The sequence below is a fragment of the Zingiber officinale genome, chromosome 3A (assembly GCF_018446385.1).
Source record: "Zingiber officinale cultivar Zhangliang chromosome 3A, Zo_v1.1, whole genome shotgun sequence".
NCBI classification, from domain to species: Eukaryota; Viridiplantae; Streptophyta; class Magnoliopsida; order Zingiberales; family Zingiberaceae; genus Zingiber; species Zingiber officinale.
Genome location: NC_055990.1, coordinates 103,443,806 through 103,515,894, shown reverse-complemented (window position 1 = coordinate 103,515,894; position 72,089 = coordinate 103,443,806). Strand labels below are relative to the sequence as shown.

At 35.7% G+C, this 72,089-nt stretch overlaps 2 protein-coding genes across 5 annotated transcripts; one reads left to right on the top strand and one right to left on the bottom strand.

The window, feature by feature from the left end:
- The first annotated feature begins 32,903 nt into the window (after window positions 1–32,903).
- LOC122052202 (putative callose synthase 8) lies at window positions 32,904–54,768 on the top strand. Of its 4 annotated transcripts, XM_042613619.1 has the most exons (41): window positions 32,905–33,183; window positions 33,307–33,407; window positions 34,253–34,323; window positions 34,446–34,524; window positions 34,632–34,739; window positions 35,847–35,966; window positions 36,088–36,180; window positions 36,261–36,352; window positions 36,462–36,588; window positions 36,947–37,084; window positions 37,161–37,237; window positions 37,323–37,416; window positions 37,958–38,083; window positions 38,163–38,280; window positions 38,398–38,726; window positions 39,517–39,569; window positions 39,644–39,704; window positions 41,298–41,379; window positions 41,449–41,498; window positions 43,666–43,752; window positions 43,823–43,963; window positions 44,048–44,142; window positions 44,218–44,302; window positions 44,374–44,534; window positions 44,636–44,759; window positions 44,854–44,948; window positions 45,015–45,162; window positions 45,231–45,382; window positions 47,740–47,846; window positions 47,933–48,031; window positions 48,137–48,205; window positions 48,359–48,545; window positions 48,617–48,728; window positions 51,441–51,560; window positions 51,630–51,745; window positions 51,823–51,906; window positions 51,971–52,083; window positions 52,160–52,389; window positions 53,164–54,012; window positions 54,081–54,266; window positions 54,341–54,768. In XM_042613619.1, the coding sequence occupies exons 1-41, from the start codon at window positions 32,991–32,993 to the stop codon at window positions 54,569–54,571; spliced, it is 5,703 nt and encodes a 1,900-aa protein (XP_042469553.1). In that variant the 5' UTR covers window positions 32,905–32,990; the 3' UTR covers window positions 54,572–54,768. The 4 variants fall into 4 exon arrangements, with proteins under 4 accessions (XP_042469552.1, XP_042469554.1, XP_042469553.1 ...); XM_042613618.1 differs by having other exon boundaries at window positions 32,904–33,183; window positions 47,933–48,205; XM_042613620.1 differs by lacking the exons at window positions 41,298–41,379; window positions 41,449–41,498 and having other exon boundaries at window positions 32,904–33,183; window positions 47,933–48,205.
- A 1,033-nt stretch (window positions 54,769–55,801) lies between these two features.
- LOC122050547 (RING-H2 finger protein ATL32-like) lies at window positions 55,802–56,215 on the bottom strand. Its single transcript, XM_042611442.1, has one exon. The coding sequence runs from the start codon at window positions 56,213–56,215 to the stop codon at window positions 55,802–55,804; it is 414 nt and encodes a 137-aa protein (XP_042467376.1).
- Between the last annotated feature and the right edge of the window lie 15,874 nt (window positions 56,216–72,089).

Genomic DNA, 72,089 nt, shown 5'->3' with positions numbered 1-72,089 from the left:
GAGGGAGAGAAAGGGAGGAAGGCAAGTTGCCTTTCTCTTACTCCTTTCTTGTTTTCTTTTGGCTAGCTTTTACTCTTACCTTTATCATGAGTTTCCCTCCTTTGCTATCAACATCTTCTCTCTATCCCAATTGGTTTCTACTAATTAATTCTATGAAATATAATATAAGAGGTTCAAGGTTCAATCCTTGACTTCCTCTTCTTTTTATTTCATTTTATTTCTTTTTTTGCTTCAACTCACTTCTTATTATTTTTCTAAGGCAAAATCCCATATTCATATGTTTATCTTAAAAGCTTAGTGGGTGTTACATATTTGATTATCAGAAAGGATAAGATGATGAGATTTGACAGACTTTTTAGGATACATTTAGTTTGTTGGCAGTAGGTGTTGAGGGTTGGATGCTTTCATTTTTCTCTATCATTATTTAGGAGACTATCTGGTATGATTGATTGGTGATTGGTGGATGTTAGGAGATCAGGTGTGGTGATAGGTGGTCTTTTTATGATTTATTAGTGGATATTTGATTTGATGATCTATGATTTGGTGTTTAAGGTTGATAATGACATGGAGTGTGGTGTGTCTGTGATATATATGGATTTGTTGATTTGTAGTGCGTGATCAGATCACAGATTTGTCGGGGATCTTACGGTTGAAAATGTCTGTTGTATGGATATCATGAATCCTTGGTTTTATCATTTAGGTTACAGTGACCTGGATGTTTTTATGGACTCGATGTACTTGGTATTCCTAGAGTGATTGGATCAGTTTTCATTGTCTTCATTGATGATGTTGTGATCTATTTCCGATCCGAGATCGATTACGTACACTATTTTCGCATAGTTCTAGAGATGTTTCGACGGGAACATCTATATGTGAAGTTTAGCAGTATGTATTTTAATTGTCTTCTGTGAGATTACTAGGACACGTGGTGATCAGTAGGAGTATACCGTAGATCTGCAGGAGATTGAGATTGTTACCATTGGGGAGAAGTCGTAGTCTATACAGGAGACTCGCAGCTTTCTTGGTCGATCTAGATATTATCAGAGTTTGGTTGAGGGTTTCTCCAGCATTATGTCGTTGATTGGACTGTTTAGGAAGGGTATGGAATTTTCTTAGATAGATGCTTGTGAGATCAGTTTAGATAGCTGCACCATTCTTAGTAGTACTTTCTAGTGTAGACGGATTTGCACTCTACACAGATGTATCGTACTTGGGGTTTGGTGCAGTTCTGTTATAGCATGAGCAGAGTAGTCTCGTGCTAGTAGTTAGAATTCTCGTATAATGAGAATTAGATTCTTTATCTCTATGGGAGATTATGTGTGTTTTCGGTGTCACTTCTTATCCGGGAGAAGTTTCTGCAGGAAACAACTCGTTCTGGATTTGTGGTATATGTTGTATAGAGATTTGGAGCGTTCTTATTGGTGGATTGACATGAAGGAAGACATCGCGGATTTTGTAGCTTGATGTCTAGTGTGTCAGCACGTGGAGGCTGAATATCAGAGACTAGCAGGATTGTCTCTGTTGATTCAGGTACTAGAGTGGAGTTGGGAGCATGTTTGATGGATTTTGTTGTAGGATTACCCAGGACATGGAGAGGATATGATGGTTTGGGTAATCATTATTGGATGACAACTTGGATCCCTAGCTGTCGATTAGTAAGGCGGATTATGTTGGATTGAGTAGCAGGATTATACTGTGGAGAGATTACTGGACCTTATGGTATATCTCTGAGTGGTGTATCAGATGGAGATATGCGATTTCACATTTTGGTTCTGACCGAGAGTATAGCAGACTTTGGGTTTGGAACTTTGTTTTAGTATAGATTTTCACCCTCAGACTGGTTGATAGTTTGAGCGCCCTATATAGATGTTGGAGGATATGAGGATAGTGGATTTTGGATTTCAGAGGTAGTTGTTTTTTCCGTAATTGGGTAGATTACAGAGTGGGGGTAGCGGAAGTAGGGTGGACTCATAACCCACAGAGTCATTCTTTATGGTTGAAGATTTGTTCATCATACTTGGATAGAGTGGTATGCGAGTATGTTGCTTGGAGGTTATCATTGGATGAAGATCCCTGACTTGACCAGTAAATTTGGGGACAAAATTTTTATTAGTGGGGGAGAATGTAAGATATCGGAAAAATTAAAATAGATAGGGTTATTTGGGAAATAGCCTTATAGAATTTTTTCGGAATTTTTAGAAATTTTCTGAGAATTTTTCAGAGTTCGTAAGACGAGTTTTGAGGGGATCAACTTCGGGTACAGATAAGGCCTGTTTGGGATACCCGTTTAGGTGAGGAAATGTTTATAATTATAAATTGTTTTCTTTTCCTTTAATTCCCTTCCCAAACGTCGTTTCCCCCAAACCCGACGTCGATCCTTCCTCTCCTTCCTTCCCCGATTCCTTCTCTCCGAAAACCCTTTTTCCCTCTCCGGCGATTTCTTCTCGCGATTCCCCGACGCCGATCGCCACGGGCTCATCGTCAGCAGCAGCAGTCCTCCCCTCGTCCTTCCCTCTGTGTGCTTTACCGACGCCCTCTCCTTTTCTCTTTCTCTTGTCTCTGCTCTGGATCGCCGACGGAGAGCTCTTTCTGCCCACGATTGTCCTCGTTGAGTCCCTGAGGAAGAGCCGCCGGACCTTGACGATACCAGTTTTGTCCAGATCATCTTCGACTGAGCGGTTGGCCCTTCGGCCATTTCTTGTGCGTGGTCGATGGGAGATCGACTCTAGGGCACGGTGAGGGATTTGATTTGCGTCGTCATAGATTGATCGAGCCCCTTTCGCTTCTCCTCTTCGATCTGTGCATTGGAGTGCAAATCGGGTCATCACCAGTGGGAGTGGATCACACGACGCCATTGGAGTTGATCGATCGAGGTAAGGGTAGTGTCGGGTAATGCTTTGGAATTCAAGAATATTATGTGAATTGTTTCTTTTTGTAGTGCTCTTCCTGATATGGTATGGAGGATGCATCGGATCAAAATAGGGGTGGATTTCTCTTGAGCCGATCACAACCTTCTACACTGTTAGAGTCTCGGATGAAGAGGTGGAGGTTGTTTGAGGTGAGTAGAGCTATGTTGGTTAAGAATTTCAGTAAACTAATTCCTCTACAGCTGGGTTCTGGATTTATTTTGGGGAAGAAGTGGTGTAGGGATCTTGGTAGTATTCAGCAGGGGTTCTTATGAGGTTGCGAGTATTGATCTATTGCTACCTCTTAAGGTAAGGGATGTAGATGTATTGGTATGTATTGTTATATTTCTGGTTGACATTAGGTTAGGAATTTTGGATTGGAAACTATGGGTAGTTGGGAGTTTTAAGAGTGTAAACCTAATCTGAAATTTATTCGGAATGTTTAGGTTTGCTTCATTTTGGATGATCATGGAAGGTTGAAAGAAGGATTAAGGTTTTACTTCTAGTTGTAAGTTGTTGCGTTTTGGTTAATTAGTTGTTGATGATGATTGGTTGATATAGTTGGTTATGTGATTATTCTTAGGATCATTGGATTGATTGAGGTTGGATTATCAGATGTGGGGGGTTAGGGATTGATTATGTGGAAGAATTATGCATGTTGGATTCATGATGTTTAGTGGTTGATTTAATGGATTAAATGATTGGATGATTATCATATTTGGAAGTATTGTGATTTATTGATTTGGGTGACTTTTTGGAGATGAATCGTGTATAAACCCATGCTAATAAGGTTGTATGATTGAGGATTAATTGGAGGATTTATCAAAGATTAGATTGGAGTGGAGTTATCCTAATTGGGTAGAGATTTTATTTAGCTAATTTATTTCTTATGAATTTAGCTAAATAGAATATAAACATATTGATTGTTGCAGGACTTGGATTCGGGATGAGTGTCTCGACGCGGGATTACTTGGCACGATCTATATTTTAAGGCGGGTATTTCTTCCTTGGCTCTATGTTGATTTTTATTGAACTTAGTGCATGGTGTTATGTGATGGTTTAGGATGATTTACCTTATATCGTGTTCGTTTGTTGCTTTCCTGCTTGATACTGATGCTTGACCCTTGTGATAATTTATTTAATTCTTATACAGTTTGCACTTTGGTTATTTATACTCTGTGGTATTTTTACATGTAAAGTATGTATGGTAGGGGATACTTCGTTGGCGGTATTCATATGAGGTTTGTCCATTCGTATGTCGTGTATACTTCTGTCTGGTGTGATGATTGGAGTTGTGTTGATTGTATGTCTGTGGTTTATACACGTATTTGATGTGTTTTTACTGGAGGGTACATGTTGATTGTACACGTGGGGTTGTGTATGTGTGTCTGTTGGGGTTATTGGAGATTTTTGGTTGACTATACATGTGTAGATATATACATATGTTTGGTGGGATATATGGAGGTATCATGATGATTAAACTCATGTTGTGGGGTATTTAGGTGGATTTAGAGTTGCATGGATGATGACGGTGTTCGTATCATGATTATATATATATATATATATATATATATATATCATGTCATCAACCCTTAGCTATGTAGTTATATAACTACTTAGCTGACCATCCGCTTCGGCTGCCTATAGCGGTGCATGTACTGGAGGCTAGTACGGTTTGTCACGGACCCAAGCCTTTCGGCCATACAGGGGTCGTGGTGTCTAGAGAGGTGGCGGGGTGACCATGGAGCATGCATGCACATTTGCATTTGATGTACGGTGCATCTTTGGAGTTATATTTGCATACATGCCTAGTAGATACTAGTTGCATTTGATTGAGCTATGGTTGTTGCATATGGTTGTCATGCTGCATACATGTCATTTATTTTACATGTATATGCAGTCGTATTTATATTGCACAGGTGTCACGGGTATATCTGTTGCAGATCCGGTGAGTTTACTGATCATTGTACCAGGTGTCATTTCCAGATTGGGTATGTGTTTATCATTTTGTCAGTTATGATCGTTATACCATGTGAGGTAGAATAGTACTGGTAGTTATGTGCATTGATTATGATAGTATGATCATGTTCTTTATTCCCTACTGAGACTGTATACTTGTGATCTCCATGTTGTTTATAGACCATGCACTATCTTTTCTATTACCCGCTGAGTTACCTATACTCACCACCGCATGTATATCCTTATGTTTTCAGGTAGATGGTTGGAGTGTCGCTCGGAGTATCCTGTCTGCCGGGTCCTACGTCACATCCGAAGACCGTACTTGTTTTCTTTTGTATATCTTTTTATTATTTCTGGCATTGTATTTGTGTTTAGCCATGTGGCTATCTTCAGGTTTTGGTGTTGTATTCATGTTTAAGCCGTGCCGGCATGCATTGTATTTATTTGGTTTGTGTGGGCTTTCCTGTATTGTTTTTCCACTGTGTTGTTTTTTTTTTTTGTATGGCCGAGTGGGCTGTTAAATATTTATATAAATGCGTGGTTGTTGTCTCTTTTATTCCAGCCGAGTAGGCTGATGATATATACTGCGTGGTTGTGTAAATATTCCAGCCGTATGTGGCTGATGTATATTTGTATGTATTTATGCTGTAGATTGTCACCGGTACAGGGGAGATGCTGTCGGATTTTTGTCTGGCAGGGACTCCTTTGGCGGCGTGACATAAATAATTTTAAAATTTTTCTGAACTATTAAGACTTTTCTATTTTTGGAAGTTTCCTAAATTGTTAGGAAATTCTATATTTAAAAAGTTTCTATATAATTTTGAAAAATTAAATTTAGAAATATTCTATTAATTTAGAAATTATCTTTTCTAGAATTTTCATATTTATTAAAATATTCTATTTTTGGAAAGTTTTCTAAATTGTTAGGAAATACTAAATTTAGAAAGATTTGAAAAATTATTAAAAATCCAGATTTGAGATATTCTAAATTAAATTACATAATTAATCTTTTCTAGAATTTTTAGATTTATTAAAATATTCTATTTTTGGAAAGTTTCCTAAATTGTTAGAAAATACTAAATTTAGAAAGATTTAGAAAATCATAAAAAATCTAGATTTGAATTATTATATAATAAATTAAGAAATATCATTTATTTATTTAATAAATTATTAGGAAATTAATTTAGAAATTTGTTTCCAAAATAATTAAAGATTCTCGATTGATAGAAATATTTTAGATGAATATGTTAATTAAATTTAGAAATTGGTTTCCTAATTTGATTAGAAAAATCTTGATTTATTAAAATCAGATTTATTACATATTTTTATTTCCAAAATAGAATTATAATATATGTAAATTAATTTCATGTTCATACTATATTGTATATCATGTAGATGCATTAATTATGTCATAATTAGATTTTGTCATGCATGTGATGTGATTATATCTTACCATATGTGTGATGTGTCATGTTATGACATGCATGCGATGTGTCATGTCATCATTTATTCCATGTGTGCGACTTGCCATGTCATCATTTATGTCATGCGTGTAATGTCATGTAGATAAAATATTTGTATGATGTAGATGAGACCAAATCCCTTACTTAATATTTAAACCTATACCTTCCGTTAATATGGTAAGAACTAGAGTTTAAGTTCTTATTTGAGTTGTTGGCCAAATTCAAGTTCAAACTTAAAATTAAATACGTTCAAACCATAGAGATGCAATCTCATAATTAACGGGTTCGTTTTAAACTTGAAGCGTTGATTTGTTGTGCCAAAGCCATGATCAATGTGGATAGATGTGAAGTTGGGTGATATGTATTTGATGTATACTTGTTAATGTGTTAACAACCCGATGTTTATGTGAAGATCAATCAGTTACTAGCATAATGTGATAGTTGCATATAAGTGATATGCAATCGGTAAACTTGTTACCTACCGTTATAACTAAGAATGACTTGTTAGCCAAAGTCAAGGTTATTCCTATCTGTAATGGATATTAATCCACTTGAAGAAAACTTACGATCTCCCGAATTCAAAATAAGAGTATTTGAATTTGATAAATAAGTAGACTTTTATGTAAATTGTTTATATAAATAATATCATGTCTCTCATACATTTTCATTTTTGTATTTCTAGGTTAATCACTTAATTATGACTTTGTTAATTTGTGTTCGATTTTGGACTCGAATAAACTAACTAGGCCGAACTTCTTGGACTGATTTCGAAATTTGAGAATTATTCTCAAAGCTAAGGAACTAACTTATGTCCTTGATCAACCTCTTCTCACAAGTCTTGATGTCGATGCAACTGCGGACAAATTGTTGATCCTTCAAAAATATAAGGATGATTCTGAACTTGCAAGTTGTATCATGCTAACTGCTATGACTCTTGAACTACAAAAACAACATGAGCATTTGGATGTTTATGATATTGTCTATCATCTTCATGAGCTATTTGATGAGCAAGCTAGATCTAAAAGGTTTAAGGTCTTTAAGCTTCTCTTTTGCTCAAAGATGTAGGAGGCTTCATCCGTAGTACAATATGTACTAAAGATGAATGGCTACATAGAGCGTTTAGCATCACTCAGTTTTATAATGAATCATGAGTTAAGTATTAACTTAAATCTATATAGTTTACCAAAAAGTCATTCACAATTTGTAATGAACTATCAGATGAATAATTTAGAATCAACCATTCCCAAGATGATTAATATGCTCAAGATTGTAGAGCCTTCTGTTAAAGGTGAACAAAAAATTATGATGTTAGTATACTCCTCCAAGAAAGGTTCTAAGAGGAAACCAAAACATCAGGCTAAGGGTAAGAGCAAAAAGGCCAAGACGGTAGTGTTAGAGTGTATACTAAAAGTCTAGATTTTTGTATAAATATTTAAGAATCACATTGGTCAAATGTCTACATTTATGCGAAGTGTAGTTGTCCATTGAATTTATATTGAAGATAACATGGTGTGATGAGACACACAGAAGTTCATGTTATCAGTTCCTTATAAATTATAAACAGTTATTCACAATCAGGATGGAATGGGACAAACCATTAGAGTGGTTGTAGTGCAATTAGGTATTAGTTTATCTTGACTAATAAATTACACTAGTACACTATGAGTGTATTGAGCAGGACCATTTGAGAAAGTATCTTTTTATACTGACTATATAAAAGAACAATACCTCTGTTATTATAGAAGTGTGTACTCTTAATCATGATATAATAACAAGCACGTATACTTAATATTTATTTCTTTGATTTATCAAAGGGTGTGATTTAGCTCGTTAAATCAATAGGCACGATAAGTTGGAAAATGATATTATTTATATGGTGTGTTATTGATTATAGAATGAAACTGTGTCCTAGTATTCTAGGTTGATGATGTCCCCTTGAGGAGCTCATAAGGATTGCCATGTAAACCCTATAGGTGGACCTAGTCCGGCATGACAATGAAGTTGAGTGGTACTACTCTTTGAGGTAGATATTAATTAAGTGAGTTGTTAGTAACTCATTTAATTAATGGACATTCGATATCTTAATCATAGGGAGACTAACACACTCATGATAAGAAGGATCCCATATAGTAATATGAGATTGGTGCAGTAGTGCAATAATAACTGTTTAGTGGAATGAGATATTATTGATGAACTTGAGTTGGGTGTTCGGGGTGAACACGGGAAGCTCAAGCTCATCGGGAGACCAAAACCAATTCCTCCTCTCGGTCCCTATTGTAGCCTCTTATTTATAAAGTCTTATATCTACCGAAACCCAACTTCTTACCCACCTTAAGGTGGCCGGCCAAGCCAAGCTTGGAGTCTAAGCTAGGGCCAGCCAAACCAAGGTTAGATGGGTTCAAGTTGTGGCCGGCCCTAGCTTGGAGCCCAAGCAAGGGTGGCCGACCACATTGAATTCAAAAGGAAGCTTTATTTTGTAAAATCTTTCCTTTTATAGAGATCCATTAAAAGGATTTAAAATGATGATTTTAATATAAAACTTTCCTTTTTTAGATCGGTCATAAAAGGAAATAAAAGGAAGTTTTTATTTTGTTAAAAACTTTCCTTTTATGTTGGTTTTAAAAGAGAGTTTTAAAATTTTAAAATCTTTCATTTTATAGCTTTCTACAAAGGAAAAAAAGAGAAATTTGAAATCTTTCCTTATTTGTAATTATTTATAATGTGAAAGAAAGATTTAAATTTTTTGATAAAACTTTCCTTTCTTGAAACCATGTTTTATTTTAAATCTTATCTTTTATAGAATAAAAGAATTTAAAAGAGAGAGATTTTAATTTATAAAACATTCCTTTTAGAACTATCCACAAAAGAGATTTTTAAAAGAGAGATTTTAATTTTTTGTTTAAAATCTTTCCTTGCTTGGAGAACAAGCATGTGACTGGCCATGACAAGAAGAAAAGGAAGTTTTAATTTTTTGTTTTAAAACTTTTCTTTTTAGTCATTGGCAAGGAATATAAGGAAGTTTTAATTATGTTTAAAACTTTCCTTATTTGCCAAAATCAAGGAATATAAAAGAGAGGGTAGCGGTGTCTCACCTCACAACAATACATCTTCTATTCCTCTCCTCTCTTCCTTGGTGGTGGCCGACCCTTACTCTTTCTCTCTTCTCCTTTGTTTTCCCTCTTGGTGGTCGGCAGCATATTGGTGTGGAGATCCATTGATGGCCGGTTACTTAAAGGAGAAGAAGAAGAAAAGGAGGTTCTCTAGTCTAGCATCCCTTGGAGGAAAGTTAGTGGCTGAACTTCATCATCTCTTGGAGAAAGTTGGTGGCTGAATTTGAAAGGAAGAAGAAGGCTTGGGTGGATTCTCATTTTGGTAGATCGTCGCCCACACGACGTCCGAGATAAGAAGAGGAATACAATAGAAGATCAAGAGGTCTATAAGTTACAAGAGGTATAAATAGTTATAAGTTTCCGCATCATAACTAGTGCATCCTTTTGTATAGATCTTGTAAAACCAAACACAAGAGGTTATTGATTATCATTTTTGTTATCAATTTTCGTTTTGATTTCATGTTTCGATAATGTGTTTCTATTGAGGTCTCTATTGTTAAACTTTGTTTACTGTGAGAAGTTTAAATATTCGATTTCTTTGAAAGGCTTTGTCTAGGCAGTGGTGGATGATCGCATACCCAAGAAGGCCTAGTGTCTTGCCACATTTGACCTGGAAGCTGATCCTTGAAATAGATATTTGATCAACTTCTGTAATATGGTTTAACTTAGGAAGATCACATCGGTTGAACTTGAAGTAAGAATGTTAAGTTTCGTTCCCAATTCAAGTTTAACTCCTAAAGGAAAAATTTGGATTAATAATGTTAAGCATCATTTGCAATCCAAATTTAACTTTAGTAGAACACATGGGTAGCTAGGATAGTTCTATGCTTGTACAAATTTTTGTATAGGGGAACTAGGATGGTATTCCGAGTAGCAACCAATAATTGGTATCAGAGCTAGGTTTTAACCTCTATGTGTTTGGTTTTAGTTTAATTATGCACATGTCATACATATTTTAGGCAGGATAATAGTAGGATGTGCAAATAGATTAACTCTGTGGTTGCAGGCTCTAACTATTATGGCCTATTATGATTGTGTGTGATTGGACCCTCGGGCATGTCGAGGGCATTTTATGTGTGTGCATGATTGTATGTATTAAATACAGCAGTAGCTGTATTAGTTTTAGGATTTTACATTATTGTTCGATCTAGACTCTATGTACATTCCTTCGTGGAATATAGGATCGATAAATGTAAAATTCTATTTTTGTCACTGATCGTATCTTTGCAAGACAAGGTGCTATTTGAGGACTAGAGGTGCAGCAAAAAAAGAAGCAAGATAGATGCGGCAACTAGACCTGATTGCGGTGGCTAAAGATGGCAGCAGATAAGGTTGGCAGCACATGGAGGACAGTGATGGTAAAGGTCATAATAGTTGGAAAATTATTTTTCCATATTTATTGCTTTTATTTGCTGTGATGTGTGTGTGTGCATGTTAAAATCCTCATCTTAAAACAACCAAGTGGGAGAGGGATTAGTAAATAAATTCCACGGTCTCCATTACTAGTTTGTAAGTGATGCAAACAAACTTGCGTGTTGGCTCTGAGTGCCTCCCTCCACAACGGATGAGTTTGTTTGCAGATCACTAGATCAAACTTCCTAAATGGATGATTATAGGAAATTATTTAGGAGCGTGTGATCTTCTCCAACTGAAGAGGCACAATCCTATTTAATGGACTAAGTATCAAGTAATGGTAAACACTTAGGCGCATTTAATAGTATCCTCCCCAACGGAGTCACTGCTATTATTTGTGTGACCAAAGGAATATTACCTATTAATTTGTCATAAAGCTAGGTAAAACCCCCTCTTACAAATGTCTGAATTAGTATACGTCCACACTAACGTGGCATACAAAATTCACGGTGTTTGAAGTAATTTTATTTGTCATAAAGTTTGCTTGATAAAATAAAATGGGTAAAACCTCCTCTTACAAACAATTAAATTTGTATACGTCCACACTAACGTAGCATACAAAATTCATGGTGTTTGAGGTAATTTAAGGTTGACAAGAATTAATGGGTAAGACCCTCCTCTTACAAATGTCTGAATTTGTATACGCCCACACTAACATGACATACAAAATTCACGGTGTTTGAGGTGTTGGTGAATTTAAATGATATTGTTTTGAGGAATCAATATTATTTTAAATTCTAAAGTTTTGACCAAAATATTTGATCGAAAACAGACCAACTATTAATTTTATTTGTCATAAAGATAGATTGACAAGATAATAAAATTAATGGATAAAATACTCTTACAAATGTTTGAATTTGTATATGTCCACACTAACGTGGCATACAAAATTCACGGAGATTTTGAGGTGTTGGTCTTGACCAAATATTTTTGTGATTCTTAGGATTTCAAATGTTTTTCAATCCCCTAGCCATTATACTATAGAATAGACATAGTAGTCCCAATTATAATGATTGGAAACAAAACATGGACACTAAGGTGGACTGTCCTCTTAGAATTAAGAACAATAAAGGTATATTTTATTCATTAGTTGTTGAAACATGTCTAGTGGTGTTATCTACCGGTACCTGGTGTGTATATACGGGAGCTACTGATCATGTTTGCAATTCATTGCAGGGGTTCCAGAAAACCCGACAACTACATGAAGGGGAAATCACTGTCTACATGGGTACTGCTGCAAAAGTAGCAGCTATTGCAGTGGGAGATGTTTATCCTCTGATAGGAATAAAACATGGATTTTGAGAAATTATCTTTACGTATCAAGTTTAGAAAAAACTTGATTTCAGTTTCTAAACTATTCAAAGAACTTAATATTCTGACTCTTTTGATAACAAAGTTGTTATCAAGAAAAATAGGAAAATTATTTATTCTGGTACGTTGGTTAACAATTTATAAATCCAAAAACTCCCACGATGCAACAAATGGAAATTAATAACACATCTTCTAACTCTAATAAGTGAAAGCAACCTTCGGAAATGAACCAATCATATCTTTGGCATCTAAGGCTAGGTCATATTAACTTGAGTAGGATTCAAAGGATAATAGCTGATGAACTTTTAGGTTCATTGGTGGTGGAAAACTTTCCAACCTGCGAGTCTTACTTGGAAGGAAAAATGACCAAAAGCCCTTTTAAGTCTAAGGGATATAGAGCCAAAGATGTGTTGGAATTGGTTCATTCTGATTTGTGTGGACCTATGACTATCCAGGTAAGAGGTGGTTTCGAATATTTCGTCTCTTTTATATATGACTATTCGAGATACGGGTACATTTACTGGATGTGTCACAAGTCTGAGTGCTTTGATAAGTTCAAAGAGTACAAGGCTAATGTGGAGAAACGTCATGGTAAAAGTATCAAGACACTACAGTGAGATCATAGTGGCGAGTACCTCTTAGGAGAGTTCAGGAGTCACTTATCAGAAGTCGGGATTCAATCCCAACTAACTGCACCTGGTACACCCCAACAGAATGGTGTAGTAGAACGAAGGAATAAGACTCTTATAGAAATCAATGATGAGTTATTCAGAATTACCAAATTCATTTTGAGAATATACTCTGGAAACGGAAGTGAACATAGTACCTTCTAAGTGAGAACCCTCTACTCCCAAATAATTATAGAATGGGCGTAAGCCTAGTCTGAAGCATATTCGGATTTGGGGTAGTTCAGCATATATGCTGAAGGGAGACACTGAACAGGAGTTCACTTGTTTGTGGGTTATCCTAGAGAAACGAAAGGAGGTTATAGTCCTAAAAATCAGAAGGTCATTGTTAGCACTAATGTCCGATTTTTAGAAGAGGACTATGTAATGAACCATAAGCCCATAAGTAAATTTGTTCTTAAGAAAATAATAAAGGATATGTCTAATCTAGTACCAACAGTACAAGATGAGATACCACAAGAAACTGCAACACGTGTCACAAATGATACACAACTACAGACAGTGCCTCGTCGTAGTGGAAGGGTTGTTAGGCAACCTGAAAGATTCATATTTTTTGAAGAGTCGTCAGACTTGATCCCATGTAAACATGAACCTGATCCCCGTACATATGACGAAGCACTCAAGATAAAGATACAGCATCTTGGCAAAGAGCAATGAATTCAGAAAAAGAATCTATGTATTCTAACAAAGTCTGGGAGCTAGTAGAACCTTCAAAAAGTGTAAAAGCTATTAGATGTAAATGGATCTATAAAAGGAAAAGAGGGACAAACGGGAAGGTGGAAACCTTCAAAGCAAGGCTTGTTACGAAGGGGTATACTCAGAAAGAGGCAATTGATTATGAGGAAACCTTTTTGTCAGTAGTTATACTTAAGTCTATCCGGATACTCTTATCTATTGTTGCTCATATGAATTATGAGGTTTGGTAAATGGATGTCAAGACAGCTTTCCTTAATGGAAGTCTTGAAGAAAACATACATATGTAGCAACTAGAGGGGTTTATTGCAAAAAGCAAAGAGCATCTAGTATGTAAGCTCAATCGGTCTATTTATGGACTAAAGTAAGCTTCAAGGTCTTGGAACATCCGGTTTAATGAAGTAATCAGTCGTATAGATTTATTCAGTATCCGGATGAGTCTTGTGTATAGAAGAAGTGTGATGGAAACGTGGTGGATTTCTTGTACTATACGTAGATGACATTTTGTTAGTTGGAAACAATATCAAAGTGTTGTCGGAAGTAAGAGTATTGTTGTCCAAGCAATTCGATATGAAGGACTTGGGAGAATGCGCACATTTTCTCGGGATCAAGGTAATAAGGGATCGCAAGAAAAGAATGTTGTGCTTATCCCAAGCTTCATATATCGATACGATCCTAGCTCATTTTAGCATGCAAGACTCCAAGAAAGGTTTTCTACCTTTTAGGCATGGAGTATCTTTATCTAAAGAGATGTCTCCAAAGACATCAAAAGAGATAGAAGATATGAAGGCAGTTCCTTATGCTTCAGCTGTAGGAAGCCTAATGTATGCTATGTTATGCACGAAACCGGATATCTATTTTGTCGTGGGCATGATTAGCATATATCAAAGTAATCCAAGACTGTTGGTTGATACTCGGAATATCGTACCGGTTCCCCTGTACAAAAATTTTGTACAAGTCTTGAACCATTCTTAACAACCTATTGTGTTCTTTAGAAATTAAATTAGGAATCGCAAGCGGAACTTAACATTGTTGATTCCAAATTTAACTTATCTGTTCTTAGAGGTTTAGACTTGGATCGCAAACGATACTTAACATTATTGATCCAAATCCACCCATATTACAAATTCAATTAAATATTAATTTCAGAGATTGACTTCCAGGTTAAACATGGCGAGGCACTAGGCCTTCTTGGGTATAGGAGCATCCACCACTTCCTAGACAAAGTCTTTCAACGAAATTTAATATTTAATTTCCTTATAGTAACCCTAGGTTTAACCAAAAGGAACAATCAAATCACAAGATTGAAAAAAATAAAAGAACACAAACTTGAATCACAAATTTGAAACCTAGAATAATATGCCTCTTGTGTTTGGTATTTCAAAATCTATACAAAGAAAAACTAGTATGATGTGGAATAGAATTACTAGTTATACCTTTCTTTGTAAGCAACAACCTCTTGATCTTCTATCGTATTCCTCTTCTTATCTCGGACGTCGTGTGGGCGACGATCTACCGAGACGAGAACCACCCAAGCTTCCTTCTTCTCCAAGCAAGTTTCGGCCACCACAAGAACTCCAAGAGAAAATGAGGTTCGGCCACCACCAAGCTCCAAGGGATACTAAGAAATAAGACCTCCTATCTCTTCTTCTTCCTTTAGCAAGATCCGACCACCAACCAAGCTCCTTGAGATGAGATGTCGCCGGCCAAGGAAGAAGAATAGGAGAGGGAGAGGAAGAGAGGGGTCGGCCACCAACCAAGGAAGAGAGGAAATAATAGAAGAGATATTGTTCTGAGGTGAGGCACCTCTACCCTCTCTTTTATATTCCTTGGTCTTGGCAAATAAGAAAAGTTTTATTAAAACTTCCTTATTCTCTTTGCCAATGAAAGAAAAGTTTAATAAAATTTCCTTTTCAAACTATATATGGTCGGCCACCTTAATCCCTCCAAAAAAGGAAAGTTTTAAACACAAAATTAAAACTTCCTAATTTGTTTTCGAAAATTTTTAAATAAAAATTTCTCTTTTGAAAATTTTCTTCATGGTTGGTCATAAAAGCAAACTTTTATAAATTAAAATCTCTCTATTAAAACATGTGGATGATTTACAAAAAGAAAAGTTTTCTCTAAAATTAAAATCTTCCTTTCAATCTACAAATAAGGAAAGATATCAAATCTTTTCTTAATCTTTTGTAGAAACTATAAAAGGAAAGATTTAATTTTAAAATTCTATTAAATCATGAGGATGGTTACAAAAAAAGAAAGTTTTATCAAAAATTAAAATCTTCCTTTTAACTACAAATAAAGAAAGATATCAAACCTATTACTTAATCTTTTGTAGAAAACTATAAAAGGAAATATTTAAATTTTAAACTCTCTCTTTTAAAACCATGGCTTCCACATAAGAAAGATTTTAAAAAATAAAAACCTTTTTAATTTATTGTGGCCAGCCACACCAAGCTTGGGTTCAAGCTAGGGCCGACCACCTAATGAAACCAACTCACCTTGGTTTGGTCGGCCCTAGCTTGGGCTCCAAGCTAGGCTTGGCCGGCCACCTTAAGGTGGGTAAGAAGGTGGGTATGGGTGGGTATAATACTTTATAAATAAGAGGCTACGATAGGGACTGAGAGGAGGAATTGGTTTTGGTCTCCTGATGAAATTAAGCTTCCCGCGTTCGCCCCGAACACCCAACTTAATTTCATCAATAATAATTCATACCACTAAAGAATTATTATTGAACTACCGCACCAGTCCCAAATTATATTTTGGGCTCCTTCTTATCATGAGTGTGTTAGTCTCCCTGTGTTTAAGATATAGAATGCCCACTAATTAAATGAGTTACTGACAACTCACTTAATTAATATCTAGCTCCAAGAGTAGTACCACTCAACCTTATCGTCATGTCAGACTAAGTCCACCTGCAGGGTTTACATGACAATCCTTATGAGCTCCTCTTGGGGACATCATCAACCTAGATTACTAAGACACAGTTTCCTTCTATAATCAACATCACACACTATAAATAATATCATTTCCCAACTTATCGGGCCTATTGATTTATCGAACTAAATCACACCCTTTGATAAGTCAAAGAAATAAATATTAGATATATGCGCTTGTTATTATATTAGAATTAAGAGCATACACTTCCATAATAACAAAGGTCTTGTTCTTTTATGCAGTCAGTATAAAAAGAACTTACCTTAAATGATCCTGCTCAATATACTCAGAGTGTACTAGTGTAATTTTATAGTTAAAATAAACTAATACCAAATTTCACTATGACTATTCCAATGGTTTGTTCTTTTCCATCTTAGCCGTAAGCTACTGTTTATAATTTATAATGAATTGATAACATGATTTTTTGTATATGACACCACACACCATGTTATCTATAATATAAAGTAATTGAACAACTACACTTAGCATATAAATGTAGACATTTAACCAATGTGATTCTTTATTTCAAAATTAAATATTTACAAAAAGCTAGGCTTTTAGTATACACTCTAACAAAGACAGGGACATTAGACTACCGTAAAGCATAGAGATTATATGCTGGTTTACCAAGTAGATGATTTGATCCGTGTGGGTTACACGGATTTTGACTTCCAATCAGATAGGGGCAATAGTAAGTCGACCTCGGGGTTTTGTGTTTACTTTAGGAGGTAAAGTCATAACAATGGAGGAGTGATAAGCATAGATGCTTTTCGGACTCCACCATGGAAGCTGAGTATGTGGCAGCCTCTGAGGCAGCCATAGAAATTGTATGACTCAGAAACTTCATGATGGACTTAGATGTAATTCCTGGTTTGCCCAAAAATTATTACAGTGTATTGTGATAATAAGTGGTGCAGTAGCAAACTCGAAGGAACCATGAGCCCATAAGGCAAGTAAACACATAGAACGCAAGTACCACCCAATACGAGACATCATATAACGAGGAGAAGTTGTTGCCGCCTAGATTGCATCAAATGATAATATGTGAGATCCTTTCACTAAGACCCTTAAGGTAAGAGCTTTTGATGGGCATGTTGAAGGGTTGAGAATAAGATGTATGACAGGGTATATGGCACCATAGTCTTTTAGTATAAGTGGGAGATTGTTAAAGTGTATACTAAAAGTCTAGATTTTTGTATAAACATTTAAGAATCACATTGGTCAAATGTCTACATTTATGCGAAGTGTAGTTGTCTATTGAATTTATATTGAAGATAACATGGTGTGAGGAGACACACAAGTTCATGTTATCAGTTCCTTATAAATTATAAACAGTTATTCACAACCAAGATGGAATGAGACAAACTATTAGAGTGGTTGTAGTGTAATTAGGTATTAGTTTATCTTGACTAATAAATTATACTAGTACACTATGAGTGTATTGAACAGGACCATTTGAGGTAGTATCTTTTAATACTAACTATATAAAAGAATAATACCTCTGTTATTATGGAAGTGCGTACTCTTAATCATGATATAATAACAAGCACGTATACTTAATATTTATTTCTTTGATTTATCAAAGGGTGTGATTTAGCTCGTTAAATCAATAGGCACGATGAGTTGGAAAATGATATTATTTATACGGTGTGTTGTTGATTATAGAATGAAACTGTGTCTTAGTAATATAGGTTGATGATGGCCCCTTGAGGAGCTCATAAGGATTGTCATGTAAATCCTGTAGGTGGACCTAGTCCGGCATGACAATGAAGTTGAGTGGTACTACTCTTTGAGCTAGATATTAATTAAGTGAGTTGTCAGTAACTCATTTAATTAATGGACATTCAATATCTTAAACACAGGGAGACTAACACACTCATGATAAGAAGGAGCCCATATAGTAATATGGGATTGGTGTGGTAGTGCAATAATAATTATTTAGTGAATGAGATATTATTGATGAACTTGAGTTGGGTGTTTGGGGTGAACACGGGAAGCTCAAGCTCATCGGGAGACCAAAACCAATCCCTCCTCTCGGTCCCTATTGTAGCCTCTTATTTACAAAGTCTTATATCCACCCAAACCCAACTTCTTACCCACCTTAAGGTGGCCGGCCAAGCCAAGCTTGGAGCCTAAGCTAGGGTCGGCCAAACCAAGGTTAGATGGGTTCAAGTTGTGGCCGGCCCTAGCTTGGAGCCCAAGCAAGGGTGGCCGACCACATTGAATTCAAAAGGAAGTTTTATTTTGTAAAATCTTTCCTCTTATAGAGATCCATTAAAAAGATTTAAAAGGATAATTTTAATATAAAACTTTCCTTTTTTAGATCGGTCATAAAAGGAAATAAAAGGAAGTTTTTATTTTGTTGAAAACTTTCCTTTTATGTTGGTTTTAAAAGAGAGTTTTAAAATTTTAAAATCTTTCATTTTATAGCTTTCTACAAAGGAAAAAAGAGAGATTTGAAATCTTTCCTTATTTGTAGTTATCTATAATGTGAAAGAAAGATTTTAATTTTTTGATAAAACTTTCCTTTCTTGAAACCATGTTTTATTTTAAATCTTATCTTTTATAGATATCCATAAAAGAATTTAAAAGAGAGAGATTTTAATTTATAAAACATTCCTTTTAGAACTATCCACAAAAGGGATTTTTTAAAAAAAGATTTTAATTTTTTGTTTAAAATCTTTCCTTGCTTGGAGAACAAGCATGTGGCCGGCCATGACAAGAAGAAAAGGAAGTTTTAATTTTTTGTTTTAAAACTTTCCTTTTTAGTCATTGGCAAGGAATATAAGGAAGTTTTAATTATGTTTAAAACTTTCCTTATTTGCCAAGACAAAGGAATATTAAAGAGAGGGTAGCGGTGTCTCACCTCACAACAATACATCTTCTATTCCTCTCCTCTCTTCCTTGGTGGTGGCCGGCCCTTACTCTTTCTCTCTTCTCCTTTGTTTTTTCTCTTGGTGGCCGGCAACATATTGGTGTGGAGATCCATTGATGGTCGGCTCCTTAAAGGAGAAGAAGAAGAGAAAGAGGTTCTCTTGTCTAGCATCCCTTATAGGAAAGTTGGTGGCCTAACTTCATCATCTCTTGGAGAAAGTTGGTGGCCGAAACTTGAAAGGAAGAAGAAGGCTTGGGTGGATTCTCGTCTTCGTAGATCATCGCCCACACGACGTCCGAGATAAGAAGGAATACAATAGAAGATCAAGAGGTCTATAAGTTACAATAGGTATAAATAGTTATAAGTTTCCACATCATAACTAGTGCATCCTTTTGTATAGATCTTATAAAACCAAACACAAGAGGTTATCGATTTTAATTATTGCTTTTGTTATCGATTTTCATTTTGATTTCATGTTTCGATAGTGTGTTTCTATTGAGGGCTCTATTGTTAAACTTTATTTACTGTGAGAAGTTTAAATATCCGATTTCTTTGAAAGGCTTTGTCTAGGCAGTGGTGGATGATCGCATACCCAAGAAGGCCTAGTGCCTCGCCACGTTTGACCTGGAAGTTGATCCTTGAAATAGATATTTGATCAACTTCTGTAATATGGTTTAACTTAGGAAGATCACATCGGTTGAACTTGAAGTAAGAATGTTAAGTTTTGTTCCCAATTCAAGTTTAACTCCTAAAGGGAAAATTTGGATTAATAATGTTAAGCATCGTTTGCAATCCAAATTTAACTTTAGTAGAACACATGGGAAGCTAGGATAGTTCTATGCTTGTATAAATTTTTGTACAAGGGAACTAGTACGGTATTTCGAGTAGCAACCAACAAGTAGAATCGGTACAAAAGGGTTCATTCCATCATTGTGGCAAGATGGGACACTGGATACGAAATCACAAGATCTATCTTAAGTCTATGAAGAAGAATAAGGCATCTGAAGTCCATCCTCTTTAGGTATTTTCGTTATTAATTGTCATGCTATTTCCTCAGACACTTGGATATTGGATACTTGGTGTGGCTCACAGATATGTAATGACATACAGGACTAAGGAATAGTAGAAGACTCGTCAAGGGAGAAACAAATCTGCGAGTTGGGAATGGAGCAAAGGTTGCTGCAATCACCGTCAGAACATACTTGTTACAACTTTCTAGTGGACTTGTCTTAGAACTAGATAATTGTTATTTTGTTCCCACATTAATAAAGAATATTGTTTCTATTTCTTGCTTAAATAGAAAAGGTTTCCATTTGACTTTTAATAACAATTATTGTTATATAACATTTAATGGTGTTCTTTATGACATTTAAACTTTATAGAATGACATCTATGCATTAGATACATCTAGTGATGCATTCAATATCGATACGAGCAATAAACGCGCCCGATTTGATAATCAATTAACCTCTTACTTGTGGCATTGTCGCCTTGATCATATAAGCAAGAAACACATGTCCAAATTATAAAAGATTGTAGTTCTCGAATCATTTGAATTAAATACATTTGATACATGTGATTTATGTTTAAAAGGCAAGATGACAAAGTTACCTTTTTCTAGAAAGGATGAACGAGTTGATGAGTTACTTGGGCTCGTACATATCGATGTATGTGGACTAGTGTCAACTCACGCACTAGGAGGTTATAGCTGCTTCATTACTTTCATTGATGATCACTCTCGTTGTGGGTATGTGTATCTAATGAAACACAAGTTTGAAGCCTTTAAAAAGTTTAGATAATTTAGAAATAAACTAGAGAAACAACTTGGTAGAAATATCAAGATACTTCAATCCGATCGAGGTGATGAGTATTTAAGCCAAGAGTTTTAAGATTATTTAAGAGACAATGGTATATTATCTTAATGGACTCCGCCATATATGCCAAAACATAATGGTGTATCAGAAAAACGTAACTGAACATTGTTGGGCATGGTTTGGTTAATGATGGATCATGCAAATCTTTCCAAAATCTTTTGGGGTTATACACTCATGACAGTTGTTTACTTACTAAACAGAGTTCCGACGAAGGCAATCTCAACTACTCCATATAAGGTATGGACTAGTAAGAAACCCTTCATATCTTATTTGAAGATATGGGGATGTCCTGCTTATGTGAAGAGGACTATATTAGATAAGTTGGATGCTAAGTCTGATAAGTATTTATTTATTGGATATCCTAAGGAAACTAAGGGTTACCAATTATATCACATATTGGAACAAAACGTGTTTTTTTCAAGGTATGCTACCTTCCTAGAGAAATAATTTCTCTTACAGGAAGGAAGTGGAAGTATGGTTGAACTTGATGAAGTTCAAGAGACTCTAATAAATACTAATGAGATGCCTAGTCAAGAACCACAACCAATTATGACACAACTCCTCATAGATCAGGTAGGACATGCAATATTCCTGAGAGATATGGATCTCTTGTAAAAGAATCAAATGACGTGTTACTCATTGAGGATAAGGAACCTACTGATTACAAAGAGGCTTTGAATAGTTTAGAAAAGAATAAGTGGCTTATAGCCATAAAGTCATAAATGGATTCCATGTACGAAAACCAAGTTTAGAATTTGGTGGACCCTCCTGAGGGTATAACGGCTATAGGGTGCAAGTGAGTTTTCAAGAAGAAAACTGACATCGATGGTAATGTAATTACCTACAAGGCAAGGTTGGTAGTGAAAGACTATCGTCAAAGGCAAGTCATTGACTATGATGAAACTTTCTCACCTGTGATCATGCTTAAATCCATTCAAATACTCCTGACCATATCAGCTCATCATGATTATGAGATATGTCAAATGGATGTGAAAACAACTTTCCTTAATGGAAATATGCTCAAGGACATATATATAATACTACTCGAAGGTTTCACATCTGTTGACAAAAAATAAAGTATGTAAGCTTCAACGGTCTATTTATGGACTAAAGCAAACATCCAAGAGTTGGAATATCCATTTTGATGAGGCAATTAAAGAATTTAATTTCTCATAAAATCCAGATGACCTTTGTGTGTATCAAAAGGTTAGTGAGAGTGTGGTCATATTCCTGACATATTGTTTATAGGAAATGATATGCTAGTTCTACAGTCAATTAATATTGGTTGTCCAAAACATTCTCCATGAAAGACATGGGAGAAGTAACTTACATTTTCAGGATGAAAATCTATAGAGATAGATCGAAAAGGCTGCTTGGTATTTCACAGTCGATATATATAGACAGAGTACTAAAACAGTTTAGCATGTCTGAATCCAAGAAATGTTTCATACCTATGAGGCATAGAATTCAACTTTCAAAATCTATGTGCCCACACACAAAAGACAAGATGATTTACATGGAAAAGATACCTTATGCATCCGCAATAGAATTTATCATGTATGCTATGTTATGTACTAGGCCCGATGTATCGTATGTTCTGAGTGTTACGAGTAGACACTAATCTGATCTAGGAATGGATCACTGGATGACTGTCATGACGATCCTTAAGTACTTGAGAAGAACTAAGGATATGTTCTTAATATATGGAGATGGTGATATGATCATACGCAGATATACAGATGCAAGTTTTCAGAGGGACAAAAATGACTCCAAGTCCCAGTTTAGATTCATATTCATATTAAATGGAGGCATAGTTAGTTGGAAAAGTTCCAAGCAAGACACCGTTACAGATTCTACATGTAAGGTAGAATATATTGCAACTTCAAAAATAGCAAAGGAAGCAATTTGGATCAAGAAGTTCATTGTCGAACTTGGAGTAGTTCCGTCCGTTGTTGAAGCATTACCTGTTTACTACGACAACACTGGAGCTATTACGCAAGCAAAGGAACCTAGGTCTCATCAGCGATCAAAACACGTGTTTCGCCGCTATCATCTAATTAAGGAGATCATTTATAGGAAAGAGATACAACTCAAGAAAATTTCCACTGAAAGGAATCTAGCGGATCCTTTGACAAAGACTCTACCACAAAATAAGTTTGAGCGTTATGCCCATGCTTATGATTTAGGACACTGTGGTGATTGACATTAGTGATGAGGTGCAACAGACTCGAGTTCTGTTGAGATTACCACAGAAAAAAGTGTTGAGGTGCAACAGACAACACCTTAAGGCCCCCTCTGCCCTGATTGAAACTGTACCAATCAACTATGGGAAAAGGCCAGAGAAGTTCACTGGAGTGAACTTCAAGAGATGACAACAAAAGATGTTCTTCTACTTGACCATGCTCAATTTAGCTCAATTCTTGACCGATGACCCTCCCAAGCGTGCTAAGGATGTTGATGAGCAGACCATCAATGCAATGGAGGCATGGATCCTCAACTACCTTGTTGACTCATTCTACGCTGTGTATAACATGAAGGGAATGACTAAGAAGCTGTGGGAGTCCCTGGACAAGAAGTACAAGACGGAGGATGCAGGGGCTAAGAAGTTTATCATGGGTCGATTCCTGGACTACAAGATGGTTGACTCCAAGACCGTGATCAGCCAAGTCTAGGAGCTTTAGGTGATCTTACACAAGATCCACTTAGAAGGGATGATTCTGAAAACCTTCCAAGTGGTTGCTATTATTGAGAAGTTGCCTCTAGGTTAGGACTTCAAGAACTACCTAAAATATAAGCGGAAGGAGATGAATGTGGAAGAACTCATTGTTAGCATTCGCATAGAAGAAGACAATAAGAGTTCAGAGAGAAAGTTATTCTCTTAGGCTACTGTGAAAGCCAACATGGTTGAGCACGATCAAAACTCGAAGCAGAATAACCCAAAGACTTCCAAAATGGGACCCAGATGAGGCATTAAGAAATTCTCTGGGAAGTACTTCAACTATGGTCGAGTTGGTCACAAATCTTTGGAATGCAGAAATCCAAAGAAGAAGTAGGAGGCCAACCTGAACGAGAGACCAGAAATAGACGACCTCTATGATGTGGTCTCCAAACTGAACCTGGTCGATTCAAACTTATGACAATGGTGGATCGATACTGGAGTCACTACACATGTATGCTGCAATAAGGAACTACTCTACAATTTTGAAGAAGTCAATGGAGACAAGCTGTGCATGGAGAACTCAGCAACCTCAAACATCATGGGTCAAGGAAAAGTAGAGTTGAACATAACCTCGGGCAAGTACCTTACTCTGAACAATATGTTGTATGTTCTGGAGATTTGGAAGAATCTAGTGCCCATATCATTATTAAGCAAGCATGACTTTCGCATTATTTTTAATTCAGATAGAGTTGTACTGTCAAAGAATGGAACGTTTGTAGAAGGGGTTGTGTATCTGATGAGTTGTTAAGCTCAATGTAATGTCCATTAAGCCTAAGATAAATAAAGATAAAAGCTCTTCCACTTATTTGTGGCATGGTAGACTAAGACATCTTAACTATAATATGTTACGTAGATTAATAAATATGTGAAGCATACCTACATTCCAGCTTGACTCAAAACATAAGTGTGAGATTTGTGTTGAAGCAAAAATGACAAGGTCATCATTTCAACATGTTGAGAGAAACAACGAACCACTTGAGTTAATTCACACCGACGTATGTGACCTCAAAGGTACACCAACACGTGGTGGAAATAAATACTTCATCACTTTTATAAATGATAACACAAAATATTGTTATGTGTATCTTCTCAAAAGTAAGGATGAAGCTATAGAGAAATTTACTCTATATAAGAATGAGGTTGAAAACCAACTTAATAAGAAGATCAAAGTGGTTTAAAGTGACTGAGGCGGTGAATATGTATCACCATTCACTGAGTTGTGTGCTGAACATGGGATCAGACATGAAATAACAACTCCTTATACTCCTCAACAAAATAGAGTTGCTGAGTGGAAGAATCAAATTCTAAAGGAGATGATGAATGCTCTTCTATTGAGCTCTGGATTGACAGAGTTCATGTGGAGGGAAGCTGTGTTAACAAATATCTTTTAAATAAAGTACCCCGAAAGAAGATAGATAAGAGCCTTTTATGAGTTGTGGAATGAAAGACAACCGTTCTATAAATATTTATGAATGTGGGGGTATCTTGCCAAAGTGTTGGTGTCTGATATGAAAAGGATTAAGATATGACCAAAGACTATTGATTGCATATTTATTGGATATGCACATAATAGCAGTACGTATCAATTTGGTGTATGAATCACAAATGTCAGATATACATAAGAACTCGATAATAGAATCAAGAAATGTCTCATTCTTCGAGTATGTATTTTTGTATAAGACCTAAGAGGATGCTAGCTCCTCAAAATGGGCATATGAAATACAAGGTGAAGAAGAAGATGATGAACCAGTCGAGGTTGAGCTTAGACAGAGCAAAATAACTCGGGTAGAAAAATCTTACGGATCAGATTTTATCACTTTTATATTGGAAAGTGAGCCTCGAAGTTACTCTGAGTTGTAAGCTTTTCTGACAGATCTCACTAGAGAGAAGTAATTGCATCTGAGATAGAATTTATCTTGCAAAATCACACTTGAAAACTTATAAATCTTCCTCCGGGAAGTAAACTACTAGGTTGTAAGTGGATTTTTAAGAAAATGAAGTCAGATAGCACAATTGATAAGTATAAGACTAGATTGATAATTAAAGAATATCGACAATGAGAAGACCTTGATTACTTTGATATGTATCCTCAGGTGTTGAGAATAACTTCCATTAGAGTATTGTTGGTTATAGTGACTCTATAGAATCATGAAATACATCAGATGGATGTAAAAATAACTTTTCTAAATGGAGATTTAGAAGAAGAAATCTACATGGAGTAACCTGAAGGGTTTTCTATGCCAAGATAGGAAAATAAGGTTTGTAGATTGGTGAAGTCATTATATGGCTTGAAACAAGCACCAAAGTAGTGGCATGAGAAATTTGATAATGCCATGATAAAATGTGGATTTAAGATCAATGATTGTGATAATGTGTCTACATGAAAGTTACAAAGAATTATTACTTCATCTTGTGTCTATATGTAGATGACATACTTATCATTGGAAGTAATGATAAGATAATCAAATCCACTAAAGATATGTTAAACTCAAAATTTGACATGAAAGACATGAGCCTAGCTGATGTGATTCTAGAAATCAAAATTCTTAGAATGACAGAAGGACTTGTTCTTAGTTAGTCCCATTATATGGATAAAATTCTTGAGAAATTCACCAAAGATAATATTGCGTTGGTATGAATATCGATAGATACGAGTCAATATCTATCGTAAAATCGAGGTGAAAGTATTTTTCAGATAGAGTACTTTCAAGTGATTGGAAGTCTGATGTGTTAGGATCGATTTATAGCCAGGGGGGTTGAATAGCTCATCGCACTTCGTTTGCTTGCTTCGTTGTTGTTGATATGCAGAGAAAAGACTCGAAACAAGACTCACAATGCTAACACGAGGATTTACTTTGTATCCACCTCAAGAAGAGGTAACTAATCTAAGGATCCGATTCTCACTCACGCATCCACTATGAAAACACTCCTTTACGGTAACTACTGAAGGCAGAGAAGCATTTTACAAACTCTCAATACAAGAAGAAAGAAAAATAAGCTTATACAATACAAATCTTACAAGATTTACAAAACCCTAGCTTGCTTCTCCTTATGTGGAATGACTCTTGACCTTGGAAGTGCAACAACACTTTGCTCCAAAAAGCTTCAAAAACCTGGCGTGAACTTGTGAGAGTGATCGCAAGAAGTGGAGAGGAAGAGGTGTGGAATCATTGCGAGGAAGATGGCTTTAAACCCGACGCTTCTTTGCAACGGTCACAATCCAATCAATTGGGGAGGCTTGAATTGATCGGTTGATCGATTTAGAGTACCTTTGTGCTCTACTGTAGAATCCTGAATCGATCGATGGATCGATTCAGCATTTATCGTGACTCACGGAATAAACCCAGCCCTAATCGATCGGTCGATCGATTGGCGTTGCCTAATCGATCAACTGATCGATTGGGAAGTTGTCTGTGCTCACGACAATTGCTCCCAATCGATCGACCGATCAATTGGGTCGCTGCTTGTAGCAACACTCTCCCAATCAATTGGGGAGGCTTGAATTGATCGGTTGATCAATTCAGAGTGCCTTTGTGCTCTACTGTAGAATCCTAAATCGATCGGTCGATCGATTCAGCATTTATCGCGACTTGCGCGATAAACCCAGCCCTAATCGATCGACTGATCGATTGGCGTTGCCCAATCAATCAACTGATCAATTGGGAAGTTGTCTGTGTTCGCGACAATTGCTCCCAATCGATCGACCGATCAATTGGGTCGCTGCTTGTCGCAATACTCTCCCAATCGATCGGCTGATCGATTAGGCTTGGGTCAATCAATCGACCGATCGATTGCCCCAACCTTGACTGGCCTAAACTCAAGTTCAAGGTTTCCAAATCTAACATCTGGTCAACCGTGACCTATTGGGACTCTTTCTGCCTAGCATCTGGTCTTTCACCTGGCTCCACTCACCAGGATTTTTCCTTACCTAACCTCCAGTTAGGACTTTCTCAGTCAAGTATTCGGTCAACCCTTTGACCTACTTAACTCTTCTTCACACCTAACTGGTCAGTCCTTGACCAGAGGAGAATTGTATCCAATCTCCCCAATCGGATGATTGCATCTCCAGTCTCCATGTATTATCAAACATCGAAACTCAAACATCAAGACTCAAGTTTGAGCCAACTCAAGCTTAGTCAACCAGGTCAACCTTAACCTAGGGATATTGCACCAATATGATGTACCTGATAAGTTGTACACGACCACACTTGACCTACGTAGTAAGTAAACTGAGTAAATACATGAGTAATCTAGGTATTAAGCACTAGAAAGAGATAGCAAGAGTGTTGAGATACTTGAGGTATACTCGTGAATATAGACTGCACTATACTAGATATCCTACTGTGATCGAAGGATACATCGATGCAAGTTCGATATCTAATATAAAAGACTCTAAGTCTATGAGTGTATATGCATTCACTCTGGGAGGTGCAGTCATTTCCTAGAAATCTTCTAAGCAAATAGTAATAACCAGATCCACGATAAAATTTGAGTTTATAGCTCTTGACAAATGTGGTAAAAAGGCCAAATGCCTATGATAATTTTTAAAAGATATTCTAAGATGATCGATACCTGTGTTGGCAATTTTCATACATTGTGATAGTCAATCAATAAGGTAAGTCTAGACATATACGTCGTAGACATAATACCATTAGACAACTACTCTCAATGGAAGTTATCACTGTTGACTATGTGAAGTCAAAGGATAATCTAGCGGATCTGGTAACCAAAGAATTAAATCAAGAGTTAGTTGGAAGCTCATCACGAAGAATGGGTATTATCCCGTTGTCAGCGATCAGTGCAGAGGACACCCAACCTATGTTGACTGGAGATCCCAAGAACTAGGTTCAAAGGGATAACTAATTTACATTGACTAGACACATTGTGGGGGATAATATAATAAAATAGTGACCAGACTAGGGTAAGCCGATGGACTTTTAATGATCAAGAAGAGTAGATGATTACTCTCGAGGGATTACCTATGTGAGAAAGAAGTGGGGTCGCTTCGAAGAGAATTGGAGTCACAATTCTTAGAGTTTCTCACAGAACCAGACGTGTTCATGGCTAAGAACGAACACACTCATGAGAATTGAGTTGTATAAGAGATTCTTGGGTGAGATTTGTCAATGATTACATAAACGATAGAACAGTTTAAAGACATCATGTCTACTGTCAGCCAGTAAGTAAACAAGTCTTCATAAGGGAAGGTTTAAAGGGTAAAATTTACCTATTCTATACTTGACTCAACTGTTGAATACTATCACATACCATGTATTGCATTCATATCGGGGATTGTTGGAAATGTGAATGAAATAAAGAGGTGAAGATGAAGAGACTCTATTGTGCATGAGTTCTTAGTCCCACATTAGAAGTCACTTGACTTTATTATTGGTTTAAATTATGGTACATACATTAATGTCGTAAACATATGCATGGAGAGAGACTCTCTCACGCATGGGTATGCAGGGTGGGTGCAAATTCAAGGCCTGAATTGTATTGAACTAAGGTTGACTCATGTGCGAGCATGACCTACGCATGTTGAATGTTGGACCAGTCGAGGCAAGATTTGCCCAAGTGAATGAACTAACATTTTGCTACCCGCTCAAGAGTGTAATGGAAATATTAATATAAAATTAATAGTAATTCCATAACGTCTCGACATTAATGGTGATATTAAACTCATTAATGGTGACTTTGTAATGTCTAGACATTAATGACGTCATTAAACTCATTAATAATGATTCCTTAATATCTCGACATTAATGAACACATTAAACTCATTAATGGTGACATCAAATCTAGCCTTAAATGACCATAATTTGGTCATTCATTGCAGATAAGGTGAGAGCTTCTATAAGGAGACTAGATCTTGAGCGAAGAAAGAGCGAGAGCGAAAGCGAAAGTAAAAGAATTCCTCCACCTTTATTTCCCGATTCTTTTCTTAGTCGTGCATCTGTTTGGCTAAACTACTAGTGATAGCACTCGGGTGCATCCTCAGTTTGCTATGAACAACCGGTACTTGGTTGCATGCGTAGTTTTACCGTTGTATTCTGGAAAACAGAGGACCTGAGAGAACCCAAAGCACAACTAGAGGTCAGACGAATCAGTTTCAAGGAAATTGTGTTGAATGCATACCTCGGTATCTTAGTCAACGAATTTTCTTCTCGATTCGGTGATTAACTCTCAATTCTGCTACGCACCACATCAACTCTGCAACTCGGACCACCAGAAGCTTGGCAGAACCAACCCCGCTAGCACCCTAAGATTATTCACTCAGGTCATTTTAACATATAAGTTAGAATTACTTTTATATAATTTTAATTTTATAATTTTCCTAATATCTCTGAAAATAAATTGTCTAGCAACACTTACAAAATTTCAAACAAAGAAACAACAAAACAAATAATAATAATACAACTAAAGATAAAACAAAGAGAGCAATGAACACGTTCTCCTTCTCTTAAGCCTTTTTGCCAAATTTGACTATCTCCCCTTAACCTTTTATTTATTGCCTTTAACTTGGCTTTAAACAAGTTTCAATTTAGTATTATATGATTAAGTTTTATTACAGTAAGGTGGCTATGCTTATTTTAATGAAGATTATATAGAGGAAGATAAATTACATGATTAATTTATAATAGATCGTTAAATGATTAAAGGATGAAAAAAGAGTTTTTTTTTAGAATATGTATTCATCAAAAATTGATCTCTATCTTATTATAATAAATCTATAATCCTCTAACTAATTGAGTATCCCATAAGGACGATTAAGTAAGCTTTATCCTTTATGCTTGATAGCAGATTCTTTAGTTAACTCAATTTATTCTTTAATCGTCTGCCCTAATCAACTCCTAGACAAATATCAAGTAATCCATAAGTTTTTAGTCAACTAAGCCTATCTCAATAACCTCCCCTCTAAACATAATCCTTTTATTTGTGAGCAAAATATCTTCGCTTGACTCCTAGTCGGCCAACATTTAAATCGACTTGTCTTTGACCCCAGTCAATTAGATCATTGACAACAACCCCCAAAAAATGGTCTATCTCTGAATCTTCCTTGTCTGTCAGGAGACCTCATCTATAGTTCTTCCTCGTTTGTCAAGAAACCTCGCCCTTGCCAAGAAGTCTAGATGTTTTCCCTCTAGGTCGCCCTTGTTTACCTGGAGTTTCCCACGCTGCCTTCCTACGTGAATCCCTACAGCGAGACGACAACAAATCCTTCCCACGCGAAGCCCTCTTCATGCTAGTTCGCCTCATGAGTCCCATGCGAAAAGACCAAACAACCCATGGAAGCGCAATGAAAATTGATGACTTAAGCGCTAAGGAAGTGGCCAAAGACAGTAAAGTAAGCAAAGAGAGACAATCTCCCATTTGTTATGCCTTGGCCCACACAATCTACCTCCATGCATCAAAAGATTCATGGGATTGGGATCATGAGTAAAAGAATGAGGATAGTGGCAATGCCATTTATTTACAAAAGCAATTCAATTCAAGTTCTTTCTCCCTTTTAACGGTCCCATTGGTTTGGCACATGCAAGACATCTTGGCGTATATAATATTGGAGAATTATTAGGGACTATTTTTTTTTCCTTTTCCAAACAAGTGCTAATGGTTGAGCACACTTGAATGAATTTATTGTATACAACCTATTCTTTGTACATAAAAGACTATTTTTTTTTTCCATTGTGCTGGATATCTAGGTTATTATTCAAGTATTCATGGTTTGAATCTCAACTATGATGTATTTACAAGAATTTTTTTGCACTCCCCAATTTAAAAAGACTATTTTCTTAATTTCCTAATCATTTCAGAAATAATCAATGAGGCTAATGAAATTATCATAAAAATTATTTTCTTAATTTGAATAAGTGACCATTAGCTAAAAAAAATAATTTTAAAATATACATTTAAAAAATAAATTTATTGATAATTTATCAAATCATACGTTAAATTTTAAAACATACCTAAAATCTACATGCAACTTTGATATTTATTGAAGGATGTATTTAAAATGCTCTCATATCTCCATAAAAATTATAATTTTTAGTGATTTTATTAAACACTTTTATCAAAAAAAAAAAAAATTTAAGGTCCTAAAGATTTCTGATAGCCAAAAGGAAAATTAAACATTTTTAGTAAAAAAATCTTTAATTATTTTAATAAACTTTAAATATGGATAGATTTAGAGGATAATGCAACAGTTAGTTGCTTTAAAAATCTCAAAATCGTAAAAATATATATGAATATAAACATAGTACAATTAGGTTCATGAAACATGAATCCATACTTTTAAAACTAAGTGGTTGATTAAATAATTATAATTTTAATTTTTTACCATGATTCAATTTGATTCAAGCAAGAATAAACCATTGTAGCCCTTGGGGGGGTACGATGCAATGATAAGTGGTAGGACGATATATTTATATAACAAAGGTTTGATTTTCATACATGGCATATCATATATTTGTGGTACTTGAATCATTCGTGATACTGAGCCTCCATATTAAGATCTATCTGTATTTTTAAATTTATCCGATAACCAATCTATAAAGCTGAATCGTCCATCTCAAAAATTAATTATATCACACTAGCTGAAAATCTGGTTAAAAAATAATAATAATAAACCATTGCAATATACTTATAATAGAGATATTTTTTAAAATACGTATATCATTTAATAAACATCCAAAATTTGTACCTGTTTTGAATGATTTTTAAATCTGAGGGTGTGATTTGTTAATGCGTTAAAATTTTTCATAAATAAAATAAAATAAATCCGGGCATTCAAAAAAACCTTTCCTTTTTCCGCCCTTTTTCTTCTTCCCCCATCCCTTGCGACAACAACAGCGTTAAGAAATCAAAAGCAAAAGCAAAAGCACTCCACCCTCCAAAAGCAGCAGCAGCAGTAGCAGTAGCAGTAGACGACGCATATCCTTCTCGATTCACCTCCTATATATCTACCTCCTCGGATCTGCATCCATGGGGATCGATCGCAGTCGGAATCCATTAGCAGCTCCTTCCTCCTCCTCGTCCTGCGACTTGGCATGGCGGACGAGATCGTGCCCGCCGAAGGGCCGTCCTACCGTCCGCCGAGGATCCGATCGAGGTCGCTCGCAGACTACGCGCCTGAGCCTTTCGACAGCGAGAAGATCCCTCCCACTCTTGTCTCTGAGGTGCGCCGCTTCCTCCGAGTGGCCAACCAGATCGAGGCCGAGTCCCCCCGCGTCGCGTACATTTGTAAGCAACAGATACCTTCTTTCTTCCGCCTCCATAATTTGGGCGTAGTTTTTTCTCTCTCTCGATATTTTTGAAAAAATTGAAGAAAATAATGAAAGATTGGCATTGGAATTTCCATAACAGGCCGATTTCATGCGTTTGAGAAAGCACACAATTTGGATCCCAAATCAAGCGGTCGAGGTGTTCGACAGTTCAAAACTGCACTTCTTCAGAGACTTGAACAGGTTCTTAAAATTTGCAGGAAAATGATTTAGTTGCTTAAAGTTTTCTCAAAATTTAGTTATCATAAATCGATCTAGCACTAGTTGGTGACAATCCCTGGGAAGCTCACTCTAATAAATTGCTATAGAATTTTTAGATTCACAAAATAAATTTAGTCTCCCATTTCTGTCCTCTTTTTCGGTATATGACTAACTCAGGTTCATTCTCTTTTAAATGTAACTGCAATTGTATTACTGATGGAGGCACTGGAGTTTGGCATGGAGATTTTGCACCAAATCAACTTCCTTCAAGACTTAACCTATCACCCTTTTCCAAAGAGACTTAGGAACCTCAGTCCACATCTCCTTCCATTGAAGCACAGTCACTTAGGACCAGTGTAGGTTGTTTCTGAAACCAAGCTTGGTTGGTTGGTAGGAAAGCAATAAGAAAATTATCACAGATATTCAGTTTTGTAAGAATTTGGATGATTTGGAATGAAAGCAATAACAACATCTACAGAGGAAGACCTTGATGCTCATGATCTTTTATTTATCTTAACAAGATGTCTGTCTTTGGTGCGATTGAGACTTCCCTTTTGTTCAAAACAATTGGTCAAGGTGCTCGTATTAATGGATCTTTAGATTTGATCTGAAGCTATTTGATAAATTCACATTACATTATTGGAGATTTCGTTTCTTTTTCAAATTTTTCCAACATCCTTCACTTTTAAAGACGATCGTCACATTATTAGATTTTCTTGTGCATATTTTGAGGAACTGATGGCACTTTGTTTGCAATATTCTGAACTCTTTTCCCCCTTTAACCCGTTTCAATTTAAAAAATATGTATCTTTGGCTCTTCGTTTCAGGATGAAAAAATCACCAAATTTTTGAGGAAGGAGAAAAGTGATGCTCGGGAACTGAGATCTTTCTACAAAACGTATGAATATATATAGTTATTGTTGAGTGTTGACTAAAAGATCACCATTCTCAGTGATTTTTCTATGTTGTATCTTGTTTGTTAATATCTTTCTAATTTCCAATTAACTTTTTCATCACCAGGAAAAACATGAAAGCAGGTGAAGTTTCATCTGTGTTGCATGAAGTGTTGAAGGCAGTCGTATCTGGAGCTGGCCCTGAGGTTTCAAGCTTTGCCCTTTATAAAACCTCAATACCTTAGCCTACGATAAACTAGAAAGAACACTCAGATTTTTTTTTCTGTGTTAATTATACCTTACAAATTCGCAGTTTGTGGCTGCCATTGACATTGACGAAAAGATTGGCTCTTACGCTCCATATAATATTCTTCCAATTGATCCTGGAAGCGGACAACAATCAATTATGCATCTTCCAGAGGTTAGATAGCAATTCAGTTTGAGGTTTATTTTATATTCCATGACAATAGAAACTATTCAAAAGAATGAGACACCTTTTTTCTAGTATTATTACTGTATAGACATTTGATAAAAATGCCAAATTGTGAGGGAAATATAGAGAAATAACCTCTAACATTGTAGCTAACTCATTTCCGATGCCAATTATCTTGTCTGTCCTTTAAACCTGAATAGAAACAAAAATAGTGTTAATTTAGTAATCTAGTAAGCTTGCTCATAAACAATAGATTTGATGAAAACTTTAGATATAAAATACTTGGAACACTGACAGTCATTTGGACCCAAAGGAGCCTTGAATACTCAACAGATGGAACTAGATTGAGGTATAACTAGAATTGAATAAGAAGAAGGGACTTGGCATGGAGAAATGGTCCATTGGATTGACCACAATGAGCTTAGTGTTGTCTTCCTTGAAAAATTTGACATTACTACTCACGCCAATAATACAATTGGTCCAACAAAGAGAGATTCGGGCTTCAGATTGTGCTAGTGGCTGTTGCTGTGGTCTGGACTTACTGTTTTGGGCCAAAACCTAACAGCAATCCGGACACAACAATCTGCCGGTAGAGAAAGCAGATTGTTGTTGGATGGAGTGTGAACACAGGTCAAGCTATTTCTTAAGGTCCAGATAATGTCACGGTTGCCCTATGTTGCTGGAACACGATTATGAGGAAGGACGCGAATGCGAGGCGACAAACGAGCAAATGCATGCGAGCAGGTTCCGGGTGTGACTCAAAAAGGACCTTCAACTTCGCCGATGATATGCGGAAGAAGGATATACTCGCGCAGAAGAGTTCGCGGTGTTCGGGTGCTCCTAACAAAGGAGACGCTCGCACCAGGCTTCTGCGGTGGGCTTCGAGAAAAGACGATGAAAAGAACGTCGCGGGAGAGGGGTTGGGAGAAAGTTAAGAAGAGGAAGGTGTCGGCGGCTATGTACCTCTACATCTTACATGGCCACATGGGCGCTACAACTAACAAATACATTTTGACTTCCAACACTTTAACCTTTAATCTAATGTCCTCTGCTCCTATCAGAATACATTTTTAACTCATATATTTATATTTATAGATTGAGGCTGCAGTTTCTGCCGTTCTTAATGTTCGAGGTCTTCCAATAGCAAAGGATTCTCAGGAGATGGGTGTCAGCAGAGATATACTAGAGTGGCTCCAATGTTGGTTTGGCTTTCAGGTAGAATACTAACACAAGGTTTAGTTCATGCATTATGTGGATGGTTTGAGGTTTCTTTTAAGTATCCTTACATCTTAATTCAACGATGTGCTGTAGCTTATATTGCTGATCTGTTTTCTAGAAAGGCAATGTAGCTAATCAGCGGGAACATCTTATCTTACTACTTGCTAATATACATGGTAGGCTCAGTCCAAAGCCAACATCCATGTTGAAGGTACCATCTTCTCAATCTAATTCTCAACTATTTTATTTTCGTGAATATGCATTTGTTACAATATTTATATTTTTTCTCAGCTTGATGATAGAGCAGTACATGAACTTATGTTGAAAATATTTGAAAATTATCGGAAATGGTGTAAGTTTTTAGGGCGACGGAGCAACATTTTGTAAGACATTCTGAATCCTCTCCTGTTGACTTTCTTGACACTAAGATATTCATAAGCTTATTTTACTTGTGCTAACATTATGTCTCTTCTACTTTCATGATGCCCTCAGGTTGCCATCTGTCAAGCAGGAAATACAACAATATAAATTGTTATATATTGCTCTTTATCTGCTTATATGGGGTGAAGCTGCTAACTTGCGGCTAATGCCAGAGTGCCTATGCTACATATTTCATATGGCAAGATGTTCCATACATCCGTTTTATTCATTTTGTATTTCTACGTTCTATAAGTGTTCTAGATTCTCATTTTAAAGTTGTCCAAATTTCATGTAAATTCTTTCAGTTGTTCAATTTTCATGGTTTATAGCTTCGGAAACAGAAAAATGTTAACATGAGAAAGTAGTCATTAACAATTAGGGTGGCAATACTAACATCATGCAGTTTTTGAAAATACATGGAGCAGAGCAATAGTATCTAGTACTTGGGCTTAATAAGTGTAACATTGGATCAAATAAGTTCCTATTTCTTTACACATCCGTTTGTTACTTTTATATGTTTTTTTAATTTATATGATTTCATAAATTTTTCATTTCAGATGGCATATGATTTATACGGGGTGCTATCTGGTGCTATTGACTTGAATACTGGAGAGAAAGCCATACCTGCATATGGAGGAGAGCATGAATCTTTTCTCAGCAACGTAGTCACTCCTATTTACAAAGTCATATATGAGGTTCACATATCTGTTCTCATGTTCCTTGTTATTTAGTCCTCCTTTAATTATTCTTATATCTTCCTTATTATTTAAGGAAGCCAAGAATAGTAAAAATGGGAACGCTGATCATTCTACATGGAGAAACTATGATGATTTGAATGAATTCTTTTGGTAAGCAATATTTGTAAAAGTTTTCATCCAGTGCATAAAAGAGTGTTAGGAGAAATTGCTAATCCTCTTTTCTTCTCTACTGCAGGTCTGTTGATTGTTTTAAGATCGGTTGGCCCATGCGTCTTGATAATGACTTTTTTTATACACCACCACATTTCTCTAGTCAAAATACTGCCGAGGTCTTGCAAAAGTTTCCACTTCACTTCTAACTTAGTGTTCAAGAGTTGCTTGCTCTATTTGGGCAATTTGAAGTTTTACTACCCAAAGACTATGTTCTATCTAAATCGAGTTGTAGGCCTTTTTTTATCATGCCATTAAGATTTTATCAAATGCTATAGTTTTTTGCATTCTGCTTTGTAGTTTGGAATATATAACATTAGTTTCTTAATGGTAATTCCATATTCTTGAATAAAAAATATGCACTTTAATTCATATTCTACATCTTTACCTGTGAGTTGGGCTGGCAACTACAATAGACAACAATAAAAAGTTTTATAGATATTTTTTTCTTGGAAGTACTTGACAAATATAAATTATACTTATTATTCTTTGCTCTGGCTAGGGATGATGGTAATCGCCGAAGTTATTCACAAACTCAATTTTGCTTTATTATGGGACAAATATCATTGTAGTTTGACTTAAGTGATGGTTTGAATTATATTTGATTTTTGTTATTAATATGCTATTCTACATTAATATTAAGTTTGATGTGTCATTCAGGAGATGCCAACTACATTTTCAACACAGAAATGGGTGGGCAAGACTAACTTCGTAGAGATTAGATCATTTTGGCATCTATTCAGAAGTTTTGATCGAATGTGGACATTTCTTGTACTCGCTCTCCAGGTTTTATGTGACTTCTAAATTTAGCTGTTTGAAGAAAGATTTTTTTTTTTCCTCAATACACATTTGACATTATTTGCAGGTTATGATAATCATGGCGTGGCATGACTTAGAAACTCCTCTAGAATTACTTGATCCTTCAATTTTTGAGGATATATTAAGTATTTTTGTGACAAATGCAGTGCTTAGGCTTATGCAAGGTTGTGCTTTCCTTCTCTGAATTAACTTTGAATAAAATACTGTCCATTGATTGAATAGTTTTGTCAATATCAGAGATGCTGTGCTGACTGGTTCTGTTAATCATATTTTAATTTCAGTGACTCTTGACATTGCATTTACATGGAAAGCAAGGCATACACTGGGCTTCTATCAGAAACTAAGATTTGCTCTTAAATTCTGTATTTGTGGAATATGGACGATAACACTTCCAACTGCTTATTCTACTTCTCAAAGAAATTCTGTTTGCTCAACAAAACTATCTCAGAGCAATCTTTATCTATTCTGCTTATCACCGTACATGATTGTGGTTGCAATTTATTTGATCAGCAACGTTCTAGGAATGACATTATTTTTCTTTCCTGCTGTAATTACTTATATTGAAATCTCAAATTGGCGGATCTGCAAATTTCTTTCTTGGTGGGCTCAAGTAAGTTCACCATCTAATATAATACGCATGATTTCTCCTCAATATCTAATAAAAAATGTCTTTGTTCAAAGGACATGCTCAAGTTGCTAAGTGAACATTTATATGAGTTTTATTTGTGGTATTAGATCAATGCTAATCGATATTGAGCTTTATTCATTAGTCTTACCATGCTCGTTTCTTATCCACATGATGGATTTGCATGCACTAGATCCTAGTAATTTTCCTCACTTGAATACCTACATATTGGATAAAATCTTCATTGTCCATAAAAAATAACTATTAATTTAAAATATTACAACAACAACAACCAAGTCTTATCCCACTAGGTGAGGTTGGAACTATTAATTTAAAATAAAAAAATTATTTTGGCTATAGATAACAAATCCTCTACTCCAAACTTTATGGGCAAGTATTATTTTGCTCTTTGTTTTCGGAACTATTATTTTGATGGAGGTTTCCCACATAAAAGTTATGATTCTGAGTAGAATTTGGGAGCTCTGTCATGTCAGTTTAACTTAATGTTTGAACTTGATAGAAAAATGATAATTGCCAAAATAAAAACCTAATTGGTTATGTAACTCAAACCATCGGTTATATTAAATAGTTTTTGGCAAGTCTTTTTGTTTTATATTCACAAGGTTTGTTTGTTACAGCACAATCCTTTGCTTAACCTACCATTTTACTCCTATTTTCTTCACCACATTTTCATTCAATAGATCATGATGACTAGACTTGGTTGTTCAATCCCACTGGCCTATTTATTCATGCTGATGAAAATATTCTTTTGTAGCCTCGATTATATGTTGGACGAGGGATGCAAGAGGGCCAAGTGTCTCTTCTGAAGTAATTTTCTGACCTATCAGTTTATATAACAGTATTAGATCCATCAACTAACTCTCTTTCACCCACACATACAGGTATACAATCTTTTGGTCTATTCTATTGTTCAGCAAGTTCTTATTCAGCTATCATTTTGAGGTAATTAAATATGAGGCTGAGATTGACTGACACATCTAAAGAATGCCATTGTTTGAACATTTAATTTAGTAGTTATTCATGCGGCAATACTAAGAAGTAACTATGCTTTATGCAATCTAGATTGTGATACCTTCATGGTTTTGTTTTCTTATCGAGTCAAATCAGGGAATTCATTTATATCCTTATTGCAACTTGATGAAAAATTAACATTGAATTTCCATCTAAATTTCTTTAGATGTCAAGTGCACACTTAAATTGTTGATGCCCATGCTGACTTAAATTAGATTCAAGATTTCCATGCAGAAAAGAATGTGCATAAAAATGTTGTTATTATGTTTCGATGAAAGTGAAAAAATCTACCAAACAAGTTAGGTTGGTGAAGGTACAATTATAAAAAATTCTGTGTGCTTTCATTCTTGCAAGATATTTTGAATAATTCTACTTTTGGATGCATGCAATTTGATTGAATCATTTTTTTAATATGAACCTTACAGTTATCATCTTTTTTTTGAAGCAAATCCAAATCTTGAATATTCCAGGAAAATTTAATATTTTATCATCAAATTTTTCTTAAAAAATGCCAAAGAAAGTTTATTGACAATAGTTGTTGTTGAACTTTATTTTTGAGCAGAAAGGCTGGGGCCAAAAAACTCTTTGGATTTCTTTAAAAAAAGTAGAATTTAATGTTTTCCTGCACACGATAAGTTAAGACATCTTTTTGTCTTACAATAACTGTCCAACTTATGTTTGTTGTCAATAGATTCTTTCCTCAGTGCAATTTTTTTTTCCCACATTTTGTCTTGATAATCAAATGGTGACAATAGAAAGCACAGTTAATATCTGTTTTAGTTTCAATTTTTTGAAAACCACTAGATATTGATTTCTAAAATCTTGTCTATTTTTTGTTGTTGATTTGTATGCATTTCGGTGGTATAGAATAGTACATGGATATCATTCCTTCATGGATACATGGATAAATAATATTAACATTCCGTCAAACTTATTATATCACTTGCAAATATTAGTATTTTTTTATTTAATTTTGCCTAGTAAGTCACTCTTTTCTATTACATGCTTCCTAAAATATGCAACATTTTGATCTATAAGGTCTGATGAGTCTTACCATGATATATAAAATTCACAAGACTTCATAATCTTCTCTCTATTTTTACCCCTTACTCTATCCTATTAACTAGATCTTTATTAATATCTCCCTGTTGAATAATAGATCATGATATCCAAACTCTTAGGGGAATTTCATATCCATCCATCTTGGCTATTTTCTTTATTCCTTTTAATTATTAAAATTACATTTCATTTATTCAATTTCAATTCTACTTCATTAAAGTTTTTAATTTCAAAATATTTTTGGCATAGTACTTGGGGGGTATATAATACATTAATGATTATTTGAGCACCAACGTCTTGGATTATTGCCAATGTTATATAAATGCACTAATGGTCAACATAGTAACTTGTTTCAACTACTATTAACTCTGATTTTATTATTATTATTATTTTCTTTTCTAGTTCACTCAGTTTGCTTCCATGATCATTTGAGTCTCTATCTAATTGTGACATTGTTCAATGCAGATAAAACCTCTTGTACAACCAACAAAGCAAATAATGAAAGTTAGCGTTAATAACTATGATTGGCATGAACTTTTTCCAAAAGGTGTCATTTCATTTTGAGTACATAAAACGTAATCTTATGTTTAACACTAAAAATTTTCTTCATTTGCAGCCAAAAGCAATGCCGGTGCAATTCTTGCAGTTTGGACCCCAGTACTTCTTGTACAGATCTTCCCTTTTATAAATTAAATATATGCCATCTATTGTTTAATTTTTTTTCATTATTTGTCTCAATAAATTTACTTGGTGTTAGCAATTCGAGCCGCAAAAATCGCTTTTTGCGTTGCGGAAACCCCGAATGCTAGCCACGGATCCGTGCGAAAAATTAAAAATTCTTGTACTTATTTCCTACTCTAGATCGATCTACTTTAGATCTACATGGTGAGTGTTATACCTTTGAAGCGAAGCCCTTCGCAAATCCCGCTCGTCCAAGGTCCTTCGGATCTCGAGTGTGTTCAAGCGTACACACCTCTAGTAGTATCCACACGAACAAGAAGTGTTCTCTAACACTCAAGGATGGAGAAGAGAGCACCACAAGTGTGCTAGCACTCCCTAGGGCTCTCGGGTGGGATTGGAAGAAGAAAGGAGGGGAAAAGAAGAGAGGATACACTCCTCTAAAACTCTCTATGTGACTTTCACTTACCTTTCTTCTTGGATTAAACTCACTCACCTTATTCTCCCTTGCTTGAAACTCTCGGCCAAGAAGAGAATGAGAACAAGAAGGAGCTAAGGAGGAAGAAGACAATAATCATCACACCCAAATCAATGCCAATGAATCTCATATTCATTTGGCCGGCCACACATGGAATGTCAATAAATTACATTCAATGTTAACATATGGCCGACCACACATGGAATGCCAATAAATTACATTCAATGCCAATGAATCTTGCATTCATATGGCCGACCACACATGGACATTCCATGCCTCTTGCTCTCCCTTGATGATGTGGCAAGAATGTATTTGTTGGCATGCCATGTAAGATGAGTCATCCTTCATGAAGTGGCATTTAGTCAAGTCAAACTTGATGTTTCAACTTCCCATTTGGTCAAGTCAAACTTGACCACACATCTTCCTTGTTGAGTTAAATCCAATCTTTGATTCAAGTCAATTTCAATTTAATGAATCACAATTCATTAATATAAATTGACTCAATGAATCAACTATAAATTAGACTTATTCAACAATTGAATCCAATTGAGTCTAACCCAATAAGTCTAATTCGGATTACTGTTAATCCAATTTTGGTTCATATGAACCTAATCCAATTGGTTCATCATATGAACCTAATCTCCATCCACTTGTTCTTTGTGTGTGACCCAATAGGTTCTTGTAACGTTGGCAATGTTTCTAAATCTTATTTAGAAACATAAACAATGAGCGGCATCTAGCAATACATCATTGTTACCCAAGTTACAAGAATGTTGAGATCCAATATCACCTTGTGACTACTAATTGTGACTCTTCACAATATATGACAAGTGTCCTTCTATCCTTGACATATAGATTGATCAATTTGAGGCATAGACAGTGTCATCCTCTGATCAATTTAAATCTTGAACTCCAAGTAGACTCACTATAATCAAATGAGCTCAATATTTCATATTGACTCACTTCGGCATGACCATGCACTTAGTAGTCTCACTCTATCAAGAATAACGATGTCACTCCCGTTATATAGGAGGGATAGATCTCATCTACATCACTCACATCCCTCCGCATAATTTGTTACATACCCAGTAATCGCCTTTATAGTCCACTCAGTTACGGATGACGTTTGACGAAGCCAAAGTATGTAACTCCTTATGTAGGGAACCATGGTAACTTTAGGTCCAGGACTAATAGTCATACTAATAGCCACATGAGAAAGTATATGACACTCATATAACGATCCATAATACTTTCTCATGGCGGGTCATTCAGTATACATTCTCCAATGCATACCCATGTGTCAACTTGATATCTCTATATCCATGACTTGTGAGATCAAGTCATCGAGTTGACCTACATACTAGTCTCGTCGCATTAACATTGTCCCTGAATGTTAATACTTGATTAGAATGATTAATAGTAGTGTTTTCTATATCATCTCACTATCGATTCAATCAATCGATTGATATAGATAGGAACCTTCTACTCAATGACGCTATTATACTTAGTTATTTGACACCAATATAAGTAAGTATAATAACCAAAACAAATGCCTTTATATACATAGGAATATGATACAATGAGTCCATACAACAATCATCATATGATTGACTCTAGGGCTCTAACTAACACTTGGAATTTCTGAACTTGATTCTCTGTTTTTGATTATCATTTCAGGTCTATTTTATGGATACACAGATTTGGTATTCTATATTTTGTACAATCTTTGGTGGTGTTTATGGCATTGTCCATCATCTTGGCGAGGTGAGATTCTGGTTCTCTTTCACTCTGAATGCCCTAATGCTTACCCGTTGCCTATGTCATTTAATTTCAGATTCGTACAATGGGAATGGTGAGAAGTCGGTTCCACTTGTTACCCTCTAGGTTCAATGCCTTTTTTGTTCCTCACTCATCACAATCACAAAAAGAAGATAAGGGAAGTTTCCGAAAATTTTTGCAAAACAAAATTTTCAAGGTGAATGACTTCTTTGCAACTCTCTTCATACTAATTATCAATTTGATTTTCCATTTTTTTTACTTGTATCTATCTTTTGCTTAGGATTTAAAACTTGTAAAGGCCGACATTCCTAGATTTTCTTTTGTGTGGAATCAAATTGTCACTAGCTTCCGTTCTGAGGATTTAATAAGCAACAGGTTCATGTTAATTTATTCAGTTAAAATTGAAATTATTATTACCCCATTTTGTCACTGTTTAACTTGTGATGATAGGGACATGGATTTAATGATCATGCCACTTTCTTCAAACTTGACTTCCCAATCCATTAGGTGGCCTTTATTTCTTCTGACAAGTAAGGTAACCTTTGTTTTTGGAATAGCATATCTTTTAACATCCAATTTATGACTTGGGAGTCCTTTCTGTTTTAGTTTTCAACTGCAGTGAATATGACTAAGGAGTTTGTGGGAGAATACGAACAACTCCATTGGAAAATAAACAAAGATAGATATATGGTCAGTGCTATTAAAGAGTGTTACAATTCACTCAAGACTATCTTCAAGTTCCTTCTTGTTGGTGACCTAGAAAAACGGTAAGGAGTTTGCTCTGCACATTATTTCTCTTAATGTTTCTCTCAACTATCAGTCTGACAAATTCTTATATCTACCAAAACATCTATACTTATTCTTTTAGGGTTTTGGAGACAATATTTGATGAGATCGAATCAAGTCTTAAAACATCAAGACTTCTGGTGGATTTTCAGATGAATGAGCTTCCTGTTCTACATGATAAGTTTATCCATCTGGTTGAACTTCTGGTATTCTACTTCATCATGTACTTAAATTCTTTAACCATGATTCTAATGCTTCATCAGAAGTTGCTTCTTATATCTGTTGCCTATCCTCGTGAAGTTTAACAATAAACCAGATGATCGAGAGAAAGTGGTCATAATACTTCAAGATATTGTAGATATATTGACAAAAGATATGATGGTAAATTGTTCGAGGTGAGGTACATCAGTAGTTTTTACCGTCATTTTGTTGAACTATTATTGATGGATTTTTATTGACAGAATCTTAGATATGATCAATTGCTCTGAGAATGATGTCTCAGATGGGAACATATTTTTGCAAGATCATCCACCAGAGTTGTTTGCTTCAAACTTCCCTATGTGTGCAATATGTTTTCCCCTTCCAGATAATGGTGCATTAAAAGAACAGGTTAATTTTGATTTGCATATCTGATCTTCATTATGTAATTACTTTTTCTGAGAGCATTGTTTTGCCAGGTTAAACGAATATATCTGTTGCTCACTGTCAAAGAAAAAGCTATGGACATTCCAACTAATTTGGAGGCTAGACGACGTATTTCATTCTTTGCAACATCTCTATTTATGGATATGCCTTGTGCTCCTAAAGTTCGTAATATGTTGTCATTCAGGTATCTATGCTATAATCATCTTTTGTTTTAGGAAAGTATGTTGTATTTCCCTCCAATGTGCTATGTTATAATTTAGCCACCGAGAGTTGATACTTCTAGTAAATAGTTCTGCATTAATATGCTTCAAGGCAAAATACTACTGAGATATACCCTGCGTTGTGCAAGTGTTCCAGTATGTGATGTACTAGATAGTACATAATTTATTAAGTGTTGAGGTATATGATTGGGTAAAGTTTCATCCTTGCTGCTAGATTTTGGTTTTACTGGAACACTTGGGAGCAAAAACTTCAAACAGATCATTTCAAGCCAAGTGGTTCTTAGAATAAATCCCAAATTCAAACCAACTCTAGTAAAAAAAGAGTGGCTCGGTGCACAAAACTCCCGCCGATGTAGGATCCCGGAGAAGGGGCGAACCATATTGGGTTTATTGTATGCAACCTTGTTCTGTATTACAAGATCACACAATGACAACTTTATCATTGCTCTAAGGCTCCCTTCCTGTAGTTGTTGCATTAAAATTGGGGTGCCCTTCCTGTGGTACAATTGCGAACATGTTCATATATCTTACAATTGTAACATTAAAATTGTGAAATTCTTCTGATTTGGTTGATGCAATAAGAATTAATGGATCAAATATTTTACCAGAGATTGTTTAGCAAGTAATTCTACAACACTAACATCTACAATAGGAAGAAGAGATCTACATAGGATGGAAGCAACTCAAAGGTATCCTGAGAATCCATTAAAAAAATTACTAGCCAAGATTCATTTTGATATTTATATTATTGTTTTGCGTCAACATTCCATTTGGGATCCATTAGTGCAAGTGGTCCTAAATAATAGATACTGGGACTGATTTGGTTGTTCAATGTCCATCTTCAATTTGTATTTAAGAGTAATATCAGTTTGACTGTACCTTATGGTGAGAAAACCCAACTTTCTTATGGATGTTTCAAATGTATTGAAGTACAATTCCAAGTCACTATCTTGTTCTTGTTGAGTTTTTGTTCATTATTGGTATCAGGAGAGGAATATGATGACTTGTTGCTTTCTTGGTCATTAGTGTTATGAGGAAAGATTTTGCTAAGTTGTCGTTGTTGTGCTTTCTCATTCATTAGTGATATAAGGAGAGTAATTTGCTAATATAGTGAAATAGATACCTCAGATTATTGGATGATTATAAGAAGAAATGTTGAAATCAGAGAATTTATGGATCAGTGAGATGGTTGTGAAATTGTAGTTCTATAAATCAACAGACGATCTGTACTAGTGCTTTGATGAGCAATCTCAGCTGGTAAAAGCATGCAGTTACTGACTGAAGATCATATACAGTTGTAGGTGTGTTGCAATGATAAAAGTTAGGAAGTCAGAAAGGAATGTGGATGGATATGTGATTGAATCTATGATAGTGTCTTTTGAGCCAAAGAGGAATGTGGCCATTTGCAAATCCATGCGACAAGTAACAATGATGATTTCAAGGCAATTTGTTGCTGAGGAGCACAAAGATGTGATCAATAGGGGGGGAAGTGATAAAGCACCAATGATAATGAAATAATTATCAAAATGGATATAATAGTGATGAGAAGGGAAGTCTTGGCACAACAGTAAAGTTGTTGTATGATCTATAGGTCACAGGTTCGAGTTTCAAAAATAACCTCCTGCAAGGTAGGTAAGGCTATGTAGAATAGACCCTTGCCCGGGACCCCGTATTTACGGGAGCTTCGTGCACCGGGTTATCCTTTTCATATAACAGTGATGAAAGTAATAGGATGCAAAATTATTTACAAAACAACTACAAGCTAGAATTATGTAAACTTGTGAAAGGAAATATTTGATGATTTGGTCTCATATATATTGAAATGCTTTCTTCAATACAGTTGTCCAAAAATAATGAATCATTAATCCTCATTCTTTTTGGGGAAAGGAATCCTTATCTTTAGTCTGACATGTAATTGACTTTTGCAGTTTTGATTATGGTTAGAATTGAGCAACTCTTATCAAGTGAATAAGAGTATAGTCTTGTCCAAACATATCCTCTTATGCTAGTTATTCTATTTTGCTTATGACTGTTTGTTAACTATTGAAGCTTATAATACTAAAGGTGATAACCTATCTTATAAAATTTGTTAGAGCGATCAAATTCTAGGATGATAATCTTCCTTAATTGTGCACTTTTATTCTTTTTTCATTATTCCAACTCTATGCTCAAGAAAAAAAAAATGGCTTCATGACGGAAGTGAATATAGTTTGCAAATAATATTTTATGTTTTGTGTCATACGGCTTTGTTTTCCCACTAAACTATAAACTGAAACTTGGAGTGAGATTTCATGATTTAAGTTATATCTCTTTACTTTAGTGCGATGACTCCATACTACTTGGAAGAAATTAAATTTTCACATGAAGAGCTTCACTCTAGTCAGGATGGAGCTTCCATTCTTTCTTATATGCAAAGAATTTACCCAGGTATATTTGAAAATCTATTTCAAGACAACAATGTCTCCATGTCCATGTCCTTGTTGATAAGGACTTTCATTTTCTTTAATCTATAGATGAATGGGAAAACTTTCTTGAACGTCTCGGGCCTAATGTGTCGGATGAAGAGATTCGATATTGGGCTTCTTTTCGTGGGCAAACTTTGAGTCGAACAGGTAGTGTGAGAACAGAATCAAATTCTCTGAATTTAATGTGCATTATTTCAGTTTGTTTTGCTAAAACATTGGCTAATATGCTATTTTACTTTTATACCAAACTAGTTCGTGGAATGATGTATTATAGGAAAGCTTTGAAACTACAGGCATTTTTAGACAGGGCAGATGATCAAGGTGAGAAGATGTTATATCCTTTTATATGAATAAAGTTTGTGAATGATCTCTATGTTCTCTATTTATGTAACAAATTATTCATTTAATTTTGATATTAAATAAACTGACTCTTCTGATCAACGTAGTTTCTTGCCCACCAATTGTTTTAACCAGACATTTATAAGAGACACACTACGTTTGATGGAGAGCAGAATAAGAGAACCAATCAGCAGTCACTGTCAACACAACTAGGTGCTCTAGCTGATTTGAAATTCACTTATGTAGTCTCTTGTCAAAATTTTGGAACACAAAAATCTCGTGGCGATCCACATGCACAGGATATAATAGATTTGATGATGAGGTATCCTTCAGCAAAGCCAGTGTTTACCTTTTCTTCCCCTCATTATTTCTGATAAACATTTGATTTTCAAGATATTCATCCTTACGGGTTGCTTACATTGAGGAGAAAGAAGATATTTTGGCTGATAAAGCTCAGAAAATTTATTCTTCTGTCTTGGTAAAGGCGGATAATAATCTGGATCAGGTATTTGTCCTTAAGTTACAACTATGACTACCATTAAGAATGATGCTTCAAAATGTAGGGCCTTAAGATTTTTGTATTGAGTAATATCAGTTTGACTGTACCTTATGGTGAGAAAACCCAACTTTCTTATGGATGTTTCAAATGTATTGAAGTACAATTCCAAGTCACTATCTTGTTCTTGTTGAGTTTTTGTTCATTATTGGTATCAGGAGAGGAATATGATGACTTGTTGCTTTCTTGGTCATTAGTGTTATGAGGAAAGATTTTGCTAAGTTGTCGTTGTTGTGCTTTCTCATTCATTAGTGATATAAGGAGAGTAATTTGCTAATATAGTGAAATAGATACCTCAGATTATTGGATGATTATAAGAAGAAATGTTGAAATCAGAGAATTTATGGATCAGTGAGATGGTTGTGGAATTGTAGTTCTATAGATCAACAGACGATCTGTACTAGTGCTTTGATGAGCAATCTCAGCTGGTAAAAGCATGCAGTTACTGACTGAAGATCATATACAGTTGTAGGTGTGTTAAAATAATAAAAGTTAGGAAGTCAGAAAGGAATGTGGATGGATATGTGATTGAATCTATGATAGTGTCTTTTGAGCCAAAGAGGAATGTGGCCATTTACAAATCCATGCGACAAGTAACAATGATGATTTCAAGGCAATTTGTTGCTGAGGAGCACAAAGATGTGATCAATAGGGGGGGAAGTTGTAAAGCACCAATGATAATGAAATAATTATCAAAATGGATATAATAGTGATGAGAAGGGGAGTCTTGGCGCAACAGTAAAATTATTGTTGTGTGATCTATAGGTCACAGGTTCGAGTTTCAAAAATAACCTCTTGCAAGGTAGGTAAGGCTATGTAGAATAGACCCTTGCCCGGGACCCCATATTTACGGGAGCTTCGTGCACCTGGTTATCCTTTTCATATAACAGTGATGAAAGTAATAGGATGCAAAATTATTTACAAAACAACTACAAGCTAGAATTATGTAAACTTGTGAAAGGAAATATTTGATGATTTGGTCTCATATATATTGAAATGCTTTCTTCAATACAGTTGTCCAAAAATGATGTGAAAGGATTCTTTTTGGGGAAAGGAATCCTTATCTTTAGTCTGACATGTAATTGACTTTTGCAGTTTTGATTATGGTTAGAATTGAGCAACTCTTATCAAGTGAATAAGAGTTAGTCTTGTCCAAACATATCCTCTTATGCTAGTTATTCTATTTTGCTTATGACTGTTTGTTAACTATTGAAGCTTATAATACTAAAGGTGATAACCTATCTTATAAAATTTGTTAGAGCGATCAAATTCTAGGATGATAATCTTCCTTAATTGTGCACTTTTATTCTTTTTTCATTATTCCAACTCTATGCTCAAGAAAAAAAAATGGCTTCATGACGGAAGTGAATATAGTTTGCAAATAACATTTTATGTTTTGTGTCATATGGCTTTGTTTTCCCACTAAACTATAAACTGAAACTTGGAGTGAGATTTCATGATTTAAGTTCTATCTCTTTACTTTAGTGCGATGACTCCATACTACTTGGAAGAAATTAAATTTTCACATGAAGAGCTTCACTCTAGTCAGGATGGAGCTTCCATTCTTTCTTATATGCAAAGAATTTACCCAGGTATATTTGAAAATGTATTTCAAGACAACAATGTCTCCATGTCCATGTCCTTGTTGATAAGGACTTTCATTTTCTTTAATCTATAGATGAATGGGAAAACTTTCTTGAACGTCTCGGGCCTAATGTGTCGGATGAAGAGATTCGATATTGGGCTTCTTTTCGTGGGCAAACTTTGAGTCGAACAGGTAGTGTGAGAACAGAATCAAATTCTCTGAATTTAATGTGCATTATTTCAGTTTGTTTTGCTAAAACATTGGCTAATATGCTATTTTACTTTTATACCAAACTAGTTCGTGGAATGATGTATTATAGGAAAGCTTTGAAACTACAGGCATTTTTAGACAGAGCAGATGATCAAGGTGAGAAGATGTTATATCTTTTTATATGAATAAATTTTGTGAATGATCTCTATGTTCTCTATTTATGTAACAAATTATTCATTTAATTTTGATATTAAATAAACTGACTCTTCTGATCAACGTAGTTTCTTGCCCACCAATTGTTTTAACCAGACATTTATAAGAGACACACTACGTTTGATGGAGAGCAGAATAAGAGAACCAATCAGCATGTCGTAACACAACTAGGTGCTCTAGCTGATTTGAAATTCACTTATGTAGTCTCTTGTCAAAATTTTGGAGCACAAAAATCTCGTGGCGATCCACATGCACAGGATATAATAGATTTGATGATGAGGTATCCTTCAGCAAAGCCAGTGTTTACCTTTTCTTCCCCTCATTATTTCTGATAAACATTTGATTTTCAAGATATTCATCCTTACGGGTTGCTTACATTGAGGAGAAAGAAGATATTTTGGCTGATAAAGCTCAGAAAATTTATTCTTCTGTCTTGGTAAAGGCGGATAATAATCTGGATCAGGTATTTGTCCTTAAGTTACAACTATGACTACCATTAAGAATGATGCTTCAAAATGTAGGGCCTTAAGATTTTTGTGTCTTTATGTTAACCTCTGCTAATAATTTGTTAAGAACTGTGATAACTATAATATGGATTTCATTTGATTCTTTTCCTGTTGAGTACAAGATTTCATTTGCTTTAACACCTATAGGAGATTTATCGCATCAAGCTTCCTGGTCCTCCAATTATTGGTGAAGGGAAACCTGAGAATCAGAACCATGCAATTATTTTCACTCGTGGGGAAGCACTTCAAACAATTGATATGAACCAAGTATGTGATATACACTTTCCAATATTACTTATCAATTTCTTCTATTCACTGAATGTTATTGTTTCTCAGGACAATTACCTAGAAGAAGCTTACAAAATTAGAAATGTTCTTCAAGAATTTTTGAGACGTCGTGGAAAACATCCACCAACTATAGTTGGTCTCAGAGAGCACATATTTACTGGCAGGTCAAAGAAAACTCAGAGAGCAATAATAATTCAACATAAAAGTATCTATATTTATAGTTTGTTCTTAATAATTGTAGTGTATCATCTCTTGCTGGTTTTATGTCTTATCAAGAGACTAGCTTTGTCACTATCGGGCAGAGGTTTCTTGCAAATCCGCTCAGGTAAGGATCATAGTTTATCTTCTCGGATTGTCAGTCAGCACGTAATGGATCTGATATTATTCAGGGTACGGTTTCACTATGGACACCCAGATCTGTTTGACCGGTTGTTTCATCTAACGAGAGGTGGTGTAAGCAAAGCTTCTAAAACTATTAACTTAAGCGAGGATGTCTTTGCTGGTAATTGAATTCTTTTCTCGGTCAAGTTCTTGCTCCAATGATCGTTAATAACTAATTTGCTGTTCTTTCTTTGCAGGATTTAATTCCACATTACGCAGGGGTTATATAACTTACAAAGAGTATATGCAGGTTGGCAAAGGACGCGACGTTGGGCTTAATCAGATATCAAAATTTGAAGCTAAGGTAGCAAATGGAAACAGTGAGCAATCTCTCAGCCGTGACATATACCGGCTTGGACGACGCTTCGACTTTTTCCGGATGCTTTCGTGTTATTTCACAACAGTTGGGTTTTACTTCAATAGCTTGGTACGTCATAACTTTACTGCTTAATCCATCTTTTCCTTTTCCTTTTCCTTTTCCTTTTCCTTTTCTTCTGTTGAGATTTCGACAATTGCTTTGGTGAAATACTCAATATCAATATGCTCTACTACTGGTAGTTTACTGTCCCTCATATTTGTCTTCCATGATGCATGCTCATCGTACTTCTAAGACTTAAAACAAAGTTTTTAAAAAAATCTTATTATGTTATATGGAATTGAATGTTGAGCTACGACTCGAGCACATGAATAGGAGATGAGAGCCGTAGAAATGAAGATGTTAGGATGGATGTGCAGATATATGGACAAAATAAGAAATAAAAATATTAGAGAAAAAGTAAAGATTGCATCTATTGAGAGAAAGTTCCAGAAGATATGTTTAAGATTGTACAAACATATACACTAATAAATACTCAGTTAGACGATATGAAATTATAATAAATATGCACATCAAATGAGGAAGAAGAGGAAGACAAAAAAAAAAGGCTATTAGTAATAATAGATACAATTTATTTAAATATAAATAATGATATAGTAGGGGATAGAGCCCAATGACATATAAGGATCCATATAACCAATCCATCTAATGAAATAAGACTTGATTATTATTGTTGATCTATGTCCTCTTGCTATTTAGATCATATTCTGTAAACATCTTGTTGGTTGACAGATTTGATATTTGTTAGAATGATACTGAACTGGTGTAACAATACATATCTGAAAATTTTAACAATTTGGTTTAATATACTTTGCAATTTGGCAGATATCTATTTTTGGGCTTTATGTTTTCCTCTACGGGCAACTATACCTTGTTCTCAGTGGGCTGGAGAAGGCACTCATCACTGAGGCTCGAGTGCGAAATGTGAAGTCCTTAGAAACTGCACTTGCATCCCAGTCTTTCCTCCAACTGGGACTTCTTACAGGGTTGCCGATGGTGGTGGAGCTTGGCTTAGAGAAGGGGATCCGTGTTGCCTTGAGTGACTTCATCCTCATGCAATTGCAATTGGCCTCCATTTTCTTCACGTTTTCACTTGGGACAAAGGCACATTTCTTTGGAAGAACTATTCTCCATGGTGGCGCCAAATATCGACCGACAGGCCGTAAATTTGTAGTTTTCCATGCTAGCTTTTCGGAGAACTACCAATTGTACTCTCGGAGTCATTTCGTCAAAGGATTTGAGTTAATTTGCCTCCTGACTGTCTACAACCTATTCAGGAAATCATACCAGAGCACAATGGCTTACTTCATGATCACATACTCTTCCTGGTTCATGGCAGGAACTTGGTTGTTCACACCTTTCCTCTTCAATCCATCCGGATTTGCCTGGAGAAAGATCGTCGAGGACTGGATGGACTGGAACAAATGGATGAAGAATCAGGGCGGCATCGGCATAAAACCAAACAAGTGCTGGGAATCATGGTGGAATGCTGAATACAGTCATCTTAAGCATTCCGGGTGGACTTCTTCCATAATGGAAATTCTCATTTCCCTTCGCTTTTTCATCTATCAATATGGCCTTGTCTATCACCTAGACATCTCACAAGATAACAAAACCATCCTGGTTTATGTGCTTTCCTGGTTTGTCATCGTCGTCGTCTTTTCACTCGTTAAGGTATACACAATCCCAAATTCATAGCTATCCTTGAATTGATTAATCACATCAGCATTGCTACATTGCAGTTGGTCGATGTAGGACGTAGCCAACTCAGCGCGAAGCATCATCTTTTTTTCAGGCTTTTCAAAATGCTCTTGTTCCTCAGCGTCATAAGCTGCATTATCATTCTCTCAACCATAAACCAGCTCTCTTTTATGGATCTTTTTGTATGCTGTCTTGCATTTATACCCACTGGCTGGGGACTCTTGTTGGTAAGTCAAGTCAAACTTCTGCTTCATGAAATCTTCCTCTTGTTCATTCATAGTGGCGGTTGTTTTCGTTGCAGATCTCTCATGTATTCAGGTCGAAACTCGAGTATTCAGGTCTATGGAACATTATCCAAGTAGTCGCTTATGCTTATGACTACGCAATGGGCTGTCTTCTTTTCGCACCCATAGCAGCCTTGGCATGGATGCCCGTCATATCTGCGATACAAACTCGCGTCCTATTCAACCAGGCGTTTAACAGACAATTGCATATCATGCCCATTCTTGCAGGGAAGAGTAAACACCGGTAAAGAAGGCAACGAAGCAGGCAAATGCTTCACCACTTCCAGGCAGCAGGTGCACTTAAACTCAATTCCATTTGAATTTAGATCAATCTTGAGTCATTTTGTGAGTTCTTTTTAGCTATATGTTATCGTTACCTGGCAGAATTTAAGCCTGCTGTAAATTTAAATGTTATTGTATATGAATCTAGTAAGACATGCAATCACACCCCTCAGGCGTGTCGGATATATAGTTGACAAAGTATTCAGAGGAATAATAATAATTAAAAAAATTGAATTGCAAATGAAATAAATATCTCAGAAATTAACTTGTAAATATTATTTTAAATTTACTAAATAGATAAATTGAGAGGAAATATCATTTACCAACCTACTAAATAGATCATTATTGCTTTTGCCCCTGGGGCAAGGTGTACAGTTAGATCCTCTAACAATATATTAGGCATATGGTCATATGCAGTTTGAAATTCAGTTGTTGTGGTTTATTACGAGGGATTTTCTTTTCAATGGATAGCCAACATAAGAATATTGGCTGTCAAGATGATCAATCTATGCACTTTTTCTATTTAGTTGATGGTTGATAGAAAATTTTCACGAGATAAATCGTTCAGAATTAATCAGATTGAAGGCTTGGATTCATTATGCTAATTAAAAAAAAACAATCCATTATATGAAGCTCTGGTTAATATGAGATCCATAAAAATCAGGTTATAGTAAGTCTATTATATATAATGATTATTTTCATAATTCGAAGTCATCATAATAATTTTATCATTACGTTAAATCTAGATTTCAACCAAAATTAATGGAATTGCGAGGATCAAGTTTGAATTTTAAAATAAATGTTTTAGAGATTGACTTTTGAATATGTTTTGAATTTATTTGATAGATGAATTACTGAAAAGATGTGGATCGTAAGATTAACTTGAAAAATAATAAAATAACCCATGCAAATCACTCAGCTGAAATTATTTAATTCCACTACAGCTGCCACAATCACCAACAGCGACGTTATTTCTTTCTCAAGTCGTTTGTACATTTGACATTTCTACCCAGAATTTAAAAAAAATACCCAGGATTTAATATTAACAAATAAGACGGCATGATTTACAAAGTTACAGGACTAAAATATAATTTCCCAAATTCTGTGAGCTAACATGAGAATTCCCTGAGGCGGGGTCAAAGTAGCCTCCTTGTCCCGTCGTTTGGCCTTCCACGACAACCAAGAGACGCCGTCTTTTATTCCGGCAGCGGTGGCGGGGGCGGCTTTGTGTCGGCACGGCAAAGCGGGCAGAGCGAGTGGGAGCGCAGCCACTTGTCAATGCACTCGATGTGGAAGGCGTGGCGGCAGGTCGGCAGCTGCCTCACCATCTCCCCCTCCGCCACCTGGCCTAGGCAGACCGCACAGTCGACGGTGGCGGAAGCGGCGCCGTCTTTGCTTTCGCCGCGGCCGCGGTACACGAAGCTCGGCAGCGCGTCAATGGTCGGCTGACTGAGTCCGGCTTCGCGAAGCGCCAAGTCGTCGACCTCGCCGGTGGAGGCGCTGCGCCGGTGGCGGACGCAGCTCCTGAAAAGTAGAACGTAGAGAAGGCAGAGGAACATGCAGAAGCCGAAGATGGCGACGCCGCTGTTGTGTACCAGGAACGAGGACATGGCGAAGATGCAAACGACGAAGAGGGATTTGATTCGGAGATGGTCGAAATCGATCGATCTGTTGCATTTTATATTCAACTTGGACTGTATTTGATGTTGACTATCTGGCCACACATCAGGGAAGAGGGTCGACGACGAGCAGCGGGTGCAGGGAAGGAGACAGAAAAGGGAGAGGAGAGTAGAAAGAGAGGGGGAAGGTTGCTGTTGGAGAGGATGATGATGATGAGGGGACATGGGGAAAGAAGAAGAGTATTTCTAGCTTACGATCTCTTTCATTGAAAGAACAGGTTGTTACCTAACTGCGTAACTAAGTTTGTCAAATGTCCATTTCATGTATTAAAAATTATCAACTGATGTATGGGATAACAATTTTACCCTCCGTCTTTTCTCTTATGGTTGTCGCGTGTATCCGAATCAAAAGAGAAATCTGAATCATGTTTAATTTCTCTTCACGATGGGCGTTCGAACAAGGGCGGATCCAGTGGGGGGGGGGGGGGGGGGGGGGGGGGGGGGGGGGGGGGGGGGCGGCATCGGCGGTCGTCCCTCCTTGCCGGCAGTGGAACTCCTAGTATTATGGGGTTCCACTGATGGAGATGGAGGATACCGTCCCTTGTTTATCGTGATCATCCCTTCATACTTGAATTTCTGGATCCATCACTGCGTTCGAACCAATGCTAACAGTCGATAACAGTGCAACTTCTTCGTCAAACACAAACTTAAATATCATGTCATTTTCAACATTGACGTGTTTTTGGTCCATAGTACGGTGCAGCAACTCAACAAAGACAAACGACCCTTCCCTCTCCACCATCGAAGTCCTAACTGCCGAAACAAAACCTTCCTCCGGGCAATCTCCGATTGGAACGGTCGAGCGAAATTTAGGTATGTTCTTTTTTTTATGTCAGTGCTCAAATCATACGATAGGGTGAAACATTCTTAAAACTAAAGTTTCATACTTTGGTTAGTTGTAAATCATTGTTTGGGCAGTTCTAAAATTCTCGACATTGTTTCGGCAATTGTAAACATTTAAGAAAAAGTCCAAAGTACCGACAACATTTAAAATTTTATTGACGAAACTTTTCACTATGATCATCGAGATATGTAGGTTTTCTTCTATTAGATTTTAGTTATCTTTTTTCTATTTTTATAGATTAGTATTGCCCATTTATAGGAAAAGTAATATTTTTAATTTTTAAATGTTTATTTAACTCTTTAAATAAAAATCTTAATTTTATTTTTATCTAAAAGATAATTGTTTCTATAAGGATAAATTCTAAAAGATTTATAATACAATTTCAATAGGATATATATTTAATCATCTATTAACTTCTTCTATTCGGTTATTATATATATATATATTAAATATATAATAAAGGGTAAAAATAATTTTGAAATTTAAAGGGTAAAAATCATTTGAAAATAGTTTTGAAAATTTTTATAAAGATAAAGGGTAAAAATAATTTTGGAATTTAAAAAATTTAAAAAAGAAGAATTTTGAAAAATTAAGTTTGAATTTTCTTATTCTTTGAATTTTTAAAATTGATATTAAATCTCCCCCTAAAATTGATGAATATCTAAAAGTCCAAGCATGATTTTAAAATTAAAAAAAATATTCTTATGATGAAATATCTAATCAGCATACTTAGCTAACTACCACAATATGGCAATTGCTGATTTAAGATGGTCAATTTGAGCGTTTGGTCTAACTAGTTTGTTACTAGCTAAAGTACTTAAATTGATCAATATGTTTTGTTTAAAGCCCAGATTTATAGTGATGCATTGACATAAGCATCTGAAATCTTAGGCTAAATCCTAAGTATCTTACACCGTTCTATGTTTCAACAAACACAAGCAAGGTACCCTACTGTGCTTGTGAGATGCTAATTTCTAAGACTATAGGAATATGTAATTCTATGGTAAGTCCTAGGCTACTCCGAAAAGATAAAATATTTTGAACACTATTTTGGAAATAAATTTTGAAATGAGAATTTTGAAAACATAATTTTGAAAAACTAATTAAAAATTTTCGAAAATAAAGAAACTTATTCTATAAAGCATATGCATAAATCAATTGAAGAGTAGATTAAAAGTCACATAAATAAAAAGTACCCATAACTAACAAGTATCAAATACATGTATAGTCATAAGTGTATCAAAATAGGTATCTAGTCCCAAAAGTCACTTGTCCTCGTCATCATCTGTAGCATGAAGATAATCAAACATTCTACGCTGCTCCCTATCAAAAGCATCAGCTCGATCAGTCATCTCTTGCCGAAAATTTGCAATTTGTCCTTGGAGGAGTTATACTGATTGATTATCTTGGTTTCTAAGGAGTTGAACCATCCAAAAATATTGTCTCAAAGATGACTAAAGAAATCACTGGTTGGTGGAGGAAGGTGTGTAAGAGCTGCCCTGAGCAACATCGAAAAAAGGTGTTAATGCAAATCTTGATTAAAGGGCGGTTGATGGTGCTCCTCGACTGCAATCGACTCATCCTTAGCTTCATCTTCCTCGGCTATAGGTGGAACATATCGTGGATGGGTTTGCTTGTACACAAGTCCCTCTTCACTAGTCCTAATCCCAGCCAAGGACAATTGTCGAATCCCAACAATATCAAAATTAGATAACTCAATTAGTTCACGCCGATGAACTGCCCCTAGAGAAGCAATGTAAGCAGTGAGGACATGGCGCTAGATCATATGAACTTTATTCGAAGTGTTGTACCCCGAATAATAGATAATATATTTGAACATCCAGTAACTCAAGTCAAAGTCAAGTCGATGCCTTAGTGCATACACTAGAAAAAGATGCACTGGACGTAGAACCCCCTGATCTCTAGAAGATAGAGGGCAAATGCAAGACACAATCATCTTGTAAAGGGCATTGTCATGTGGACTTAGTGGTACGGTTGACATCTTTTTAGGACGCGTCTCCTCAAAGAAGTCAGCGTACATGAGATCAAAAGTCAAATGAGCGAAAGGGGTGGGTAGGAAGTCAGGAAGGGAAGCACTAAAAAAGATGAGATTAACAAAAGGTCGAATTCACAAAAATCTGAGAAACATATCAAGGTCAAATAACATTTCTCTAGTTGCGATTCTAGTCCTATAGTGATGAAGATCAATTTCACATAAGTTATGGTAAAACTTAGAACACAGAATAGGATTATGTGCATGTCGACAGAAGACAATATTGTCAAGTTAAAAATGTTGCGTAATGTCGATGTCCTTTGGACAATATGTTTGATACAATTGAAGGTCAAGACAACGAGTTCCTATCACTTTTTTTTTATTTGAAAATGATTAACTTAGATCCTTAGTTGAACATTTAGGGTCTTGGCTGAGATTTAAGGAGCTAGTCTCCCTTTGTACAATTGTACGACTCTTTTCACTATAGTTAAAGACATGAAATAAACAAATGACAATTTAAAAAAGAAAGGAAGTTTGGATAAAGATTACTAAGGCATAATCGCGGTCTGAGAAATGTTGTAGGCGGCGAAATAAGCTTGGAAGGTGGAGAAGGAGAAGAAGGTAAGAAGAGGTTCAGATGAGACTCGACTTCTGTCTAAGTATTTGTTTTATAGACCTCGATTGGTCAACCAATAAGGGGTTCGGTTGATCGATCCCTTAAAACGCCGCGTTTCCGACCAATCATATGTAGGCGATTGGTTTTCGATCGATCGATCCGATTTTTCAGTCGACTGATAAATTGATCATGGTAGATTTTTTTGAGCTCTAGATGAGGTTGAATTTAGGTTTTTGGTCAACTGAACATGGTGTTCGGTTGACCAAACAATTAAAGATAGGTTGAATTCTCACCGGTGAACTTATGTTTTCGGTCGACAAAACAAATTTTTAGGTCGACCTAACAAATAATTGCTCGGCTTAGTCGATTCGGGACACGATTCAGAGTTAAATGGTGAGTTTGGTCGACCGAATCGGGCGTACGGTCGGTTTAGTCGATTTTTTTCTTAAGTATTAATGTTTTATGTTAATTATTAAGTTATCAATGTCTATATTAAGTTTTAAATTACCCTTTTTAAAAAATATTTGTCATTAAGTTTTAAAATAATTTTTTATTTTAATTAAGTTTTAAAAGATTTTTAATTAAGTTAAAAAATTAATTATTTTTTTAAAAAAATATTTTTTAATTAAGTTTTTAAAAATATTTTTAATTAAGATTTTTTTTTAAAAAAAAAGTTTTTAAATTAAGTTTTTTTTAAAAAAAAGAAAAAATATTAAGTTTTAAAAAGATTTTTAAAAAGTTTTAATTAATTTAGATTAAATATAGAATTAATGTTTTGATTAGGTTTACTTAATTTAATTTAAAAACTTATTAAAAAGATTGTTTAGCCCATGTTAGATTCAAACTTAATTTTGGTTAATCAATCAAACTTCCTAAGGATAAGTTTTTAGTCAGTGGCAAGACATATAACTTTCTTGTATATCAACAATGGACCACTTTGCGAATACTTTCCAAATTAGTCCTACCTAAAAAACTTATTACTAGATTTTGGTCTAACTAGCCCATGTTTGACTGAGGTAGCTTCGGTCAGATCTACTAAGTCTAGTGCACCAGGTAGAATACACAAGATTCAGCGTAGACATGCCTTCGACAAAGCTTCCTTGACATACTATCATCCCAATCCATTCCGATACTATGTTATGAGGGCTTGGTAAACCTTTTTTACTAACAGTTCTAAACTAAGCAGAAAAGTAAACCTAATCTTAAGCATGCATAGTTGATTAATCAAGTTGGTTGAATAATTTTCTTATTTATTCCCCCTGAGTCAAACTCCACCCATGACGATCGGTCATGGTCGGTCCCAAGCTCGGATAAAGGATGAGGGTTGCGTTAGGTTGCCATCCAGTGTTAAAACTATGACAAAAATTCAACGAATGAATCCATTAAACTATTGTGCTAATGCTAGGTTGTTCCTCGGAAGGAACGCGTTGCAGAGTCCGACTGTAATGTCTCGACAAGTACCGCTACATCTCCTGAACTCGGGTGTAGTGCTAAATATGCAAGAGTTCGCGTTACATGGTACATGGTCCTACTGTAACGTCTCAGCAAGGCCCACTACATCTTCATGAGAACTTGAGTGTAGTGTTAAATAGGCAAGAGTTCTCACACCATAGATTGGATAAGAACAAATATGATAGGAAAACTAATAATCTAAGATTTGGAACATGAAACATAGGTGTTGGAACTCCAAGGTTGTTTTGATGTGATCAAACAAGTTAAGTTAGGTCCTGTTTGGTTTAACCCCTATGTCTAAGTGTGTAGGAGCTTAGGAACATAGGAAGTCAAGCAGAAGACGCGGCTAGCAAGAAGGACGACACAGAAGAGAGCCGACGAGCTCGGTGCTTCCGAGGGACGAGGTGCCGCGAAAGAGTACACTGATGGATGAGAAGAACGTATGCAACGTTCGAGGGACGAGAAGCCAGGGAGGAAGGATGCTCAAGGAGAAGGCCTGAAATTAGGTTCGGGTGAGCCCTATTCCAAATATTCTGCTTGCTCCTTCTTGGTCCATTGATATTCTTCTTTGTCTTTTGGAGCTCAAAATCATATTTTAATATTAGTAATAAATCAAAATCCATTTTGAAAAATACATCCATCTTTCTTCTCCAAATTGTGAACTCCCCCTCAAACTTCGGTGGATAGATACTTAGTCCGACCATCTCTTTTGCTTCCATCGACGGTTAGTCCTTTTAAAGCATCATGACTCTGATACCACTTTGAGGTCCCTTGCGGCTGGCTAGAGGGGGTTGAATAGCCTGAAATCAAAAACAAATACCTTTCTCCAACTTTATAGCTTAATTAACATAAACACTTGTACAAACAATAGTAAGCAAATTACAAGAAGAGAGACACAGAGATTTTACTTAGTTTACAATCAGAAGATTGCTAATCCAAGACATTGAAAATGTTCACTAAAGTCTCCTTTAGGCTAAGAAGTCTCTTACAGTAGTTAACGCACTTAATTACAAAGCTAAACTGAAAATAGATCATTTACAAGTGTTATTTTTTTTTTTCTTGTGGGATTAGAACTGTATTTATAGCCCTGATCGGAGCACCTGGAAGGGTTCTAGGCGCTTGGACATGGATAGAATTTTATCCGTGTTGAACCGAATTGAAACAGTAAACGTTTTGATAAGTTTTCTGGTATGGGTCAAGCGCCCAAAATAGCTCTGGGTGCCCGGACCAGGGTCAACATAGAGTTGACTTCCTGTCCAGGTCTTCCACTCCAGCTCCGCTCTAGGTGATTTCGGCCAAGGGCGGACCGAAAGAGGGGGCTAAGGGGGGCTTTAGCCCCCCCCCCTTCCCCGAGTTCGTTGGAACCGCCTAGTATGGCGGTTCCGAACTGTGGGGGCTGCTTTTGCAGCCCCCCAATCTTCTTCTCCGACAGATTTTTATGTAGGAGGTGATGAAACGGGTGGTGTTGGTGGAGAAATGGAGGCAACCTGAGCTCCACGCCTTCCCCCTTCTGTCTCCTCCCCGTCCTTCTTCCCACCCAAATGACACGTTGAAGCGCGACTGCGCATGCGATCATGGCGGCAGTGACGGATGACCTGCACAGGGTGGATTCAGCTCCCCTGTAAAAATTTTTCTAGTTCCGCCCCTGATTTTGGCCATCCAGAATAGGGCTCAGACCAACCCCTTTTCTAGCCTTCTCGAGCAGTCTTCCACTCTGGCTTCTCATCCTTCAGAATCACCATGTGTTTCCAGTTAGAGTGTATATTAAAAGCCTAGCTTTGTATAAACATTTATTTAGAAATAAGAATCACATTGGTCAAATGTCTACATTTATGCTAAGTGTAGTTGTTCAGTTAATTTGTATTGTAGATAACATGGTGTGTGGTGTCACACACAGAAGTTTATGTTATCAGTTTCTTATAAATTATAAACAGTTACTCACGACCAAGATGGAATGGGACAAACTATTGGAGTGGTTGTAGTGTAATTTGGTATTAGTTTATCTTGACTAATAAATTACACTAATATACTATGAGTGTATTGAGCAGGACCATTTGAGGTAGTTTCTTTTTATACTAACTATATAAAAGAATAATACCTCTGTTATTATGGAAGTGTGTACTCTTAATCATGATATAATAACAAGCACATATACTTAATATTTATTTTTTTAATTTATCAAAGGGTGCGATTTAGCTTGTTAAATCAATAGGCTCGATAAGTTGGGAAATGATATTATTTATATGGTGTGTTGTTGATTATAGAATGAAACTGTGTCATAGTAATCTAGGTTGATGATGTCCCCTTGAAAAAAAAAAAGGTAGATCCGCTACCTTAGCGGCCCCCCTAGTGCCGGCCCCACGGATATGGAGGGAGGTTCATGCAGGTACACAGGTCATAGGCGCATGGCGGGGTAAACCCCAGGTCGTCAGTTCCTGAGAATCGACCCCTGGCCATTACGCCAGAGATACCATGCGCCCACCGTCTGCGCTACGCCCTGGGGGCTGATGATGTCCCCTTGAAGAGCTCATAAGGATTGCCATGTAAACCTTGCAGGTGGACCTAGTCTGTCATGACAATGAAGTTGAGTGGTACTACTCTTGGAGCTAGATATTAATTAAGTGAGTTGTCAGTAACTCATTTAATTAGTGGGCATTCTATATCTTAAACACAGGGCGACTAACGCACTCATGATAAGAAGGAGCTCATATAGTAATATGAGATTGGTGTGGTAGTGCAATAATAACTCTTTAATGGAATGAGATATTATTGATGAACTTGAGTTGGGTGTTCGGTGCGAACACGGGAAGCTCAAGCTCATCGGGAGACCAAAACCAATTCCTCCTCTCGATCCCTATTGTAGCCTTTTATTTATAAAATTTTATATCCACCAAACCCAACTTCTTACCCACCTTAAGGTGGCCGACCAAGCCAAGCTTGGAGCCCAATCTAGGGCCGACCAAACCAAGGTTAGATGGGTTCAAGTTGTGGATGACCCTAGCTTGGAGCTCAAACAAGGGTGGCCGACCACATTCACATTGAAAGAGAGTTTAAAATTATAAATATTTCCTTTTATATTTTTCTACAAAGGATTAAGAGAAAGGTTTAATATCTTTCCTTATTTGTAGTTAAAAGGAAAATTTTAATTTTTTGATAAATTTTAAATCTTTCCTTATATGGAAGCCATGGTTTAAAAAGAGAGTTTAAAATTATAAATCTTTCCTTTTATAGCTTTCTACAAAGGATTAAGAGAAAGGTTTGATATCTTTCCTTATTTGTGTTTAAAGGAAGATTTTAATTTTTTATAAAACTTTCCTTTTTGAAACCATCAACATGTTTTAAAAGAGAGATTTTAATTTATAGAACTTTCCTTGTATAACCAACCATGAAGGGATTTAAAGAAAGAAATTTTTTAATTAAAATTTCTTATCAGAAACAATTATGGAAGTTTTAATTTTTTGTTTAAAACTTTCCTTATTTGGAGGACAAGGTAGGGGCTGGCCATTAAAGGTTTATAAGGAAGTTTTTAATTAAAATTATCTTCTTAGACATTGACAAGGAATATAAGAAAGTTTTAATTATGTTTAAAACTTTCCTTATTTTCCAAGACTAAGGAATATAAAAGAGAGGGTAGAGGTGTCTCACCTTACAACACATCTATTATTCCTCTCCTCTCTTCCTTGGTGGTGGCCGACCCTCCTCTTCCTCCTATTCTTCTTCCTTGGTGGCCGGCGGCATCTCATCTCAAGGAGTTCATGGTGGCCGGATCTTGTTAGAGGAATGAGAGATAGGAGGCATTGTTTCTTAGCATTCCTTGGAGCTTGGTTGGTGGCCAAAGTTCTTCATCTCTAGGAGATTGTTGGTGGCTGAAACTTGGAAGGAAGAAGAAGGTTTTGGTGGAGTCTCGTCTTGGTAGATCGTTACCCGCACGACGTCCAAGATAAGAAGAGGTATACGATGGAAGATCATGAGGTCCATAAGCTACAAAGAAAGGTATAACTAGTTGTCTTATTTCGCATCATACTAGTTTTCTTTGTATGGATTTTGAAATACCAAACACAAAAGGCTATGGATTCTAGGTTTCAAATTTATGATTTGATTTTGTGTTTTTTTTTGATCTTGTGATTCGATTGTTCTTAGTGGTTAAACCTAGGGTTACTATAAGGAGATTAAATATTGAATTTCGTTAAAAGGCTTTATCTAGGAAGTGGTGGATGCTCTCATAACCAAGAAGGCCTAGTGCCTTGCTATGTTTAACCTGGAAGTTTATCTCTGAAATAAATATTTAATCAAATTTGTAACATGGGTGAATTTGGATTAATAATGTTAAGTATTGTTTGTGATCCAAGTCTAAACCTCTAAGAACAGATAAGTTGAATTTGAAATCAATAATGTTAAGTTCTGTTTGCGATTCCAAATTTAATTTCTAAAGAACACAATAGGTTGTTAGGGAAGGTTCAGGACTTGTACAAAATTTTTATACAGGGGAACCAGTACGATATTCCGAGTAGCAACCAACAATTGGTATCAAAGCTAGGGTTTGTCTCTGTGTGTTTGGTTTTCAGTTTAATTATGCACATGTCATACATATTTTAGGCAGGATAATAGTAGGATGTGCAAATAGATTTAACTCTGTGGTTGTAGGCATCCTAGTTCCAACTATTATGACCCTAATGTGATTGTGTGTGATTAGACCCTCGGACATGTCAAGGGCATTTTATGTGTGTGCATGATTATATATATTAAATACAGCAGGAGCTGTATTAGTTTTAGGATTTTACATTTTTGTTTCGATCTAGATTACATGTACATTTTCTTGTGAAATATAGGATCGATATATGTAAAATTCTATTTTTGTCGCGGATTATCCTTGCGAGGTGTGGTGCTATTTGAGGACCAGGGGCGCAGCGGAAAAGGAACCTCGATGGATGCGACGACATGAGCCCTAGGGCTGGCGGCAAGTTTGACGACTGCTAGGGTTGGCGACACACGGAGGATAGTGATGGAAGAGACCATAACTGTTGGAAAATTATTTTTCCATATTTATTGCTTTTTATTTGCTGTGATGTGTGCTTGCATGATAAAATCCTCATCTTAAAAAAAACTAAGTGGGAGAGGGATTAGTAAATAAATTCTACGGTCTCCATTACTGATTTGTAAGTGATGCAACAAACTTACGTGTTGGCTCTGAGTGCCTCCCTCCACAACGGATGAGTTTGTTTACGGATCACTAGATCAAACTTTCTTTATGGATGATTATAGAAAATTATTTAGGAGCGTGTGATGTTCTCCAACTGAAGGGGCACAATCCTATTTAATGGACTAAGTATTAAGTAATGGTACACACTTAGACGTATTTAATAGTATCCTCCCCAATGGAGTCACTGCTATTATTTGTGTGACCAAAGGAAAACCAACTATTAATTTGTCATAAAGCTAGGTAAAACCCCCTCTAACAAATGTTTGAATTTGTATACATCCACATTAACGTGGCATACAAAATTCATGGTGTTTGAGGTAATTTAAGGTTGACAAGAAAATTAATGGATAATACCCTCCTCTTACAAATGTCTGAATTTGTATACATCCACACTAACGTGGCATACAAAATCACGATGTTTGAGGTGTTGGTGAATTTAAATGATATTGTTTTGAGAAATCAATATTATTTTAAATTTTAAAGTTTTGACCAAATATTTGATTAAAGACATACCAACTATTAATTTTATTTGTCATAAAGATAGCCTGACAAGATAATAAAATTAATGGATAAAATCTCCTCAAAAAATTGTTTGAATTTGTATACGTCCACACTAACGTGGCATACAAAATTCACGGGGGTTTTGAGGTGTTGGTCTTGACCAAATATTTTTGTGATTCTTAGGATTTCAAATGTTTTTGAATCCCCTAGCGGTTATACTATAGAATAGACTTAGTAGTCCCAATTATAATGATTGAAAACAAAACTTGGATAATAAGGTGGACTGTCCTCTCAGAACTAAGAACAATAAAGGTGTATTTTATTCATTAGTTGTTGAAACATGTTTAGTGGTATTATCTACCGGTACCTAGTGTGTAGATACAGGAGCCACTGATCATGTCTGCAATTCATTGCAGGGGTTCAAGGAAACCCAACAACTATATGAAGGGGAAATCACCGTCCACATGGGCACTACTGCAAAAGTAGCAGTTGTTGCAGTGGGAGAAGTTTATCCTCTGATTGGAATAAAACATGAATTTTGAGAAATTATCTTTACGTACCAAGTTTAGAAAGAACTTGATTTCAGTTTCTAAACTATTAAAAAAACTTGATATTCTGTCTCTTTTGATAACAGAGTTGTTATCAAGAAAAATAGGAAAATTATCTGTTCTGGTACGTTAGTTGGCAATTTATATATTCTAAATCCAAAAACTCCCACGATGCAACAAATAGAAATTAATAACACATCTTCTAACACTAATAAGAGAAAGCAACCTTCATAAATGAATCAATCATATCTTTGGCATCTAAGGCTAGGTCATATTAACTTGAGTAGGATTCAAAGGATAATAGCTGATGAACTTTTGGGTTCATTTGTGTTGGAAAACTTTCCAACCTACAAATCTTACTTGTAAGGAAAAATGACCAAGAGGCTTTTTAAGTCTAAGGGGTATAGAGTCAAAGATGTGTAGGAATTTGTTCATTCTGATTTGTGTGGACATATGACTATCCAGGCAAGAGGTGGTTTCGAATATTTCATCTCTTTTATAGACGACTATTCGAGATACGGGTATATTTACTTGATACACCGCAAGTCTAAGTACTTTGATAAGTTCAAAGAATACAAGGCTGATGTGGAGAAATGTCAAGGTAAAAGTATCAAGACACTACGGTGAGATCGTAGTGGCGAGTACCTCTTAGGAGAGTTTAGGAGTCACTTATCAGAAGTCGGGATTCAATCCCAATTGTCTGCACCGGGTACACCCCAACAGAATGGTGTGATAGAACGAAAGAACATGACTCTTATGGAAATGGTTAGATCAATGATGAGTTATTCAGAATTACTAAATTCATTTTGGGGATATACACTGGAAACGACAATGAACATAGTACCTTCTAAGTCAGAACCCTCTACTCCCATAGAATTGTAGAATGGGCGTAAGCCTAGTCTGAAGCATATTCTGATTTGAGGTAGTCCAGCACATGTGCTGAAGGGAGACATTGATAAGTTGGAATTATGAATAGGAGTTCACTTGTTTATGGGTTATCCTAGAGAAACAAAATGAGGTTTTATAGTCTTAAAAAAAATCAGAAGGTCATTGTTATCATCAATGCCCGATTTTTAGAAGAGGGCTATGTAATGAACCACAAGACCATGAGTAAAATTGTTCTTAAAGAAATAATAAAGGACACGTCTAATCTAGTACCAACAGTACAAGATGAGATACCACAATAAACTGCAACATGTATCACATATGATGCACAATTACAGATAGTACCTTGTTGTAGTGGGAGGGTTGTTAGGCAACCTGAAAGATTCATGTTTTTAGGAGAGTCGTCAGACTTGATCCCAGGTAAACATGAACATGATCCCCGTACATATGATGAAGCACTCCAAGATAAAGATGCAGTATCTTGGCAAAGAACAATAAATATAGAAATAGAATCTACGTATTGTAATAATGTCTGGGAGCTTGAAGAATTACCCAATGGTGTAAAAGCCATTGGGTGTAAATAGGTCTACAATAGAAAAAGAGTGATAGACGGGAAGGTAGAAACTTTCAAAGCAAGACTTATTGAAAAAGGGTATCGATTATAAAGAAACCTTTTCACCGGTAGCCATGCTTAAGTCTATCCAGATTCTTTTATCTATTGCTGTTGATATGGACCATGAAATTTGGCAAATGGATGTCAAGACAGTTTTCCTTAATGGAAGTCTTGAAGAAAATATCCATATAAAGCAACCAGAGGGGTTTATTGCAAAAGGCAAAGAGTATCTAGTATGAAAGCTTAATCAGTCTATTTATGGACTGAAACAAAGCTTCAAGGTCTTGGAACATCCGGTTTAATGAAGTTATCCAAACCTATGGATTTATTAAGTGTCTGGATGAGTCTGTTGGATCGTGATGAATCGATAGAGGGGGGTGAATATCGATAACAAAAACTTGTCGAATAAACACAGCGAAAAAGAATAAGAAAAAAAAAGACAATGCTAACACAGGTTTTTTTTACTTGGTTCGGAGCCTGTGTCGACTCCTACTCCAAGGCCCGTATTCGTTGAGTACTTTCATTGGACAATCCACTAGCAATTCGAATAATTGATTACAATAATTAAGTACAGAAAAGCTAGAAATAAAATACCGACAAATATAAAACAATCGGAAAGGAGCAGAGCTTTGTCAAAGTAGCATCGCAACGTCGCAGGAGCGCAGGAGAGCAAATCGTCAATTCTGAGTTGTGTTTGAAGCTCCAACCTTGACCCTTCTTTTATAGGATGCTCGAGGCGCCTGGGATCCAGGCGCCCTGGTGTGACGTAGCAGTCCCAACCAACAAGCTCCACGTGTCGACGCCGCGACTTGGATAGAATTTGCCTCCGAGCGCCCGGACCACCTTTCTCCAAAAACTCCTTCTCCTGTAAGACAAGGTTAGTCCGAGGCAAATATATAATTTATATCCTGCAAAACAAAGTATTAGCACAGTTTATAATTTTAACATAAAGAGTATGACTTAGATTTCATCTTTCCGAGACCAGAATCTAGTCAAGATCTCGACTTAGAGTTTCGAAATGGTTTTAAGTCGGATCGGCGCCTAAGTTCCCTTCCCGGGAATACGTCCTCTCAGTCACTCCCTTCCAGTGACTTACCTTTACTCACCTGCCAGACGTCCGGTCAGCCCTTCGACCCGTTTGGACTTCTCGCCAGTTATCTGGTCAACCCGTCGACCTAGCTGGACTTCGTGCCAAATGTCCGGTCAGCCCTTCGACCCATTTGGACTTCGTGCTAGCTATCTGGTCGACCCGTTGACCTAGCTAGGCTTCGTGCCAAATGTCCGGTCAGCCCTTCGACCCATTTGGACTTCGTGCCAGCTATCCGGTCGGCTCGTTGACCTAGCTGAGCTTCGTACCAGACATTCGGTTAGCCTGTCGACCTGTCTGGACTTCGCCTGTACACTCGATCAGAGTGTTAGATAACGACAAACCTAACTTAACCTAATTTGTCATTCATCAAAACCTGAGTTAGACCGTTAGTGCTAACAGCACCAACAATCTCCCCTTTTTTGATGGAATGACAACCTGGGTAAGTTAGTGAAAAAATATGCAACTAAAAAACAAACATGATTTTTAAGGTTTAAGTTAGTTTTTTAAATTTGACATTTTGTTGCTCTAACTTAACCACTTATCCCTCTCCCTTTGGCATTCATCAAATAAGGATATAAGTTAAGTAATCAATGCATAATTCAGACAAAGTAAAAATTGTAAGAAATGATGTCAAGTTAGGAGTTTAAACTTTTGAAAACTTGTTTAAAGCATTAGCCTTTAGAAAGTAGCTAAGTTTTGAAAAGTAGTTAATTGTAGCAAGATAACTTAGTAATGAGTTAGTACATTTTGAGTAATTTTTAAAGATAATTTTTTCAAAATTAAATGAATTTGCAAACTCAAAAAGAATTTTTCAAAAAAAAAATTTACAAGCTAATTTTCAAGTATAAGTTTAGGAAAGCTAAGTTTAGGAAAGCTAATTTTTAATGTATAATTTTTTTTTTAAAAAAAAATTGAGGTAGGATTTTCTAAAGAGATTTAAATAGAAATTTGATAAAAAGAAAAAATTGAACCTCCCCTTGAATTTGTTACTCCCCTTAATTTAATATCTTCCCCTTAAGTTAATACTAAGGTTTGGTTATATTAAATTTTACAGCCTCAATACATTTTTGTATCTAAGTGTTTTGGTGGATGCAGTGTTAGTAACACTTATGTTTATCGAGTATATTATTTATATAAGTATTTTTATATACTTGTATAGTTTTTTGATAAGAATAATATTATTGAAATTAATGAATAATCAATTATTCTTAATAATAAGTAATAAATAATTTATTACAAACTTAATAATAGTTAATCATTATCAATAGTTTATTGATTAAATTTATTTTACTTGACTTATCTGATTAAATTTCGTATTAATTGTCTTAATATCAATGGATAATAGTTATAATTTATCTTTTGTTTTTCATTTACCTAATCTTTAAGTTTTGATTAAGTAACCTAAGTTAGGTTTAATTAGGATTACCTAAGTTACGTTTATTTTGACTAACGTCAAAATTAAGATTGATTGAGTTAAATTAAGATTTAATTAGTTTTTTTAAATATAAGGTCATATCTAATTTAAAGTACAATCGACTACCGTTAATGTTAGAAGTTTTTACTTTAATTATTTACTTATTAATTATTTGTTAAAATATCAATTTTAAATTTCATTTTTAATTTAAGTTTTAAATTTTATTTTAAGTTAATTTAAGTTTTAATTTTAAGTTATAATTTAAGTTTTAAAGTGTCATTTTAATTTTAAGTTTTAATGTCTTTTAATTTTAAAATAAATTTAAAAAGAATTTTTAAATAACTTTTAAAAGTTTTTTAAAATGATTTTTAAAAGAGTTTATTAAATAATTTTTGAAATAATTTTTAAATAGTTATTAAAAGAATTATTAAAATCTTTTTAAAATAAATTTTTAAATTGTATTTTTAAAAGAAGATAAAATTTTAAAATATTTTTAAGATGTATTTTTAAAAGATTTTTAAAATAAATTTTTAAAAGATTTGTAAGATGTATTTTTAAAAGAAAAAAATTTTAAAAGATTTTTAAAATGAATTTTTAAAATAAATTTATAAATAATTTTTAAAATTATATTTTTAAGGGTTTTAAAATA

What these genes read in the sequence shown, in the direction of transcription:
- LOC122052202 (XM_042613618.1), top strand. Translation starts at nt 32,991, where the DNA reads ATGGCGGACGAGATCGTGCCCGCCGAAGGGCCGTCCTACCGTCCGCCG. An exon ending in TATTTCTTCTGACAAGTAAG is followed by an intron (nt 44,303 to 44,373) that starts GTAACCTTTGTT and finishes TTTCTGTTTTAG; the next exon opens with TTTTCAACTGCAGTGAATAT. An exon ending in ATGATGGTAAATTGTTCGAG is followed by an intron (nt 44,949 to 45,014) that starts GTGAGGTACATC and finishes TTTTATTGACAG; the next exon opens with AATCTTAGATATGATCAATT.
- LOC122050547 (XM_042611442.1), bottom strand. Translation starts at nt 56,215, where the DNA reads ATGTCCTCGTTCCTGGTACACAACAGCGGCGTCGCCATCTTCGGCTTC.